Source organism: Macrotis lagotis, chromosome 1 (assembly GCF_037893015.1).
Source record: "Macrotis lagotis isolate mMagLag1 chromosome 1, bilby.v1.9.chrom.fasta, whole genome shotgun sequence".
In the NCBI taxonomy this organism is placed as follows: Eukaryota; Metazoa; Chordata; class Mammalia; order Peramelemorphia; family Peramelidae; genus Macrotis; species Macrotis lagotis.
Genome location: NC_133658.1, coordinates 228,063,566 through 228,124,513, shown reverse-complemented (window position 1 = coordinate 228,124,513; position 60,948 = coordinate 228,063,566). Strand labels below are relative to the sequence as shown.

Here is a 60,948-nt window from a genome sequence, read left to right as displayed (position 1 = left end):
CCTGAGTAGCCTCTCCCATAATCTTCCATCTCTATCACCTATTCCCTCCTTCCCTCCCCCATTCCTCCTTATCCCATCCCTAATTATTTTTCTCTAGGGTAAGATAGACTTCTATTCCCTATTAAGTGTGTATTATTTCCTTTCTGAGCCATTTCTGATGAGAATGAAGGCTCACTCATTCCCCCTTGCCTTCCCCTATTCCACTCCACTGAAAAAACTTTTTCTTCACTCATGTGAAATATCTTAACTCCTTCTTCCTCTCCTTTCTCTTCCTTCCACTACTTCCCTTTATCACCCACTGACTCCATCTTTTTACTATATTTTACCATTATATTCAACTCCTTCCTGTGCCCTGTCTCTATGCTCCTTCTAACAGCTCTTATAAATGAGAAAGTTTATATGAGTTACTGTTATCTTCTTCCCATACAGGAATGCAAATAGTTCAATATCATTAAGTTCCTCATAGTTCCTCCTGGTCCACCCCCTCTATGGTTTCACTAGAGTCCTGTACTTGAAGATCAAACTTTCTGTTCAGCTCTGGTTGTTTCAATAAGAAAGTTTGAAAGTCCCCTGTTTAATTGAAAGTCAATCTTTTTTCCTTGAAAGAGGATGTTCAGTTTTTCTGGGTAGTTGATTTTCAGTTGTAAACCAAGCTCTTTTGCCTTCAGAATATCATATTCCAATGCCTACAAGCCCTTAATGTAGATGCTGCCAGATCCTATGTAATTCTGACTATGGAGTGGAAGTGTTGAATTGTTTGTTTCTGGCAGCTTTTAGTATTTTCTCTTTGATTTGGGAATTTTGGAGTTTGCTTATAACATTCCTGGAAGTTTTTCTTTTGGGATCTCTTTCAGGAGGTGACTGATGAATTCCTTCAATTTCTATTTTAGCCTCTGCTTCTAGGATCTCAAGGCAATTTTGCTGTATTATTTCTTGAAAAATGAAGTCTAGGTTCTTTTCCTGATCATGACTTTCAGGTAGCCCAATATTTTTTAAATTATTTCTTCTGGATCTGTTTTCAAGGTCAGCTGTTTTTCCAATGAGATATTTCACATTTTCTTCTAATTTTGGCTTTTTTTTTGGAAGAATTTTATTTCTTCCTGACTTCTTGCAAAGTCATCAACTTCCTTTAGTTCTATTCTGCATTTGAAGGAGTTATTTTCTTTTTTTAAAATTAGAGATTTTATTTCGAGTTTTACAATTTTTCCCCAATCTCACATCCCTGCCTCCATCCCCCCCCACAGAAAGCAATTTGTCAATCTTTACATTGTTTTCATGTTGTACATTGATCCAAACTGAGTGTGATGAGAGAGAAATCATATTCTTAAACAAGAAACATAAAATATAAGAGATAACAAGATCAGACAATGAGATAGCAGGGTTTTTTTTTTCTAAATTAAAGGGAATAATCCTTGACCTTTTTTCAAACTCCATGGTTCTTTATCTGGATACAGATGACTTTCTCCTTTGCAGACAGCCCAAAATTGTCCCTGATTATTGCACTGATGAAATAGGCGTATCCATCAAGGTTGATCATAACCCCCATGTTGCTGTTAGGATGTACAGTGTTTTTCTGGTTCTGCTCATCTCACTCAGCATCAGTTCATGAAAATCCCTCCAGGCTTCCCTGAATTCCCATCCCTTCTGGTTTCTAATAGAACAATAGTGTTCCATGACATACATATATCACAGTTTGCTAAGCCATTCCCCAATTGAAGGACATTTACTTGATTTCCAATTCTTTGCCACCACAAACAGGGCTGCTATGAATATTTTTATACAAGTGATGTTTTTACACTTTTTTATCATCATCTCTTCACAGTATAGACCCAGTAGTGGTATTGCTGGATCAAAGGTTATGCACATTTTTGTGTCCCCTGGGCATAGTTGAAGGAGTTATTTTCTTCAGAGAATTTTTTTATCTCCTTTTCCAGCTGGCTAATTCTGTTTTTTAAGGCATTCTTCTCATTTGCCTTTTGTTTTGCTTTTTCCATTTGGCCTAAACTGATTTTTAATATATTATTTTCTTCAGTATTTTTTTTGTTTCTTTCACCAAGCTGCTGTTTTGGTTTTCATGATTTATCTGCATCATTCTCATTTCTCTACCCACTTTAATTGCTTTTCAAAATCTTTTTTGAGCTCATCCATAGTCTGAGCCCATTTTCTATTTCTCTTGGACATTTTGGATATGGGAGTTTTGATTTTGTCATCATGTAAGTATGTATTTTGATCTTCCATTGGGCCAAAGTAATTTTCTATGGTTTAGATTCTTCTTTTTCTGTTTTTTTACTCATTTCCTCATTCCAAGACTAATTTACAGCACTTCCAAGGCTTTGGGGGGGGGGTTGAACCTTTATTCCTCCAAGGTCTTATGTTCTCTTTCCTGTGCTTTGATACGTAGATGACCACAGGCAGTCCCCTCTGCACTGGAACTGTGAGGAGGGTCCCTGCTTTCTTATTATGGAAGGTCAAACTGCAACTTGGATCTGAGTGTGAGCAATCAGCAGAATCCTGCCCCAGGGAGAACAGAGAGATTTCTGCAGTCTCCCGGGCCCCCTTACCATCTGTGGGCTGTGCTCTGGAGGTGCAGGCTGGTTTCCCCAGTTTATCCCTGCAGGTTCTGCAGCTGGTGTTCCTCGTTTCACACTCATTCTGGTGTAGCAGAGTTCTCTCACTGCCCCTTCAAGCTGTTGCTGGTGATCTCTGGGCTGGGCTGGGTTAGACTGCAGTCATGGATTTCTTCCTAACCCCTGGTCCTGGTGAAACACACCTTTCCTCCTGAACTTCTAAGTTATCTTGGACTGGGATACTGTCTTTCTGTGGGTTCTGCCCCTCTAAATTTTGGCTAGAGTCAAAATTTGATAGCTTTTGGAGTTTTTTTGGGGAAGGAGTTTCCAGGAAATGCTGCCTTCACACCACCATCTTGGCTCTGCCTTACAAGCTGTCAAATCAACTTTTTCATACATATTTACTTGATCATGAGGTACTTTAGTCTATTTCAGGAAAGAGAAATCCAGGAAATATGACACTGTCTATTTTAACTCAGTTTACCTGTTAACTAAATAATAAGCTTGGTTTGTTTCTACATTACTGAAGGACTCCAAGTGCTGTTGGAATCCTCTAAATCAAAGACCTAATCTCCCAGCCCTAGTTATGGGTCTGTGGTCTGATACCAAGACCTGTTTTCTACCTATGTCACAATCCCACATGATTGGGAAATAGTCATAAGCAGATTTTATTTATAATATATTCTCCATCTCATTTGCAGATAAAGAAACAGTTCTGAGAAGGAAGCTGGTGCTAGTCCTGACTTTCATGGGATTTCTTTCAATATTTTGCATAGGCTCAAATATGCCTTTTGAATTCACATCTTAAGTACTTGTTCTCTTTTTTTCATTTATAGAAAGATTATATTTAGTATTCAGAAGACTAGTTATAGAATTTTGCTGAGATTTTTGGGTCAATTTGCCTAGTAGAATCCAAAGCAATATAAGGAAAAAGGTAAGGTTTTAGCAAAATTAGTGGTTTGGTTTTCATGGCTAATATGAACATATGATTAAGTATTTATTTTACACTAACATTCTTCCATTTCAAAGAATACAGATGGTGGTATAATGCAGTCAAGGGGAAAGACAGTTTATGAATGATGTATATAATCTTGCTGGCAAGTGTGAAACTTGGTCAATTGAAACTTAAGTACCAAATAGTAACAAAGACTTTTGTTGGCATTTGGGGGCCTTTTTTTTTCTTTTTCTTTTTTTTCAAATTTAAAAATCCCAAGAACCACAAAGACATTATCCCTATAATTAGAAAAAGAATGGTTTAACCATGAACTTTTTAATCACTGAAGTATTATTGATATACAATCCTACATCCTTTGCCCAACCTTTTTTTTCTTTCTGTTTGGACAAATAAAGCTCTGTAATTCTATCCTAGATAGAATTCCTAGTCTTCCAAAGAAGAGTAAGTTGTCATTTTATGTCAACATTTTTTAGGGTATTTTTTTTGTAAGGCAATGGGGTTAAGTGGCTTGCCCAAGGTCACACAGATAGGTAATTATTAAATGTCTGAGGCCAGGTTTGAACTCAGGTACTCCTGACTCCAGGGCCAGTGATCTATCCACTGTGCTACCTAGCCACCCCTTATGTCAGCATTTTAAAAAATTGTTTTTAAATTTTAATTTAAATGAGTTCATAGCCTTTTCTCTTGAAAATCACGTAATCTGTTTTGATTATAATAGGGTTTGTTTTTATTTAATATGACTTGTAAAATTCACCTTAATGTCTTTTTTGTCTGGGCTTTTTTTTTTTTTAATTTTAAAGATTTTTTATTTTGAGTTTTACAGTTTTCCCCCTAATCTTACTTCCCTCCCACCACCCCCTACAGAAGGCAATTTGCCAGTCTACATTATTTCCATGGTATCCATTGATCCAAATTGAATGTGATGAGAATGAAATCATATCCTTAAGGAAGAAACATAAAGTATAAAAGATAACAAGCTCAGACAATAAGATGTCTATTGTTTTTCTAAATTAAAGTTAATAGGGACCAGCTAGGTGGCATAGTGGATAAAGCACAGACCCTGGAGTCAGGAGTACCTGGGTTCAAATCCAGTTTCAGATGCTTAATAATTACGTGTGGCCTTGGGCAAGCCACTTAACCCCGTTTGCCTTGCAAAAAAAATCTAAAAAAAAAATTAAAGTTAATAGTCCTTGGTCTTTGTTCAAACTCCACAGTTCTTTCTCTGGATACAGATTGGGCTCTTCTTAAGGGAAATTTTTTTTTTTATCATTTTTGCTTTTTTTTTTCTTTTTGCAAGGCAACAGGGTTTAGTAACTTGCCCAAAGTGCTAGGTAATTAATATTAAGTGTCTGAGGCCACATTTGAACTCAAGTTCTCCTGACTTCAGGACTGGTGCTCTATCCACTGCGCCATCCAGCTGCCCTTCTTTTTTATCATTTTAAAGATTTAGTTCCTCTTCTGTTAAGTCTTGAAGATTTTCTCAGTGGAGAGTAGAACTCCTGTGAATTCAAATTTTTATCACTTGGATACACTAGCCTTCTGATTGCAAAATAAATTAGGATAGTGACAAAGAATGGACTTTGAATCTTCAGGGAGAGTTAGGTTTGAATATCATCTCATATACTTATGTACTGGATGAATCAATTATGAGCCTCAGTTTCTTCATCAGCAAAAATAGGGGTATCACTTACTTCCCAAGGTAGGTTCAAATGTGATAACAGATACAGTTCAATCCTTCAGCACTGTATAAATATATTATTGTAGTAACTGTTACTTCACATGGGGATTTGGAGTTGGAAGAGATCAAAGTTAGAGATAATTATTTACAAGGAAAATGCTTCCAAATTTCAATTTCTCTTCTGAAAACACAGATTCATAGGTTGTCTTCTATGACTAAATACAATAAATATCATCTTATTTAGTGTCTAATATATGCCAGGTCCTGTGCTAGGTGCAAGGGATGGAGAGACAAAAAAAACCTGTCCTTACCCTTAGTACACTTAAATTCTTTACAAAGAATTACCTCTATCAATGAAATCACAGATTTGGTTTAAAAAATCCTGGTATTAATATAGGATTATATTACAAATTAATTATCTTATCTCAGCAGCGCACAAGTCATCAGACAAACAATAAAATACTGAAATTTTAAGATGAACAAAGTTATGGAGTGAAATGGAATCAGGGATTCTTAGCCATTTTGTGTCAAGGATTGCTTTGACGGGCTTGTGATGCCTATGGATTACTTATAATGCTTTTAAATGCATAACATAATATATACAGGATTATAAAGGAAAACAAAGGTTAGTGAAAATAAGGATATATAATTTTTTCCCCATTCAATTTTTCCAAGAATTCTGAGACTCGAGAGTAAGAACCTCTACTGTTCCTTCTATAATGTTCCTTCAAGCTGAAAACTTCCTGGATGGAGATCAGATTTTATCACATTTAAATAAAGGCATAATGCTTTAAAAAAAATCCCAAGCTTCTCCTTTTTACAAAAACATTTCCTTTAAATTTTCAAATTATTTTCTTGGGCTCTACAAATCACTCACTATGACATTTTCAGGATTTCTCCATTAGGATTGGTCTGATCCATTTCCAAGATGTTTGAAGGAGTTTGTGGAAACCACACTATTTCTTTTCACTCCACCATCTTGTCTCCTTCTTCATTAATTCTAAAAATATCAACTCCTATCTTGATCACATAAACTGAGAAACTTCACCCCATTTCATAAAATATTAATTTAATGAGAGAAACTTTTCTTCCCATGAGCAACTGCTCAGTATTAAAGATTCTGACTACATAATTTATTAGCAATGTAATCAATAACTCAAAGAACTCATTACAATATTTAAACACAACTATAACTGTAGATGACTTCTATAAACATAGTTCTACCATTCAGCTCACTCAAGACACTAAATACAAAGTCTCCTCTCAAAAACTCTATGATCTTCACAAGATAAAGATTAAAATAGTTTCATTAGGAAAAGAAAAAAGTTATCATTATTTAGAGCTGGTGTTAGCTTTTGAAACTAGGGTCCTTCTATGAACTCTATTGCCCAGCCAAGCCAGCTGGCTTAGTATTTTTTATACATGATGCTTCATCTCCTTTTTTTATATTTCTGCTCTAACTGTCCTTACCCGGAATTCTTTCCCTCTTCAATGGAGCTTCTGACTTTCTTTAATTGTTTTTTCCCCCCAAGACAATGGGGTTAAGAGACTTTGCCCAAGGTCACACTGCTAGGTAATTATTAAGTGTCTGAGGTCAAATTTGAACTCAGGTCCTCCTGACTGCAGGACCAGTGGTCTATCCACTGTGCCACCTAGCTGCCCAGGTTTATTTCTCACTTGGAGTACCACTTCCTGAAGGAACCTCTTCTGGCATCCCTGGTTTCTTGTGATTTCTCTTCTACTTTCTAAATTTGTGTATATCAATATATAATGTATCCCAATTAGGCTGTTTCTTAATGGCAGGGATTCTTTCTACTTCTTCTTTCTATCTCCAGTTCTTGATACTGTGCCAGACATAGAGTAAGCACTTAATAAATGCTTGTTTATTGATTCTTGTTTAAACAAAAGCATCATATCCTCTTAACTGGTCTTCTGGCTTCTTGAGCCAAATCTATCCATCCAAATCCAATCCATCTTATTATTGTTGACCACTGAATATTCTAATGTCCTACTCTGTCATTACTCGCAATGGTCTACCAAATAAGTATAATTTATCCCTAAGTTTAATGACCTTTTTTTTTCATTTAGTCCATGTTGCCACCAAACAAGCTATTCTCAGTTCATCTCGCTTTGACCTCTCCTACCCATCAACAGATTCTCCCCCCACCCCCAGACTCAACACTAGTGCCACTTCCTCCTGGACCCCTCACCTTCCACCATTTCTTGAGCTAAAAGTGATCTCTCTCCTTCAAATTTGTCTTTCTTTGCCCGGGCCATATCTCAGAGGGAGTAAGCAACTTTCCCAAGATCACCCAAAAAAAGGAGCATATACTTTAATTCTAGTCAGTGTTGTTTTCTCTACATGGAAATGAATCTTGGGAGTTGGTTCTCTCAATGGTTCATGCATTTTTGCATAGCTATGCGTGGATTTTGTTTGTTGAACTGTACAGTATATTATCCAAAATAAAATTTTACAAATTTTGTAATATTCTCCATGTTAGCCAAAAACCCTCTAAATTAATGTCATATGTTTGAATCAAGACACAATCTAATGGAGGAAGACAAAATACAAAAAGAAGTTGATCACTTGGTAGGTAGGAAGGGAAAAGTCTAACTCAGGGTCATCTATGGTGAAGTCAGATAAATCCCAACCAGTGCAGCTCAGTGAAATATGAGATGTCTGGAGGTTTGGAGTTCACAATCCCATCCTCCAATCACAGGGGCAGAGAGGGTAGGGAAGTGTAAAGTCACAGAGCTGATGAGATCTTACAAGATGATGTTTTCTCAATAATAAACCCTGTGATGAGGTCAGGGTGAAGAAGTTCCAAGCTAATACAGTCAAGTTAAAAATGATACAGCCATAAAGACACTGAATCAGTGAAATCAGTAGTTTGGGCAGGATCTTAAAAATTTATTATATAATTCTATGTGTTCCAGAAAAAGAGCCAGCCAGACATGTGACAAGCTTTTGTCTCTGTATCATGGGAAGGGTGGAGAAAAAATTTACCCAATGCAGTGTCCTTAATTTGATGTCACCAAACTGAGTCTTGCAAAAATTCAGTTCTTGATTTAGAACCTAAATATTTTAGAATGTTCCATTTATAGTTCATTCTGAATAAAGGTAACAATAAACACTGAGAAATTTGTAAAGAGCATTTATAAAAGGCAGAGAAAATGACCACTTATCTGGCCAGACGTTCTTAACTTTGTGTCATGGACCCCTTTGGCAATCTGGTAAAGCTTGGGACCCCCTTTTCTGAATAAGGCTTTCAAGTACATAAAATAAAATACACAGGATTAAAAAAAATACACTGAAATATGTAAATTTCTTTTCCCACCCAAGTTCAAAAAATTCAGTGAAATCTATCCATTAACCCCCATTAAAAACCTTTCATCAAAGCACTTAGTATTGGCTAGGTGCTTTTTCAGTAGTTTGTAACAAACTTTGGAGTAGGAGAAAAGACTAAGATGTCCTGATAACCTCTAAAATTTGTATTAGTTGACAATATAACTGGGTACTAAATGTGTATAAGAACACATTATTCAACAAATCATTTCTTTTCGTTACATTCACTGTAGATTTCTATCACCAATTTCAAGGACTTTAAGTCTTCAATACAAGTGAGCATAAAACATATTCAAGTCTTTTTCTTTGCCATAACCTTTACTTTTCTATTCTTTTTCCTTGACACTTTGACAATTTTTAACACAGTTGACCAGGATGCCCTTGATTTTATATTATTCTTTTGTTCTCTATTCATTGCTGCTTTGGTCTTTCTTACTGGTTTCAAAGACAAGAAGTCTAGGGAATTTTTACTTTGTTTTCATCAAGGTAAAAAAAAAAAAGATTAAGAATCTCCAAGGTGATGAGGGGTTAGATATGGAAGGTAGTGAAAATGAAGACTTCATTGATTTTTAGATGATATTCTTTGAGAAGCATGTTTGTTGAAGCAGATAAAGATATGCATGAAGAAAGTAAAAGCACTGTAGAAGTGGTATCAATGGATCACAAGGATCAGACTTGGGATATGAAGACCTGCAAGCTTTAATTTTATTAAAATCTATAAGATTTTTACCCAATTGGCATCTCCATATACTTTTTAATCAGCCTGTTCTAAATTCTATCATCACTGCACTTGCCTTTCACCCCAATTCAGTTCACCCATTCTATTGGGGTTTTATGAACTTGTAAGCCAAATAAAATCTTCTATCCCTAGCACGTATATTCATTAGCCTTTCTGTCCATTTAAATAGTCAAAATCAGGCCTGGGACAAATTCAGATGGGGGGAAGGGGTGTCAAAGAACAGCGTAGGTACAACCAAGAGGGCAGTCTCCCAGAGTCCAGCTCTGAAGATCATTACAGAGCCTGGATTTGGGGGAATACCAGCTAATCGCACCCTATGCCATCAGAGGGCATATGAAATGAAGGAACAGTAGTCACGATGGGAAGGAAGTGAACTCTCCTTCCTTCTCCCCAAATCACAATTTGCCTAGTTTAACTCTGCTTATAACTGTTAATTGTATTTTTATTCTGAATGAACAATCTCATTTTTCATATGCTTCTTTTCCCCAGTTCGTCCCATTAATAAATTCATTACATTTCTAAAGTACCAAGCAATGGCCATTTACTCTCCTTTTCTTCATTTGTCTAAATATCTAGGTCTTTCATTCTCATTTGTGTTGAGACCATTAAATGCATGACATCGAATTATTCTAAATCAACTTTCTCTCCCATTCTTGAACTCCATCCTTCTTCCCTCACTATGTCTGAGTTCTGTTCTTTCCATACTGAAATTGCAATCATTGCTTCCTAGGAAAATTCAGAAGACCTCTTCTTCAACCTGTTTGAAGTCTAAAACTTCCTTAGTCTCCTAATAATATCTCCTTGAAAGGAACTTCTGGGGCAACTAGGTGGCACAATGGAGAGAACACTGGCCCTGGAGTCAGGAGGACCTGAGTTCAAATCCAGTCTCAGACACTTAATAATTGCCTATTTGTGTAATCTTGGGCAAGTCACTCTTAACCCCACTGCCTTAAATAAATACAATTTTTAAAAAAGGAACTCCAACTGAAGACTTCTTAAAAATTTCTACAGTACTCTTGCAATGAACCAACAAGTTTACAAAGTTGTAATAATTTGTAATTATATTACAAATAATTTTTCAATCCTAAAACCACAAAAATCTCTAAGCTTTCCCCACAATACTTTAAACAGTAGACTTTCAATAAATGTCAGTGCCTTATAGAACATTAGTTTTAATCCATATAAGTGACCGATTAAAAAATTATTCAGTTAGCAATAATAGATTAACACTTTAATCTTGTGATTACTTCTGTCTAAATTAAAATATTTCAACTTTTCTGGTTTTATTAACCATATAATTTATCATGTCATTCTAAAATAATTATGTATATACAAAATAAATGAGGTTATAATTTCTGATATTTTTAAGTTACCCAATATTATACTTAAAGTAGTAAGCATGTATTAGAGCAGGACAGCTTAATTTTCCTTTCTTTTTGCCATATCTGGTTGGTTTCAGAGTAGTAAAAAGTTCTCAAATGCCTTACTAGAATCTGGTCTTGAATTATGAATAAATAAACACACTCATATATTTGTGTATATGAATATGTATGTATACATATATGTAAGGGTGTATATATATGTTTTCTTAGTCCAAGATTTTATTTGATGCAATTTTCTTCAAAAACTATAAAAACAATTCAACAGGAGGCTAAATGAGGTGACCAAGTTTCATGACTCAGAGTGAAGAAAACTTCAAACTGAAGAGGCTGAAAAACATAAAAAAGAGAAAAAGTAAAAAATAATTGGAATTTTAAAAAATAACCAATAATTTATTTATTTAAAATTCAACTTACTTCTAATTTTTGCGTTTTAACCATTCTTCTTGATCATGTTCCCTTATTCCATATAGTCCAGACCATTCATTGGATTTGTAATAAACTAAAAATAAGAATGTCTATTTCAATGGCAAATTCACATAAAAAAGGAATTATAATGAACATTATTCTTTATACTTTATTATAAAGGGAAAAATGTGAACAGACTATTTACATAAATTAATTAGAGGGCTACAAACTAAAAGATGAAATTGATAGGATGTGTTTAATTTATTTTTTCCAGAACCCAGACATTTCATAATTTTAAAACTTTTCTTGAAAGAAATTACAATTTAATTCCAAAGCATTGACAATATGCCACTTAAAAGTAGACTGTGATAATAACATTTGAATAGTGCTTTAAGGTTTACAAAGCATTTTACCCTAATAACTCTATAAGGTAGGTATTCAAGTTTTGTCCTCCTTTTACAGATAAAGTTGTTGTTTGTTCTTTGTTCTCAAAGACATCAGGAAAGTGATGCCAAGACTTGAAAGTAAATTGGATTTAGGTGAGGGAGGGCTGTGCAAAGTCACCAGTCTCACTTTCTCTTCTGGAGTCATTTGGGTCCAGTAGCAAGATAAAGATCAGGATTGGAGGTAGTCCCAGAAACAAATTTTGAATGGTGAAGAAATTTGTTCAAAATCACATTGCTACTAAAAATAAGAGGCAGGATTTGAATTCAGATTTCCTAATTCAATTTAGTAATTCTTCCCACTATGTCACATTTCATTCCTTAGGGGAAAAAGTACTATACAAATCATAATATAAAGCTAAAATGGTGGCAGAGCATCATGGATAAAGAACTCAGTTTACTAAACTACAATGCCCTTTTGGGCACTGTTGGAAAATTAAGCTCCCTTCACCCTATCAGGAGTAATTAAGTCAAAGTCTTCTATGTGTTGGGTTCTACGTTGTTAACTATGAAGAAATGATTGTTACTCAATTTATAGCAATTAAAGCAGGTCACCTAAACTATGGGCTGATTTCATATATACCAGTTAGATATCTCAAGTAAATTATTATTTAGTCTACAATAAAACTGCTAATATCAATAATGTGAGGTTTACAAAGCACTGTACACACACACACACACACACACACTCACATGATAATAATACCTCGTAAAATAGGTATTATAGCATTATTATCTCCAGTTTGCAGATACAAAAAAATGGAGATTCAGAAAGATTAGGTGAAATGTCCATAGACACACAGCTACTAAGTGCCAGGGATTTCAGATCTCTTCAGATGGCAAAGCCTAGAGGCCCTTTTCCCTCTCACTCTCCTAATCCTTTCAGGTTACCTGCATCAATTCCTTATTTGATTTGTGAGGGAAAACATACCTTCTAAGATTAACGGAAATTTCTTACTCATTGTATGCCTGAAATCTGATGAAAAGAAGAAAGCTTAATTAGGATTTCATCATGTTTAACAAAGTTATCAGACAATGCTCTTGTAGGAGTGCACTGTGGGAGACTTCTGGGCAGGAGGCTCCTTAGTCTTTTTTGGTAACTCAGTAACTCTTGGTTAGGTGCCAGGATGCACCTGCTGGGTCTTCATAAAATCCTCATGTAATCCTAAAACTTAATAATGGTTTGCATTTATGATGAAAACAATGTATAAATGACATTTAAGAATAAACTGAATTCCCTTCTCTTGGCTTATAGGAATTTATTTTACACTAGCCATGGAGTAATTTCTTGTCTGGCATCCATTCTGTGTCATAGACCTGAATTTATATACTATAGGAAAAGTTTAAAACTACAATTCACATTTAAGTGCTGTTCACAATACTTTAGTATAATTAAGAGTTTTAAGATGTACAAAGACACTAAAATGAATTCTCTTTATATTAAGTCCTTGGCACCTTCCTGCTTTCTAGCTTTATCAGTCAGTGAAGTTCTGTGGGAAAGGTGGGTAAGGCTCTGTTCTTAAAAATACCCTCATAAACTACTCCAACCAATCTGTACTTCTAGGCAACTGTCTTGTTCACCTTCAAGTTCTGTCTGGAAACAAAGAAATTTTTCCCTTCATGTTATAAATCTGTATTTATCTGGGGACATAAAAGATAACCAGCGTTTGGGGGGGAGAGGGAGAGAGGGAACCTCAGCAACACTAGTCTCTTTTCACTCAAAATGTCTAAATATTATCTACTATAGAAAGAATGCTGATATGGTTTAGGATTTCAAAGGCTACTCAAGATTGTAAGAAAAAATTATTACCTTGATTTGTGTTCATTTTATTAAACAGCAAATAGACTCCAGTGATTCCAAGAAGTTCAACTGCTAAAACTCCTTTAAATATCTTTCTTGCCAGTAACTCATTTGGGGGAGCCATTCTAAATTTCAAAAATATAACTCATATGAATACATTCCATTACCATATTAAATACATAATACATACATACATACATCCTTCTATCTATACTACACTTGTGTATATACACACTTGTACACATATATGTGTTAACTTATTTGTCTAAATTCTTAAATTTAAGAAATATTAAGTTTTATTATGAATGACTAAAGTGATTTCCTTCCAAATAGGAGCCTAAGATTTCAAAACTCCATTATAAATTCATTTTTCAGTAAATTTTTGTTATCTTTTGTTTTTTCTTCATCTTAATTTTTTAAAGTACAATTGAGACAAAAGGTGGCCCAATTTATCATCACAAAGATATTAATTAAGGAGGCTGAGGAGGGGGGAAAATGCTATAGGAATTTGATAGAGAATAAAGAAATGACTAAAAGAACTGCTGAGGGACCACTGAATATAGATAATAAAATATTTGAGAAGGATGGTAGCTGCCCTACTTGTCAATTCTAAGAAGCCATTTCTTCTCCTTCTCTTCCAACTCTACTCCCACCTCCAATTTTGGCAGATGACTTACCTCCTACTTAATTAAGGAGATCTAGGCCATCTATTATAAGCTCTTTTATCTATTCTTCTATACTCAAAACCTCTCTACTTTTCCATTCATTTGCTCTTCCTTTACTCCAGTCTTTCAAGATAATGTGTGGACTTTCTCCCTATCAAGACAAATTCCTTCATTTAGTGGGTTCTCCTAATCATTCCTTCAAGAAGTACTTATCATTAAGCATCTATTATATAAAAGACTGTGTTATTAGTGCTGAGGATACAAAGAAATGAAACTATCTTACCTCAAGCTAAAGAGAAAATGATATAAAAATACATAAATACAGAGTAATTTTTAAGGGATAAAGAGGTAAAAGGGGTAAAATTTTATAAGGGGGGAAATATTATTAAATATCATGAAAGGTCTCCTCTAAGAGGTGATACTTGAACTGAGCCACATCATTCCTCCTCATCTTCATCTTTAATCTTCTTTAAAGATAATTTCAAACGTGAGTTTAATCTATCTTTAAAAAAAAGCCTTAAAAATCAAAGAGGAAAATAAAAATATTCATAGGAGCTTCTAAGTAGTAAAAATAGCAACAAAGGGGGTGCTCATCTATTGGGGGGAATGGTTAAAAAGTTTTTGGTATATGAAAGATATGGTCTCAAAGAAAACAGGGATGGCATGTATGAAATGATGTAGAGAGAAATGAAAAGAATCAAGAAAACATCTTATATAACAAGTAATGTTATAAAGAAAGGAAAAAACTTTTGGAAGACTTGAGAATTCTGATCACTGTAATGACAAATCATAATTTCAGAGGACCAAAGATGAAGTTTGATGCCCATCTTCTGTCTGAGAAGTGAGAATTCAAAATGCAGAATGAAATACAGGGTTTTCGATTTTGTTTTGCTTGACTATGCATATTTATGAGTTTTTCCTTCTTTTTTGGTTCAATTGGGGTCTGGAAAGGATTTATCTATCACATATTCTTTCTTAACCCTTTAAAATGAGTTCCCATCATAGCTCAAGGGGAAAAAGCTTCAAATTGTCTTCAAATGTCTGCCAAAATGAATTGTCTAGCCACATTATTCCTCTGCTCAAAAATCTTCAGCCTCTACTTTCATTGCCTTTAGGATAAAATGCAAACTCTGGAGACTGGAAGTTAAGAATCTTCACCTTCTCGTTTCAACTTACCTTTCTATTGCTATTTCACATTACTTCCTGTTTCCCCAAACTAACATCCTGCCCCCCCACTTGCATTATTGTGTGGTCCAAATCCCATGCCTGAAATGTACTTCTCTCCCATCTGGCTTTCTTAGACCTTAATGTCCTTTCAGGATCACCTCAGGTGCCATCCCCTCCCAAAGTCTTCTGTAGTTACTATAGCTAAAATGTCTTCTTCAAATATTCTTAGAGCACTTTAGAGCTCTTCTTTGCTTCCATTATTACTTAACTTGTATAATACTTATTTGTCCTATAAATATATATATATATATATATATATGTATGTATGTGTGTGTGTGTGTGTGTGTGTGTGTGTGTGACATTCCACCTCCATCCTCAGTTAGAATATAAACTCCATCCCTAGTAGAATACAGTGCATTCTCCAAAGAAGACAACATTTTTAAATGAACAAGAGAATGAATGAGTGGAATGCAGTGTTGTTATGGAATGAAAGGTTTTCATTAAATTAAAAATAATTGGAAGTGCTCTAATATTAGTTAAGAATAAAAAGTTAGTATGCCAAAGGGATTTTCCTACTCAAACTACTTTAGTGCTTTCCTATTGCTTCTAGGATCAAACGTAAGTTCCAATGTTTAGCTTTTAAAGTCCTTCACAATCTGGCCCCAACCGTATCTTACTAGCCTTACTAGGCATTACTAACTCCTCTTGCATGCTGTGAAACAACCAGATTCACCAGCTCCCTGTTCCTTGTAGGATATTCCATCAACTTTGCAGTTAGTCCCATACTCCTAGAATTCATTCACTCTTTACCTTGACCTCCTTTAAATTTCATCTTAAGAAACTTTTTCTGCATGGAAGCCTTTCTGGTCTCCACAACTCTTAAGCCCTCCAGCCCAAATTCCTTATATTTACTACTGTGTATGTATGTATTTATATTTATTCATTTTATATACATACTGTCTGTATAGTTCTATTTATGCAGTACATGTATTTTATATACGCACACATATGTACATACACTAACACATGTATTATAAACAGATATATAGTATACATACATGTTACATATGTAATATACATATATATCTGTCTGTGTGTGTGTGTGTATACAGACACACACACATAATTGCTGATTCTTCAATTAGATTTGTGAGCAGGAACTTTTTCATTCTTTTGAATTACATTCCCTGTAAATAACTGTTGGTTGGTTAATTGATGTGTCTGTCATCTTAAGGTTGAGCTTTCTCCAACTAAGAAGATGGGCTAAACAGAAATGGATTAATAAAGGAACAGGAGAAAGACAGACTCAAAAAGAAAAAAAAAGAATTAAATATAAGATCTATAAATCAAAAATCTCTCAATCATCTTTTTTTCTAGGAGCTAAAGAAAACTATGCCACTGGAAACTTTCTTAGAATTAGATTTGATTATTTTACATTCTAAACTGCCCTTTACAAAGTTTATGTTCTCTTAAAGAAACTTGTAATACAAAGCTTATTGTCATCATTTATTTACTCAATTTTGAAAATCTAAATCTCTTTCACAAGCAGCCTCCAAGGTATAGGGAACAAGACACCCTATTTTTGAAAGATTATCTTCTTTTTGGTTATCTTTCTCAGGTGTTCCAAAAGTTATTTTGGATTTCCTTTTCTCATTTTGCAAATCTGGTCACACAAAAGGGCTAAAGATTTAATCCTTATAATACCCATGCAAGAAGAAAGAAACTGAAGTGTAGGGAGGAAAATAACATGTTCAGGAAAGGTAGGCAGGATCAGAGGTGGTTTTTATCCACTATTGATTAATTTAATAATCTTATAATCACTAAGACCTACAATTCCAGAAAGACCTCTTGGAATATTTTAATGACAGAACCTTTAAAAGATGTAGTGAATAGGAAAGTTAAGCCCAAATTTCAGGACTCTAAAGAAAATGTTTTTATAAACTGGAAATAGACATAGAATGAAAAGGGGGAAAGAATCCTAAATATTTTTTAAAGTTACATAAAATAATACAGAATGAGCTCTGTCTTCATTTACACATATAAATCAATAGCTCTCTCTAAATATACATATATTTAAATTAATTTTAACAACATAATTATTCCCTTCACTGAGGCTGATTATAATTCCTCTAGTTAGCCAATCAACCAGCTTTTATTAAACACCCACCTACAATGTCGCAGGCAGATATACTTCAACAGGAGATGGTTTCAGAAGCTAGTTATGGTAATAAAGAAATAATCACCTGGTGGTTAAGCTCTGAAAGAAGAACTTCACCAGACCTACTTAGACTGCTTCTGTAAGTAACTGTCTGGACTCAAACACCTTTCCAAGTCGGTCAGCCTACCAGAGCTTGTGCTTAGCCAGTAGCATCTTAAGGAATTCAGGGTCACTTTCACACCAAAATGAGGCCCGGGAGTAGGATGGCAATGAAGTGTTGAGGATCACAGATTTAGTGCTAGAGAAAGAAGAATAAGGTGCAGAGAAGACCTAAGTTACAATGAATAGTTGATTTTCTTTTTCTTCCCCATAAAATTTTTATTGTAACAAATTTTAAATTCTGAGCTCATCTAAGTTTTACTATGGTTTTCCATTTGCTCAAATTATAAAAAAAATCACGTATCCCAAGGGCACGTAATACATTCTTGCAACTGGGGGTGGAGGGAGGGTAGGGAATAAGCATTTATATAATGTCTACTTAGTGCTAGGCACCGTGCTAAGCGCCTTTTATAAACCTTATTGGGTGAATTATTTCCCCCATTTTACGGGTCAAGAAGCTGAGGCTTCAGTGACTCCACCAGGGTCAAACAGCTGGCCGGTGGCTGGACCCGAAACTGTTAATTAGGCACGTACAAGGGAGGATACTTCCTAAGCAGCTAGCTGCCCACGTGGGGCGGTTTAGGTAAGACTCGCTACCACCAGCTCCAGGAGGTCCAAGATTGTAGAAACACCGGCTTCCCCAGGCCATTAGGAAGCGGAGTTCCCGGGATTGGCTAGAAAAAACCTGGAGGTCAAAAAAAAAAACCGGATGACCCGGAAGTGAAGCGACTGTTTGCCCTCCTTCCCCGGGAGACGCTTCCATCTGCCACAGCCTGACTCTACAGCACGACCAGTAAGCTCAAAGGAAGAAAGTAACGGACTAAAGAGGCCGGAGACCTCTTCCTCCGCCCCGCTTTCATAAGGTGGCGGCAAAAGGGCCCAACCCGAACGCACTCGAAGCAGCCCGACCAGTCCTACACTTACCTGCGCCCTCGGCGGCACCACTGCGCATGTGCAGCGGAAGCCGCAGGCCGCGAGCCTATCCCAACGCGCCGTGTTGGGTCCCGCCCCTACGATGCCGGACCAGTCACGCCCCATCCCTTTTAGCCACGCCCAGTCCGCCTGCGCTTCTCCCCAGTCCGGGCCTTCCCGGAAGGGCACGCCCTCCCGCCCCTCCTCCAGCGCCGTCCAGAGGGCTTCATTGCAGCGTGTCGTGCGCCTCTTCTCAAAGCGCTTTACAGACTCATTCTATCGCATTTGATAGTCCCGACTGTATAAGGTGGGATTTAAGTGGGACTTAAAGGAAAGGGAGGGGGGGAATAGAGGAGGGAGAGCTTTCCAGGCATGGGGGCCCTCAGAGGATGAATCCAGGTCTTCTCGGCTTCAGTCCAACCATCTTTCAGCATGGTGCAGATCTTAAGGGGGTCCCTCTCATTCATAATCCACTTTGCCTTTAAGCATACCCAAAACTCTTTAACCAGTGAGGGGCACTTCTGCATTCAAAGACCACAGAGGAGAAGGACTCGTAAATTCTCTGCCAAAGGACAGTTTTTTTTTTAATTTTAATTCTCCAGTGGAAGCTGTGGGGGTGAGATGTTACGATAACTTCTTGTATCCTTTTTCTCTAAACTCTCTCCCTTCACAATCTCGTTCAATTTCATGCCTTCAATTTTTGCTTTTTTATGAGGATTTCCTAAAAATTACCTGAGATTTTAGTTCCATATATCCAGCTACTTGCTAGATATCTCCACCTAGTTCCCTCATATTTAACAGAAAATTAACCCCCTCCTTCTTCCACTTTCTCTATGGCTCAGACAACCATCCTCCCTTTCACTCATGTTCATGATGTGGTCTTCCCTTCGCTCATTTATATTCAATCATTTATTTGTAAATCCTGTCAATTCGCCTTTTACAATATATCTTTCATCAATCCTCTCTCCACACTCATACTGTTACCACTCAAATTTAAGACATTTCTTTCCTCTTCTGGACTACTATTATCATAATATCTCAACTAGGGTATCTTCGGTCCAATCATCATTTACAATACAGCCAAAATATATTTCCCATGTTGTTTCCTTGCTCAAAAACCTCTAATATATCCTCATCTATTACAGTGGCCTCCAAATTTTTTTGGTGATATTGATTATTAGAAAAAAAATCTGTGGGTGGCTAGGTGGCATAGTGGATAAAGCACCAGCCCTGGAGTCAGGAGTACCTGGGTTCAAATCTGATCTCAGACACTTGATAATTACCTAGCTGTGTGGCCTTGGGCAAGCCACTTAACCCTATTTGCCTTGCAAAAAAAGCTTAAAAAAAACTGTGAGCATGTATCTTCAATATATGTACATGTTTATAAGTGATATAAATGTACAACCGTAGTAATAATTTTATATATTACAAAACTCAAAATAATAGAAATTAGAAGGAATGAGATAAAAACAAAATAATAATACTACAGTCAGTGGGGGGATTCCTGGAGTTTACTGAGTAGGGACTTGACATGGTCAAATTTATGACATCTTTGTGAAGGATGGAATTGAGAAGGAAAAGTCTTAAGGCATAAAAACCAATTAAGAGAATGCAACATCCATACAAATAAGCTGCTGCAGTGCTGATAGCAGACTGCTATCAGATTGCTAAGAATCACAACTTTAATATAACTTTTATGAACATTAAGTGATGCTTTTCAAAATGATACCTTTGTCAACTTGTATAGAAATATCAGTGAATCTGATGTTCTGTGAATTAACTATAAAGAAAACATATAAACATGTTGCTTAATAAAATGATAATGCTCCCCAGATTTCTCAGTCTGCACCATTACTTCCTATTCCATACTAAGGATGAAAAACATTATCTCCCAGATTGAGTAGACCCATGCTTTTTCTGTAAACTATGATGAGATGAGATCTGGGAGGCTTGCTTAATTCTTTTCCTCATTTCTAAGTTTAGGAAGTTAGTATCATTTTTCTCATTCCTTTTGAATTGTGACCCCCTATATAGATTAACTGGGAAAAAAGATGTCCAAAATGTCTATTGAAGTTGAAATCATAATGTTACCTAACATTTTATTCCTGGTCTTACTATCAAAAAATAGACAACACTGAGCCCCATAGCAATCATTTGAGGGCAGCAATCATTATGGAGGAGCTCACCTTTCTCTCTTCACTAAAGCCAACTGCTGACTGTCACCAAGATGCAAGTATTCTTCAGACCACCAGTCCTGTTTCCAGCCCAGCCTCTCTGGCATTATCTGAGGAGAAGGTGCCGACCATCACTACCATCTGTCAGTCAATTGCCAGTTAAGGGGTAGGCAAGCCAACCTAGCTGAAGTAATGAGATACCCAGAGGGAAAGATAGGAGGTCACTTATGCCAGGTAAGTCAAGCCACCATCACCATCTTGAGCACCATTTCCCTTCAGGACCCTGAACCTAATAGCCTTGGGAATAGCAGTGCCCTCCCCTCCCCTTAAACCATCCCTCTTCCAGCCTAGCTTCCTGAAACCATTTAGATAAGTAGGTGCTATGGACTTTCAGTCTGACAAATGCTTTTGCAAATGACCCAGAAAAGAAAATTCTCATCATCAAAGTTCTGGTGTTGTAAAATAGATCATTTTATCCAAGGAAATGACATTAAAGAAGAAACATAGTTATCTGCTTTGCCACTGTGCACTAAGGATCAGAGAACCTTTTCATCTGACTGGCATGTGAAACATTCCATAAATGTTGTCTACCCCTTTAAAATATGAGGTCCTTGAGAAGAGAAACTATCTGACTTTTCTATTTCTTTTCTCAATGTCTAACATAGTGGCATATAAATATAATGGAAGACAGTTGTACTCTAAGGAAACAGATTTGCCTTCAGAAAAATCTGGGAAGACTTATATGAATGATACAGTGATGTGAGCAGAACAAGGAAAACAACAAATACAATAACGTAAAAATGAAGAATTTTAAATATATTTAAAAATTCTTAGCACAATGGCCAACCATGAAGACCATTGGTGAAACTATCTAACTCCTTACAAAAAGTTAAGATAGAGTACAAATTGAAACATAATTTTTTGGACATGACTGATTGGGGAATTTACCATGTATGCTTACTACATTTGGAGAGGGGGAAAGGGAAAGGGAAGAGGGAGAGAAAATAAATGCTTGTTGACTGAAACAAATTTAAAAAAATAAAAATGAGTTGCCTATAATATGCAAATCTATTCTGTGAATTAAATACGACAAGCATTTACTGAGTTTCTTCTACATTCAAGGTAAGGGATTCAATACTTTCATTTTACTCTCTCTCTCTCTTTCTTGCATAAGTGACCTACCTCTCTTCTTCCAAGAAGGGTATTGATAACTCATTGGCAACTATGTCCACCCCAAACCCTCCATCAAATATCCTTTTATCTGTGGTAGGTGCCTTTAGAGTGGCTCTGAATAAGACAACTTTTTTCAAATGAGGGGACAAAATAAATGAGTTGAATATTATGATAACATGCACTGGTGCATTGCATTGCAGATTTCATTATATTTTATTTCCTCCTAAAATTACCCCCTTTCAAAAAACTTCTCTATTACTATCCTGCTATCCAGAATCTCAGTCTTAGTGTTAGCTTTTGACTCCTTGTTCTTCTCCCCATATCAATAAGATGACAAATATTTCTGAAATGCCCCTCTTCCCTCTCACATAACAACTACTCTAATGCAAAAGTAAATAGTGCTTTAGCAACAGTGATTTAATATTTTTCCTTTCTTTTTTTGCAAGACAATTTGGGTTAAGCGACTTGTCCAGGGTCACACTGCTAGCAAATGTCAAATGTCTGAGACAGAATTTGAATTCAAGCCCTGCTGATTCCAGGACCAGTGCTCTATCTACTGTATCACCTACCTGCCCCAATAGTAATTTTATTTCAACCTCAACAAACTTTCAATAGTTTTTTCCCAATTAATCTATATAATGAGTTATATTTTATTTTTAAAGATTTTTAATTCACAAAATTTCACAATTTTCCCCCTAATCTTACTTCCCTTCCCCCACCCCCACAGAAGGAAATTTGCCAGTCTTTACATTGTTTCCATGGTATACATTGATCCAAATTGAATGTGATGAAAGAGAAATCATATCCTTATAGAAGAAACATAAAGTATAAGAGAAAGCAAGATCAGACAATAAGATATCAATTTTTTTTTCTAAATTAAAGGTAATAGTCCTTGGTCTTTGTTCACACTCCACTGGATGCAGATGATATTTTCCATTGCAGACAATCCCAAATTGTCCCTGATGGAATGAGCAAATCCATCAAGGTTGATCATCACCCCCATGTTGCTGTTAGGGTGTACAATATTTTTCTGGTTCTCCTCATCTCATTCAGCATCAGTTCATGCAAATCTCTCCAGGCTTCCCTGAATTCCCATCCCTCCTGGTTTCTAATAGAACAATAGTATTCCATGACATACATATACCACAGTTTGTTAAGCCATTCTCCAATTGAAGGACATTTACTTGATTTCCAATTTTTTGCCACCACTAACAGAGCTGCTATGAATATTTTTGTACAAGTGATGCTTTTACACTTTTAATGAGGTATATTTCAAAAGAAATTTTAAACTAAGTGTGATACCACTATCTGCCTAACCCCAATTGTGAGAAAGGAACTTTTAAGTAAATATTCCCTGCCTCATTAAATAAACAGTTCAAACAGTGAAAAGACAAACACTGAGAGGTAATGTTATTTATATCTGCAGCATGGAGGGGAAAGCAGTGTGTTAGTGAGAGAGTTGGGCAGCATTCTACCTTTTCTCAAATAATTTTGTCATGTATGTTTTCAGTGAATTCATAGAGCATCAGATTCACCAATATTCCTATGGATACTGGCAAAAATCTCACGATTAGAGACCACATAAATTCTTGCTTAAAGAGGGTATATAAATGGCAAGTCATTCTGTCTTTGACAAGACTGTCAGCACCTTCTCTCTCTCTCTGCCATCATCATTGACAAATGATAGAGGGTCTTTTTAATTTTTCTTTGTTTTATGAGTTGTTTTGGCTAAAGCTTTTATCACCTAGTGACTCACTTATTAGTAATGAGTGCCTCTGTCTTCAATTGAGTTGATCCTTAGAGGACAAATTCAATATATTGTCAAGAACATACTCAAAGATTTTCTTTTTGAGAGAGGCTACCATTTGAGTGTGTACTTAAATGGCAAAGCCTTTGATATTTCAAGGTTACCTCCAGTGCAATGGTGAGATAGACATTATATGAAAGTTTCATTCTAAAGCCAAATACAAATGATTTTTGAATTATCCAAAATGTACACAGAACCGAATAAGAGGGAGAGAGCAGACAATTACATGTGTGAAACTGTAAGTCAAGTCAACAAGTATTTCTGTGCCTCTAACATGGTTAGACTAATTCAAAGCTCCACTAATATCTCTGAATAATTAACAATTGGGGAGGTGTCTCATTATAAATTGGAATTAAATATTTATAGATGCATATACATATTTATAAAACAATTTATAAGCAAAATTACTGCAAGAATTTTTTCATTGTTGTTCAATTGTTATGTTTTACTTCTAAGTTTAAATGCATTGAATTTGTTAATTTTATATAACCAAAATTGTCCATTTATCTTATGTGGTCCTCTCTCTTGCTTAGTTATATGCTCTTCTTATTCATTGATCTCAAAAATAATTTTTAGTTTGCTCCTTTAATTAGTTTATGATACCACCTTTTATGTGGCATCCATATATCCATACTCATATCTATTTGGAGTTTATATTAGCATTAGTATATTAATATATAGTATTAAGTGATCAACCCTAGGTGGGGAAGCTGAGATTTGCCCAAGATCACAAAGGTAATAAGCATCAGAGATGAACTGTAAACCTAAATCCTCTGATTCCAGGATCAGATCTTTTTTTACCATTCCACCCTGCACTAAGATATTCTTCAAGAATAGAACCTCTATTGAAAATTTGGAGGTGGTAGGAAGAAATAGGAAGAGTATAATTTCTTATTTTTAATTTAATTTATTAGTTTTTATTTATTAATGCCTACTATATGAAAGGTAATGTGCTAAGTGATTTCATCTTATTTTATCCTCATAATAGTCTTGTCATTATTATCTTCATTTTTTTAGCAGAGGAAACTGAGACAGAGAATAAGTGACTTGACCAAGATAAGAAGTGGGAGGAAAAAAGATAAGAATTATACAGAACAAGAAAACTTGACAGTTTAAGTTGAGGAAGCACCCACATCTATGATACCATTATTAATCTACTGAAGTAATAGCTTATCCATGCTATGACTTCCCTCCTTTAGGAAAATAATGTAGAGCTGACTGTATATTTTTTTTTAGGTTTTTGCAAGGCAAATGGGGTTAAGTGGCTTGCCCAAGGCCACACAGCTAGGTAATTATTAAGTGTTTGAGACCAGATTTGAACCCAGGTACTCCTGACTCCAGGGCCGGTGCTTTATCCACTGCGCCACCTAGCCACCCCAACTGTGTATATTTTTTAAAGTATCATTCTTTGTTGAAATATTATTTCAAGGGAACATGATATAATGGAAATGGCATTGAACTTGAGGTCCAGTTTTACTAGCTATATGATCCTGGATAAGTCACAACCTCTCTGTGTCTCAGTTTTATTATTTATAAAGTAAAAGGGTAAAATTTGTTGGCCTCCAAGATCACTTTCAACTCCAGTCCTATGATCCTAAGTAACAGGAAAATGAGTTCATATTACTGAACCAATATTTTCCCCAAATCCTCCTATAAATTACAGGTATTCATTTCACAACACGATCTGCTGTATTGTCTCCTTTCCTCTTTCATCTTACTGAGAAGCAAATAAATGAAAAATGTTCCAGTTAAGATCTTAATCCTTCCTAACTTGAATCTAACAAGACTGCAGAATAAATGATAATACCCTGAAGTGATTGAATATCAAGTTCAGTGATAAGTGAAGAAGTCTATCCATCTCTCTCTCTCTCTCTCTCTCTCTCTCTCTCTCTGTCTCACCTTGTCTCTTTCTCTGTGTCAATGTTTCCTTATGTTTCTTTATCTTGGCTTGTCTATTTTAGTGAATAAGTTTTCATAAGTCATTGATTATTTTACATGATTTGTTAGGTAAGATAAATTCTTTTGTGGTAATAATGTATGAAAATAGTGTAGAAATATCAGAATTCTTAGGAGAGGTAGACAAGTTATAGTGAAAAGAATTGACCCAGGCATCATAAAGACCTAGTTCAAGTTCTGATAATTACTGGCCATGTGAATCTGAACAAATCACCCCAAAAGTATTAAGTTGCTGAACAGTTGTTGCTCTGATTTGGTAAAGGGAGCTTTTCCTACATTAATGAAAATCACAGGTCCAGGAATCAACATCTCTGGCATTGTGTTCAGAGCTGAGGATAAAAAGACAAAAATGAAACCATCCTAACCCTAATAGAGCTTATGTTGTGCTGTGGAGGGGAGGAACATATGCCATATACACATATTAATCTTTTCTTCAATAATTGATCCTTTCTAACTCGCTCATTCCATCAATGCAACAATCAGGAGAAATTTTGGGCTGTCTGCAAAGGAGAGTGCCATCTGTATCCAGATAAGGAGCTATGGAGTTTGAACAAAGTTCAAGGACTATGCCCTTTAATTTAGAAAAAAATAGATATCTTATTGTCTGATCTTGTTACGTCTTAGACTTCTTGTCTCTTCTCTAAGGATATGATTTTTTTTTCAAGGGTGGAAATAAAACAAAAATTTATTAAAAGAAGTTACAACACATAGAAAAGGAGAAAGAGAGAAAAAACAGGCAAGCAGCATTGGCAGGACCACAGGTCAGAGAAGACTGTGGCCCTAAGCGGGAATACAACCCAGGTTTTTGTGTCTTGCCTCTCATCTAGAGGGCAAAACATGAACTCCCTTCCCCTTACTAGACTAGGAATCACAAATGGTTTCTGTTACAATCATAATTCTCTATATCTTTCCAGTCAATTATTTACATCTCCATCCAATTTCTACATTCACAATTCATCTTTCCCCTGCATCAGTTCTAGTCCTTGCTCTGCCATCAATTAGCCATCTGACCCAGCAGACTCTTCCACACTCCTGAAGGTCCTGATATATCCAGTGGGGAGAATCCCATCTGCCCTGCCTTCCTTGAAGGTGGTTTGATGAGGAAAGGGTTTTTTGTAAAAGATTCTTCTTAAGAAGTCCTGGTTGAAGGAACTGGGCATGTTTGGCAAGAGAAAAGGAAACTGTCTGTTTTCCAGTATATGAAGGATAATCATGGAAAGATCAGAGGAGAGTTGCAAAGAGGCCAATTTTAAGTTTGAAATCAGAAAAGCCACCTTAACCATTGAAGCGGTCCAGAAGTGAGATGGCTGGCCTCCCAAGGTGGCCAGCTGCCCAACCACCTCTGGAGAACTCTTTTTTTGTGGATGGGTTGGACGCTACATCTTCTAAGAGTCTTTCAAATCATGTGAGTGTGTTTGGACTTACCTCTGAGCACTGTGAAGAAGTAACAGACGTAGAAAGTACCAGTAAAATTTTGCTACCTTTATTGATTAACAAAGGCATTGTCCTTTTGTGGTGTCTAATGTCCACTGGCCCTGAAGTGGCAAGGCCTGTCTGAACTAAGGGAAGGAGTATTTAAAGAAGAAATCCACATTTTGGTCATAGTCCAGGGGAAGCATGTGCCCAACAGACTTAGCCCCCAGGCTTGCTCCCCCTATGGCAGAGGAATACTTCAGCTTCAGCAGGGTGAAGTGGGAGAAGGCTCTCTGCGTCTTCCTTCCCTCAGCCAGGGTGGAGATAAAGGCTTCTTTTAGCAGCTCCCAGCTCCTCCATACAGAGCCCACACACAGGTTGGGGAGGCTCATGGGACCCTGGAAAAGTGCCGGCTGAATCCTGGGCAACACAGCCAGTATATGTCTGGCCAGCACTTCTCCAGCTTTCTTGAAAATATGCTGGCAGAGATGGTCACCCTGATCGGCACCTTCAGCAAATTTTCAGCAAAATCCCGCAAACATGGATTTATCCAAGTTTCTATAGAGGTGGGTGAGGAGTCCCATGCAGTCAGACACCTGGAAGTAGGTAAACATGGTGTGTTTGAGGTAGTCTATGTCATGTGGAGACACCTCCAAGTTATCCATGGTGTCAAAGACTGTCTTCACTGCCAAACGTGCAATCCAGTAGGCAGAGCCTTCATCACCCATGAGGTGTCCCCAGCCACCACATCTGTGCTCGGAGCCATCGGGGTTGACCAGTCTGCAGTTGGACCCTGTCCGGGAAATGAGCACTACACCACCATGGGGTGTGGCCGTGGCAATGGACCCCGTTGCATCGGTAGAGATGAAGTAATTTTCACTCAGGTGAGGATACGTGCTTTTCAACTGTATGATCAAGGTGGACATTGCAGTGTTCTGTTCTGCCCCACTCAGGGTTAGGCCCAGGCTGTGCAGTGGTTTATCGAGGTTTATCCCTCCTTTCTTCTTGGCCTCGTTCACAATGTCATTGATCCTTTCTGCACATGCCTCTAGTCCAATCAGCCATTGGTTCAGAAGCTTCTCCTATAACCTGGCCCTTTTCAGACAGCAGCAGGGCCACAGAATGAGTGCCCCCCCCCCAATGCCCCCATACAGCTGCTCCATGGGCGGCTCCCGCCGCTGCCATCGGGGCGGCCTGTGGTTTCAGGATATGATTTCTCTCTCATCACACCCAATTCGGATCAAGGCACAACATGGAAAAAAGTAAAGACTGACAGATTACTTTCTGGGGGGGGGGGGTTGGGGGAGGGAAGTAAGATTGGGGGGGAATTGTAAAACTCAAATAATATCTTTAATAAAAATTAATTTTAAAAAAGATACTAAAAACAAATAATTGATCCTTTCTAGCTTCTCTGCTCCAGCTTCCTGTAGTCAAGTAACTGCAGAAAACACCCTGTTTCTTTCACTATCATCTTATCCAGCAAATATCATAGGAACTTCTTGTGATATTCAGCTGATCCTCCAGACCTAAGACTTATTGACCTTTATATAGGTTGTTCTAAAAATCTTAATGCAATTTTAAATTGTTAAAACTCTCATTGGAGCCTCACAAATAACCCTGTGATGTAGGTATTATTATTCCTATTTACAGATGACGGAATTCATCTCTAGATCTGGTCACAAAGTTAGTGTCAGAGGTGAGACCTAAACATGGTCTTCCTTACTCAAAGTCTATCCATCTATCCACTATGTCACTCTGAAGATGCTCCATTGCTGTTGCCCTCCATTTCTGGGAGGCATTGTTAGTTCACCTCATCATGGAGTTTTCTGTTCCAGGTCATGTTACAGTACTGACATCCAATAGGATTTGACTGCTTCAACTCCCCTGATGCATCATTGCCTTTCCTCCCTAGGAAATGGTGCCAACTCTGAAACATTACTATGTCATAAGGAATGACAGGGGTCCCAAGGAACCAGACAACTGAAAAACAATTGAATAACATCAAGAGAAAAACAAGTATGAGAAATTGAGAGAAACATGGGAAGCTTCAAATGGTATCATGCAGAGTGAAGACAAGTGGACCAGAATATCCAGACAATATCCAGAGTGACTACTATGATATAAATGAAAAGAGAACTAAATGGAAGCCAAACTGAATAACATCAATGGTCTCAAAATTTAGATATTGAAACGTCTCCTTCCACATGGCAGAGTCATTAGGACCATGGGGGTCAAAATATTGAACATATTGTCAGACATGATTAAATATAGTTCATGACTAAATATAGTCCAAGATTTAGAGCTGGAAGGAATGTTAGAGGCCATCAAGTCTAACCTCCTTATTCTATAGATGTGAAGTAACTTGCTCAAGGTCACATAGGTATTTAAGCAGAAGTTGCAAAGTTCAAATTCAATACTCTTTTTCCATTGTGCAACCAGCCATAAATGTTGTTGATGTCGTTTAGAGGGTGAGGTGGAGTTGTTTGTTAATTTTTGTTTTTTTTTTTTAAATAAGGGAGGATTCTTCATGAATGGAGTGTACTTTCTCCTAAACTTCTGCCTCTTAAAATCCTTAGTTTCTTTCAATGTTGTCAATTATGTCCAACTCTATGCTTTCCCTTTTGGGGTTTTCTTGGTAAAGACTGGAGTTTACCATTTCCTTCTCTAGTTCATTTTATGTATGAGCAACTAAGGTAAATAAGATTAAGCAACTTGCCCAGGGTCACACAGCTAGTAAGTGGAGGAAGTCAAATTTGAACTCATGAAGCTGGCTTTTCCTGATTCTCAGTCCAGGGTTCCATCTACTATACCACCTAGCTACCCAGTTTCCTTCAAAGCTCACCTCAAATGCTACATTCTGCATAAGGCCTTACCTGATCCCTCTAGGTGCCAGCATTTCCCCTGAAAAATCTAGCTATATATTTGCAACCTATTATCTGTATAAGTAACATATGTGTTGTCTCACCTCATAGAAATGCCAGTTTCCCAACAGCAGACTGTTTCACTTTTAGTTTTATATAACCAGTGCCCAGCATATTGTAGAAATCTAATAAATACTTATTGATTGATATAAACCAATTTATTAATTTACAAATGATAAATTTATAAAAAAATTTATTATTGCCCACAGTAGCTCTGGTGTGGGTCTGGACATGAACTTCTGATAGTCAGATTGGGTAGAAAAACATACACAAACATGCAAGGTTGGGAAGTGAAAAATCTACCAACTTTATTTTTGGAAACTCAGACTTTTTATAGCAAAAACTTATCTCAGGAATGACCAGTTAAAGGAGACCCAGTTTCACAATTTCCTGGGTAAATTTACAATATTTGTTCTTAGAAATCTGCATACTTCTCTATCAGAAAAATCTTTTACAACCACCTCTGGAGCCATGGATTATCCCAGGCCAGCGTTCATTGGTGAGCCAACAATCCATACAATGAGCAATAATCCATACATATCTTTGATGGAAAAAGTCACCAAGGATATGTGAATATCATTCCCAGGGGATGACCTTATACAGATTCCCCCTTCTTAGGCATGCTGAAGCTTTAGGTGGTGTGTTAGTATATCTATGTTTTGTCCCAGTGATAAAAGTCATTTAAGACAAATGGGCATAATAAACAATATCAATAATAATACAAAGATACCAGGAAGTGTGCTCACTAATAGGTTCATAAAATGAAAAGGATGAAACCTATTAACAAAGTTAAACAAATTATCAATACCTGAGTCCATTTCCATTCTAGGTGCCAATGCAATATCATTAACAATTTTATGCAATTGATTCATATCCATAATTATTGAATCATTATACCATATTCCATTCAAATAACCTTTTATATTATTTCATGGAATAAGTGAAGTATTATATTTTAAAGGAGTAACACAAATAGCAGAAAATCTATAATCACATTGCAGTTGACCCTTGTGTTCGTTACAAAGATTTGTAACACATTAATCAAATGATAAAGATCTTCATTAATTCTCTCCTGAGCATTTTATGATAATTCTTGAATATATTTAGCTTCCAATTTTTTCTTTATTCCCTACTTGTACAGAAATAGTCACCAAAGTAGCTGCTATAATGGCTGCTACGATACTTAATATTCCAAACACAATTCAACTAACAAATCTCTTCTGTCTAATTCTCTTTAATGTTTTTTCTAAGAACTCATCAGCAGGAGATATATATCAGCCTTCTAACCTTGGTGGGTATTATAGCAAATTTTGGTTATGTTGTCATGAAAACAACATCATCATCCATCACTTCCTTATTTATACATGCTCAAATAGTGCAATTGTAACAGTTAACATTATACTCCCCCTTTTTATCTGATAATATTGACATCTTTGAAAGATCCTATCATGAAGGCAATATCTAGTCCTATACATGCAGTCACAGACAATTTTTTTCTGCATAAGATATTTTGTCCAACATCTTATTCCATTGTATATACCTTATCTAATCTATAGCTGCCATAGCCTTCCATATCTCTGAATTAGCTAACCCTATTTCTGGGTATATAATTGGTTTAATATAGCCTGGAATACCCCATGGAACAACTCTACCAGGAGAATTCCACATGTAGCAAAATAGAATGATCATAAATTCTTCTATTTGGGGTATGACGGGCAACTCAGAGTGGAAAAAATTCATGTTTGAAATCTCAAGCATATAATTTTAAACAAGGAGATTCTGTAGGAAATATCTTTCTTACTTCAATACTTTCTACAAATGGAATTCCTGATAGTTCTAAGATACTAAATGCTCCCATGTTATAAATATTTGGATGAGTTGAATGATTAGTTTTACTTAATTTAACACATGGTTCAACAGTACATGTTTTTACAAAAATATATAGGTGTCACAATATTTAAACCGGAAGAATTATGCCTAACTTTTCTTCTCAGCATCTCTTCTTTGATATCTCTAGTAGGAACTTTGCTTCATCCCAAATAATCTGCAGATTCCCCAATTAAGACAATTTCATACTCTCTCCCCATTGTAGAGTAGTGACCCATGGAGGGTTTTTGAATATGAGTCCAATATTCAATTCATTTTATGGTCCCCAAATTGTTAATGAGTAATGTAAGCATCATAAATTGTCCCATAAATTCATGATGTGTTCTCCTCTCATCTTTTCCTTTTCTATTTCTTAAGTGTAAATTATTCATTTTTCTGTATTACTTGATTCATCTGGTCTGCGCAGTCTGATGTTTTTTTCTGGTACCCACACAGTTTCTACATCTGTGGACAAAACAGAAGCATACCCTCGACCCCAGATTAAATAATGGATTCAGTCATTTTCATTGTTGATGTCTTAGGATGCTTCCACGTAACCATGCCCTTCTCTTCATGCTGCATATCCTTAAAAAAATCTTTCTGCAGCTGTTAATTGTTTATCATTCAATGTTAAGAAATTCATAGTATATAAGGCAAGATTTATTCTCTTCTTTTGTTTCCCTTTTGTCCCTTTATATTCCCCCCTCTTTTGCACTTCCAGAAATCTCTTAAGATCTTTATGTTTCCTTTCTATATATTCAATAAAAAAGAAATTGTATCTATTTTTTATAACTTCTTGTAACTCTTTAAAGAGTTGATATAATTCTTTATCAGTGCTATGTTTAATAAAAGCTGTTTCTATGTATTTGACCACATAACTATACTTACTATCTGTAAAAATGTTAAGTTTGTGACTGTTCAATTAATATCATTAATCAGGCATATAATTCATTCCTTTGTTTTGATTAAAAAGGAGTTTGTAAATTTTTTTAATTACATTTATACTTGGACCTACAGGTCTAGAATAAAGTCCATCACATTTGTGTAAAAATTTCAGGAAACCCAGAGTGTAGTAACTTCAGATATTTTCCCTCATCTACCTCTATAGAGCAATCAATCATTAACTCCAGGCTTTGACATCATTACAGTAAAATAGCTTATGTTGATAAAACTATATCATATAACTTTTCAAGATTCTGCTCATCAATAAATTACCTAACTATGAGAACTATGGGTTACATAATTTTCAATCTCCCAATCATTTTTCAAAGCCTCTCACATTTATTCAGTATTATTGGAAATAATTGCAGTTAATCTATAACTTCCCAATTTCTTATACAACCTTCTTCTAAATTTACCATTTTTGCTTCTTTAAAATTAGATGTTAAATTCTTAACCTACATGAAGCATAATCTTTCCATGCTGACATCTCATTCTCTTAAAGTTAACCTTATAACTAAATATCTGTTTCACATAAATTTCTTTCACATCTCTATTTTATAATCTTAGTTTCCTCTTGTTCAAATACACTCCTATATTCAAAAAGAAAATAAAATTCTCTATGAATTTAGTTTTATATATATAATAATTTCCAAAAATCCAATGTGGTTTGATATATATATATATGTATATATATATATATATACATATATATATATATATATATGTAATTTCTTTTTTTTTTTTAGGTTTTTTCAAGGCAAAGGGGGCTAAGTGGCTTGCCCAAAGCCACACAGCTAAATACTTATATTAAGTGTCTGAGGTCAAATTTGAACTCAGGTACTCCAGACTCCAGGGCCGGTGCACTATCCACTGCTCCACCTAGCTGCCCCATACATATATATATATATGTGTGTGTGTGTGTATATACATATATATATATATATATATATATATATATATATATATATAATTAAAAAAATTCAATGTAAAACTTTTACCAATGCCAGGATTACAAGATACATATATAATTTCTTCTTAAATAACAGATATTAAATAAGTTACTTTCATCTTACATATAAATATTCCCTTTAAGAAACACTAGGTGTAGGGGCATCTAGGTGGTGCAGTGGATAGAGCACCGGCCCTGGAGTCAGGAGTACCTGAGTTCAAATCCGGCCTCAGACACTTGATAATTACCTGGCTGTGTGGCCTTGGGGAAGCCACTTAACCCCATTGTATTGCAAAAATCTAAAAAAAAAAAACAAGAAAAAAAAAGAAACATTAGGTGCAGCTTTTCACAATCTCTCTGAGCCAAAAGAAATTGAGAAATATAACCTTGTTGGCAAGGTATTCTCCAGTTTTCTTATAACAAATATTTTTTTTTGCAAGGAAATGGGGTTAAGTGGCTTGCCCAAGGCCACACAGCTAGGTAATTATCAAGTGTCTGAGAATGGATTTGAACTCAGGTACTCCTGACTCCAGGGCCGGTGCTCTATGCACTATACCACCTAGCCACCCATTCTTATAATGAATCTTTACAAAGGTGATGGATGATACTTCAATTCATCCATTGTTTGTTATTGTAGCACAATCTTAAAGTTTCAAAAAATTGTCTGAATCTGTTCTTATACAAAGTTTACTAATTATACAGAACACATTTCAATTTAATGTATATTCCCTTTATTCCCTAAAACGTTGCAATACATAAAAATTTCTTGAGATCAGATGTTTCTAAAATTCCTTTTTATGATTACAAGATTTTCTTTAAAGTTCTCTTAATAATCTTATAAATTCCAAACTCATTCAAAATTAACTTAAATTATTTTCCTTTTCAAAATATAAAAGTTTGCAAATCCTTCTTATCTGTTTCAGAGCTATTCTAACTTCTCAGTGTTCTAACTTAAAAGAGCTTTCTATCCTCACTGACGAAATGATGTTCTGGGAACTGGAGATTCCTCACATTTTGAGATCTCAAGGTAGTATGCACTAATTCCTTACCTTTGCTGTTTATCATTCCTTGTTCACCCAGAAAAATTTTTTAATTTGATATATATATATCTATATATATCTATATATATATCTATATATATATATATCATGCTAATTAAGACCAGTCCAAAAATAATTTTAGGGACAATTTCAATTTCTCCTAGGTCCCTTATATTTAATTTGCCAAATCAGTAAATAAAATTCTATTAGTCTATCAGACCAGAAAAGAGACAGTAGAAAATAAGAGAAAATAAGAGAATCTCTTCTCCTCCAAAAACATGATTCTCAGGAAAATCTCCTTTTTTGGTGCCAATCATGAGTTTTAGGGGGAAAAAAAAGATCTAATTTTGAAGAGGAAGAGAGAGAGAATGGAAAGAAGATTGACCAATCAGAATACAGAGAACAGCAGGCCTGAGAGACAGCTGAGAGCTTCTCTCTGCCTGTATTTTAAAGCAAACACATATAGACACATAAATGGAATCAGAGCATTTAGAATCAGAGGGGCCCCCAAAATCCAGGGAAACCCTACTCTGCTCTCATACCAGAGGGTCCCTTTAAGCATTACACAAAGACAAAAAACAACAGGATAACACCACCAAAGGTGATAAATCTTCCAAGAAACCAAGGAAAAATGCAGAGAACCTTCCATTTTTCACAATACATTTTTCCATTCAAAGGTTTTGATATCTAACACTTCCTGATTTTAACTATAAATAACTATAACTTTTGAGAAGGCAGTCACTCAAAAATCCCTCAGCCTAATTGGAATATCTTCTGTTCCCTTTCAGCTTAGAATAAACCAAATAACTTCAACAGCCCTAAATCTTTTCTGGAAGAGGAGTCTTCTATTTTTAAATCCTCAATCATCCCATTATTTTCTGTAATAATCAAATTACTTATTTTAAAAAGAACCTGATAATCTTATCTTTATGGAATTAAATAGCATTTTTTGTGATTTTTTTTAACACATACCTTTCTCATCTGTGAATACTCACTCACTTTTCTATTTCTAAAACTTCAAATAAATTCCCTTTTTAACTTTTTTTTAACATTTTATTTTATTGTCTTCACGAAACAATTCTCTCTCTCTTATCTAGTGTTTTTTCTTAATTCCTCTCTCAGTTAACTTTAAGATGTAGACAAGCGAGCCATGAGCAAACAAGCTGTCTGATCTCTCACACCCATTGTCTCCTTTTTCAGGCAATTTTAGCCATTCCTGTTTGTGTGCCTGTAAACTATACCCAATTTGATTATCTACTCCTGCCCATGGACCAGTGCTAGAGAGCATTTCAAAGGTTATTCTTAACCCTGCTGCTTTATTTCTTTTAGCCTGATTAGTATAATTCTCAAAAGAGTAGTCTCCTTGTGTAAAAGCAGTTTTTGCTATTGTAATCCAATTTTCTGGGGCTAATATTTGTCTGGCTAATATTTCTGTCATAGTTAAAACATATGGGTTATTGTTTGTTGCTGATTTTAATTCTTTAAATGTTTTAAAATCTAAATTATTGTATTCTCTCAAAACAATCCCTGGAATCTTTGGCTCAGGTCTCTTAAGCATGGGAAAAGAAAACAATAACTCATGAGCCATGAAATCTCCTCTCTTTTAACCACTACTTTTTTTTTAGGTTTTTTGCAAGGCGAATGTGGTTAAGTGGCTTGCCCAAGGCCACACAGCTAGGTAATTATTAAGTGTCTGAGACCAGATTTGAACCCAGGTACTCCTGACTCCAAGGCTGGTGCTTTATCCACTACACCACCTAGCTGCCCCTAACCACTACTTTTTAAGTAGCATTTATATGCCCTTTATCTCTGTTAGCATTTTCTTCTTTAGATCATAAAGGAGCAGAAGGTGGGTTATTAGAGTTAGGAGGAGGTGGAGCTGGCTAGGGAGCCACCATCACCAGAAGCCCAGGAGCAGCAGCAGCTACTGCAGCAGTCTGAGGAGGGTGGGGCCCAGTCTCCTGGAGACTCTGGTCAAGTTCCTAAAGTGGGAGCCAGGAGGAGAATTCTCCTGGGAAGGTATAGCCCTGCTGTCTTGGCCTCCACACCCCTCCTTCCACCCTGAGACAGGCACAGGTCCAGAGGTGGCCTTGGAGATAAAAGCTACTGCTCTTTTTTACTCTTATCTTCCTGCTGAATAGTTTGAGCATCTATATCAACTTTTAATATACTCTGAGCCAAAGGAACCTCTCCAGGTGGAGTGAGGCAGATTTTTAAAATATTCCCCAATGAAAAGACTCCTTTAGGAAATGCTTCCTGACCTTCCTGTTTAAAATGTCCACTCATCTGTTTCCCCATAGTTTCCCATTTTTCAATACTTAATACTCCTTCTTCTGAAAACCAAGGACAACACTATTTTACATATTCAATAAATTCTTCCAATTGTTTTACTGTTATTAACAAACCTCTTTCTTTAACTATCTGCTTTAGCACTTTCAAATAATGTCCTCTCCTTAGACTGTCCCTGTCCCATTTTAATGCTCTCTGTTTTAGACCTGATAAAAAAATATATATTATTTACCTTAATTGCCTGCTGTCACTTTATGAGAGCTCTTTTGACCTGCAGGTGTTCAGACTTCATCTTTCCTTTCAAGATTGATTCTCCTCTAGGTCCGACTGTCTGTCTGTCTGTCCATTGTCTGTCTGTCCATTGTCAGTCCGTCTGTCCATCAGTCCTTGTTCAGGCACCAGCTGTCACCTGCCATAGCTCTGGAGTGGGTCTAGACATGAACTTCAGTGAGTTAGGTTAGGTCAAAAAACATACCCAAACATGCAAGGTTGGAAAGTGAAAATCTACCAACTTTATTTTTGGAAACTCAGACTTTTTATAGCAAAAACTTATCTCAGGAATAACCAGTTAAAGGAAACCCAGTTTCACAATTTCCTGGGTAAATTTACAATACTTGTTCTTAGAAATCTGCATACTTCTCTATCAGAAAAACCTTTTACAACCACCTTTGGAGCCACAGACTGTCCCAGGTCAGGGTTCACTGGTGAGCCAATTGATCCATTCAATGAACAATAATCCATACATATCTTTGATGGAAAAAGTCACCAAGGATATGTGAATATCACTCCCAGGGGCTGACCCTTTACAATTTATTAAGCACTTAATTTGTAAAGAAAGATTAAAAATTCCTTCAAGAACATGGAAAAAGAATCAATAAAATGTATTTTTAAATTTTAATAAATAAAAATGTATCATTGTGGTATAGGGTTCTCAATACTTTAGCAAAAGAACTTAAGTTTTAGCAGATTGAACAAAAAGCTGAAAGTCTTTACATATGTACTAGATGTCCTTTAAGGTACCTTCCAGATCTCAATTTGTGATCCTATGTTTAGAAATACAAACATAGTGATAACCTGAGGATTGCTCTCCTTGAGTTCAGAGAAGCTGGTGATTTCTCTGAGTAGCTATAGATTTATGAATTATTTTGTTCATAGAAACTATGAAAACTATCTACTGAGGTCTAGAGAAATTACATTAGGCATGAGTGGAGGATGTTTCCGTACTGCTAATATAAAAAAATGCTGAGTTTATAAGTATATATTCACCTGCTGATTCAAATAAAAGCTATAGGAGGATGAACCTGTTCTCTGCTTCCATCTTAGAATCATATTTTACTCCTTAGCTCTATATATTGGTGGTAGTTTTCTAAAATATAATCAACTCTTTCTAAAACACAGCTAAAAGAGAGCAAGAATTGTACCCAAATTTGACTAAAATGCATTTCTTGGCCCAGGGGCATTAACATATAAGAAATTTAATATCAAGTAGAGATAGCTAGTTCTTATGGGATCATTTTGATGCCATGGGTTGAACCAATCTTTCATTTGATAAATAAGACAATATTACATTATTTTATATAATATATGATATTATTGTAATATATGACATTAATATATAAATATAAAAATGAAGATTAATTTCAATAAATATTTTATCATTTCCACTAGCAGTAGCTTATTTTCTTTAACTTAGAGGAAGACATTATGTTAAAAAATTGATATGTCTTATTTTCATATAAATGAATTAAAAATAACTTATTAAGCATTTTTTATGTACAAAGTGCTAAGTACTAGAGCTTAGAAGAGAAAAGCAAGGCAGTCCCTGTTCTCAAGGAGCTCAGTGTTTGTCCTTTATTTTTCGAAGAGGTCCATGACATCAAGGGAGATGATGCTATGACAAGTACATGCTAGGTCACCAGCTTCATTTTTCCCTCGAGAGCCATCTGGGTCCACTGGCCAGGATGACTGGAGATGGCCCGGGATGGGAGGCAATCAGGATTAAGTGACTTGCCCAGGGTCACACAAGTAGTGCCAAGTTTCTGAGGCTAGATCTGAACTCCTGCTCTCCTGAGTCCAAGAACAGTGCTCTATGTACTACATCACCTTGCTGCCCCAGGGAGCTCATATTCGAATAGAAGATAACACAATATAGGAGGTTTTAGCTGCAAGTCAATGGCAAAGTCCAATGAATTAAGTGGTTATAAGGTTTAGTGACAAATAAGATTGTATATCTTCTTTAGTGTCATTTCCTTTGATAAAGGCATACACCTATTTTTTTAATACTGAACCATGTATGAGTGCCAAAGATTTTCATTCTGAAATATAGTCCTATCTCCTCACATTTACAAAAAGAGTGAAAAGAAAGAAGAAAAAATAGTTGAGCAAAATCAACTAATCAATTATTCTGATAGTATATTCCATATCCATATTCTCTCTTTCTACAAAGTAGACAAGGAGAAACAACCTTTCAATTCTTTTCTTGGGCCAAGTGTGGGTTAATGACAGATTTATCCCAGAATAATGAATTCCAGCCTTGAGAATGGATTAGTTTTCATTGCTTTCCTTGGTCTTTTTTCAAGCACCTGTATATTTTTTTTTAATAGGAGGATGGGCAGGAAGAGATGAAAGAAATTACGTATTTCTCATGAGGACAGAAGAAGCCCTAGGATTTTCCTTTACTCCACCCACTCAGGGGTTAGTTAAAAGCTACCACTTCTGTGTAGCGGCAGGGCAATTTCATGTCAGAAAGCTAACATGGCCCAGAATTCCAAAGTTATTGAATACATTGATGAAGCTTTGGAAAAATCAAGAGAAACTGCCCTTTCTCATCTTCTTTTTTCTTATCAGGGGATCACTTACCCAATCACAATATGCACTGCAGAAACTTTCCAAGCACTGGACCATTTTGAAGCCAGAAGAGAAGACATAGTGTTGGCATCCTATCCCAAGTGTGGTAAATATAATTCATTTAATATACCACTCCCCCCAATTCCCCAAAAGGTCTGTGAATTGTGATACATTAAATAATGCATCATTAAGTAAAAAATTTTCACTTGTAATTCTGTGTCAATGTACAAATGGAATATTTGTCAGAAGGAAAGATACTGCTGTTTCATTTCTATTAAGATTATGTTTCAGTGAGGAGATTTGGGCATTTTTCCATTATATGTTTCCAAACTAATTTTCTTTTGCTTACTTTTCTATAGGATCAAATTGGCTTCTCCAGATTTGTAGTGAATTGATCTGTGCCACCTCCCCTCAAAAGTATGAACACCCAGAATTTCCTGTTCTTGAATGTGGAGACCCAGAAAAATATCAGGTTAGTGTCTTAGCTCTGAAATTATAGAAAGATTATCATAAGAAAGGAATCTTTCCATCCAATTGGTAAGTCCTAGTTCACTAAGAGCATCTAAATTAAAAAGATAAATATTAATGATTCGATGAACTATGGTTAAAGGAGCTAAAATTCAGAAGAGAAAGTACTGAGTAGTTCAGAATACAGTTCTAAGGTCCATCACTGTCATTTTTTTACACCAGTGGCCCCATGCCATTTTATGAGAAGCTACATTTAGTATAATCAAAATGGTATGATATCTAAGGAAAGATGTAGTACTTTTCTTCCTATTGTGATCCACTCCAGCATCAGATTGGTTTGCAGGGGAACCACACAAACCCCAAGATCAATTTTTAAAATATGGGTATTTTCATGTTATTTAGTAAATTTTCAGTATAGCCTTTTGATAGAGGACCATACTGTCCATATTCTGGTTCCAATCATATTTGACATGGCACTGTTTTAATCTAGAAACTTGCTAGCCGGGGAATCAAGTTTGATTATAAGAGGTTTCCTTGGTGAAGAAACATTAAAGATTAGGGTACACTAAAGATCTGGGGTAGATTTGTTCTTCCTAGAATCACATAAATGTTTCCCTAAGATTTTCATGGATTTCATAGTATACCAAACTGGAGAGATCATCCAGTCCAAATCCCTCATTTAAAAGATGACGAAACTGAGTCTCAAAGAAGTCAAGTGACTCAAAGTGATACTGCTAGTAAATAATAAAGGAGTAATTTGGATTGTAAAGTTGACCAGACTAGCTTATTAACATTCAAATTCAAGGTATGAGATATAGGAAGTGACTTTATAAGAATCATCATAAAGCAAGGCTCATTTGGAGAATGTGTAGGATTAGGTAAACTTAAAACCTTCTGGAATAGGTCTTCTATCCACCTTTTGGGATTTGTCTATCCTTGGATAGACAAAAAAAAAACATTTGTTAAGCACTTACTATATGAGAGGCATTGGGCTGACTACTGGCCCAATACAAATACAAACTTATACAAACTTGATACAAATACAAATACAAGCTAATAAGACAATCTCTACCTTCAAAAAGCTTGTATTCTAATGGGGGAAGAAAACCCATTAAGAGGAGCTTAGAAAAAAGAACATGGAACAAAAAGTGACCTGAAGTCCTTTGCGCTAGCAAGACAAAGCAAAAACTAGCCCATCAAAGCTAAGAGCAAAGGGTAGAATTCAAATTATCTGTGAGGAGGAGGTGATAAAGATGAATAAAATGGCATTTGATTTCAACAGCACTCCTTTTACCTGTGGTAGAATATTCTGAGCCATTCTGGTCTGATCAGCCATAGTCGGACACACTGTAATTTGTCTCAAACATAGTGATGCCATATTGGTCTTCTTTAATAATGTAGGACAAGAACCAATCAATCAACCAAAGTACTATTTCTATGAACAACAAAATATAGTAGAAGGCTAGCAAAGTAATTTTTACATTGAAGCAATAACTAGACTATTTTAAGAATTATAACTTCAGGGGCAGCTAGGTGGCCCAGTGGATAGAGCACCGGCCCTGGAGTCAGGAGTACCTGAGTTCAAATCCAGCCTCAGACACTTAATAATTACCTAGCTGTGTGGCCCTGGGCAAGTCACTTAACCCCATTTGCCTTGCAAAAAAACCTTAAAAGAAAAAGAATCATAACTTCACATCTGTAGCAAACAAGTCACCAGGATTGTGACTTTTGGTAGCTAACTGGCAGTGTCAAGAATTGGGCTCCATGGATGGGAGGCAAGAACAATCTTTAGGTTCAAGGGAATTGAAATATCATACCTGGAGAATTTAATTTTAAAAAATTCCCTTTTGAGTTAAATATATTTCCACAGTCAACTTCCTCTGTATGTATTCTACCCACTTGGATCAGTTTAAATAAAAGTGACATTCAAATGTTGCCAACTCCCCCTATCCCTTGCTCCTTATTTGTACTATTTTCTATTTACACCCTGATTATAAAAAAAAAACTTCCATCATCTTGCTTCCCCCCCACTGTGTATTTCTTTTCCCTTCTTCTTTTCTTCCCTTTAGAAATCAAAACATAACAAAAGCATTTCCAGAATCTGTCATAATGAATTCCCCTGTGACCCCTGGTGATAAGAAGGCTCCCAAGAGAAACTTGTATAATCTCTTCCTATTAGAATTAAATCTTTTATTCTTGTTCAATCTCTCCTTACTCACTTTTACAGTTTTATATTTTTCATGGCTCATGTGTTTTTATTTCAAAGCTTTTAGTAATTTCTGCTGTTTTCATTAGGGATGCTTGGAAGCTCCTTTTAAATTGTTCCATTCTTTGTATTTAATACATATAGGTATTTAATAATGTGTTGATTTCCTGACATATCAATGACTACGGAAAACTGATAATAAAACATGTTTCCCTCCCCTTAACAGAAATATAATGGCTTAGAAGTGTAGAATGAGAAATATGTTTACAGAGTCACTATTTATTTTGAATTTATTTTGCTTGATTATGCTTATTTGTTACAAGGAAGAATGATTGGGGTTTTTTTTGATAAGGCAGTGGGGTTAAGTGACTTGCCCAAGGTCACACAGCTAGGTAATTATTAAGTGTCTATGATCAGATTTGAATTCAGGACCTCCTGACTCCAGGGCTGGTGCTCTATTCACAGCACCACCTAGCTGCACTGATTTTTTGTTTTTAAGGGGGGAAGAGAAATACTAGAGATAAAGATGACCCCCCAAAAAGATAGTTTTCTTTTGGCAATCTCATAGTTGGTGTTCCTATTGACCCAATATCTTAAGACTGTGATGATGTGTGTAAACCCTAAAGAATTGTATCCATGTCTTTCAGCTCTTCTTGTTATTGTTTTGTGTTTTTTTTTTCCTTTCCTGAGAGGAATGGAGCAAAACTTTTCCTATAGTTGTTAATGTGTTAAAGAGGAAAGGAGGGAGTGAAGAGAGAAGGAGGAAGGAAGGAAGGAATGGAGGTAAGGAGGGAGGAAGGAAGGAAGGAAGAAAGGAAGGAAGAAAGGAAGAAAAAAAGGGAGTGGATGAAGGGAAGGAGGGAGGAAAGAAGGAACTTCTACTTTTTTTTGTTAAAAGGTCAGAAACATATTTTATCATCAATTTTTTGAAGTCACTGAATTAATAAGTAAATTCAAACATTTATGAAGTGCCTCCTATGTACCAGGCACAGTGTCAGGTGCTGGGGACACAAATAGAAAGGCTGGAATAATTACCCCTCAACTTAAAAGGAGCTTCTAAGCATTCCCAATTATTGTATCTAGTATGTACTAAGTGCTTTACAAAAATTATCTCATTTGATCTTTAAAATAACCTTGGAAAATCAGTGCTACTATTATCCCTAATTTACATTTGAGGAAATCGAGGTAGGCATAGATTAAGTGTCATGCTTGGGGTTAAATAGCTAGTTAGTGTCTGAGGCTGGATTTGAACTCAGGTCTTCCTGCCACCAGGCTCTATGTTTTATCCGTTGCATCACCTAAATGGCTTGAGACAGTAACAATTTTCCTGGACTTCCATTTCCTCCTTTACTAAATGATGAAGTTGGACTAGATGGCCTCTCTAAGGTCCTTTCCAACTCTATACCTAAGATTCTATCATACTAACAATTAATATATAATATACCATTTGTAATTTGTACAATTGTACATTGTAATTGATATGACAGTGTATAATATACAAAATATATATAGTATTTTGTATACATGCTATATACATCTCTATCATTTGAGTCCCAAACTAATCCTGAGAAGATATGTATATATATGTGTATGTATGCATGCATGTATTATTACCCCCCATTATATAGAAGAGGAAACTGAGACTCAGAACTGCTGTAACTTGCTACATAGCTATTGTATAGGAGCCAGCAGTGAATTCTTACATTCTTTCCTCTACATTATTCTGCTTCCTCATTCATTAAAGTTCCTAGAAAATGACTTCTTCAGCTTTTCCCCCTTCAAGAATGTATTCAGTTGTAACCTTTCTCTTCTATTCCTTAAATTGTGATTTCCAAGATTGTTATCATAAAAGCTCCAGTCCACTTCCAAATTTTAGAATTACCAACTTTCCTGTGCAAAATTGTAACCTCTCCTGGTATAGCTCCACAAATATTATATACAATGCACTGACAAGAAGCAGAAATCCAGGTCAAAACTATAGGTCAACGGGCGGAGCCAAGATGGCGATCCAGTCTTAGGAGCTCTCTGATAAAAACTCATAAACTAAGGACTCTAACTAAACTTTCGAGAGACAGAACCCACAAAGGGACCCAGTGAGGCAGTTCTCCTACTCAAGGTAACCTGGAAAAGAGCAGAAAGGCTCTGTTCCCCGGGGTTGGAGGGGCAGCAGGCCAGAGGGGTGTCCCGCCAGAGCAAAAGAACTTCAGCCTCCTGGAGGCAGCCCCAGGGCGCTGGGAGCCTCAGCTCACAGCAGCGGGGGAGTCTCCTGAGCTGCACCCCGGGGAGCACGGAGCACAAAGTGGGGGAACAGCGGGGGACCTCTGCCAGAGCGAGCACGTGGAGCCCAGCCCTCAGGGCACACAGCTAGCAGCCTGGTCTTTCAGCAGCCTAGACCCGGAAACAGAAGCAGGCAGAGCCGGTAAACAGGAGGCCATTGAGCTGAGGGAGGGGAGTGAAGAGAGACTGCAGAGCTCTGTCCTCTGCCCCTGGAACAGGACTCTGGAGCTCTGACCACATTCAGATCCTGATCCCAGTCTAGACCCCCCCATAGAACAGCAAGGCCCCCCCCCACCTCAGCCCCGTGGCAGAGGGGGGCACTTATGGTCATTCACAGACCAGGAGGGAGGACAGAACCTCACACACTGAGACCCTTGTGGGAGTGTCCCAAAAGCTCAGGAAGCACTTCCAAAAACCAGGCTTAGGCTGGGAAAATGAACAAACAAAGAAACAAGAGGAAGACCATTGAGAAATATTTTGCAAATGAGCCCAAGAAGGATCAAAATACTCAGTCTGAAGATGAGGAAGCACGAGCTCCTACATCTAAAGACTCCAAGAAAAACAGAAATTGGGCTCAGGCTATGATAGAGCTCAAAAAAGACTTTGAAGATCAAATGAGTGAGTTAGAAGAAAAACTGGGAAAAGAAAGGAGAGAGATGCAGGAAAAACATGAAAATGAAGTCAGCAGCTTAGCCAAGGAAATCCAAAAAAATGCTGAAGAAAATAGCATGCTAAAAAACAGCTTAGGTCAAATGGATAAAACAGTTCAAAAAGTCATTGAGGAGAAGAATGCTTTAAAAAGCAAAATTGGCCAGATGGAAAAAGAGATAAGAAAACTCTCTGAGGAGAATAAATCCTTCAGACAAATAATAGAATTCAGGGAGATTGATGAATTTACCAGAAATCAGGAATCAATACTTCAAAACCAAAAAAATGAAAAGTTAGAAGAAAATGTGAAATATCTCATTGAAAAAACAACTGATATGGAAAACAGACTTAGGAAAGATAATTTGAAAATTATTGGAATACCTGAAAGTCATGATCAGGAAAAGAGCCTTGACATCATTTTCAAAGAATTACTACAGGAAAATTGCCCTGATATTCTAGAAGCAGAGGGCAAAATAGAAATGGAGAGAATCCCCCCCCCCCCCCCCGAGAAAGAGATCGCAAAAAACCAACCCCCAGGAATATTATAGCCAAGTTCCAGAACTCCCAAGTCAAACAGAAAATATTACAAGCAGCCAGAAGGACACAATTCAAATATCGTGGAGCTGCAGTTAGGATCACACAGGACTTAGCAGCAGCTACATTGGAAGCTTGTAGGGCTTGGAATACAATATACCAGAAGGCAAAAGAGCTTAGAATGCAGCCAAGAATGAACTACCCAGCAAGGCTGAATGTCCTCTTCCAGGGAAAAAGATGGACTTTCAATGAACCAGGGGAATTTCAAAGGTTCCTTTTGGAATGGCCAGAGCTGAACAGAAGGTTTGATCTTCAGATACAAGACTCAGGTGAAGCATGGTGATTGCAGGAGAGGGGGGAAATATGAGGGACTTAATGAGGATGAACTGCATGTATAGAAAAATGATACTGATAATATTCATATGAACCATCTCAGTTAATAGAGCAGGTAGAAGGAGCTTTTATAATTGAAGCACAGGAGAAAGCTGAATTCGAAGATAAAATATAGTGTAAAAATGGAGTCAATAAGAAAAAAAGAGAAATGTAATGGGAGAAAGAAAAAGGAGAGGGGGAATAGTCCAAGCTATTTCACATAATAAGATTTTTTTTTTTATTACAATGAGCTATTGCAATGATATGGAGGGGGGGAGGCAAAGGGGAATGAGGGAACCTTTGCTCTCATCAGAGATGGCTAGGAGAGTAAACAGCAGGTATACTCAATGGGGTATAGACAACTGGAGTAAGAAGGAGGGGGGAGCAGGGGGAAGGGGTGGGGATGTGAATAAAGGAGGAGAGGATGGACCATGGGGGGACAGTGGTCAGATATAACACATTTTCTTTTTTACTTCTTGCAAGGGGCTGGGATTGGATGGCCTGCCCAGGACCATAGGGCCAGATGGATTCTGGGCCTAAGGGGTGGTATGGGGGCTCAGGGCCTCTTGACCCCAGGACCAGGGATCTGTCTCCTGCGCCACTCAGCGACCCTACAGCAGAGTCAGGGTGAAAGGAGAGAGAAAATATAGTATATGATAGTGGAGAAATAAGAAAGGAGGGAGTTGCGATCAGCAATGGCAACATTGGAAAAATATGGAAGTAACTTTTGTGATGGACTTATCATAAAGAATGTGATCCACTCACGACAGAGTTGATGGTGTTGGAACAAAGACTGAAACACATTTTTTGTTATTATTATTTGGGGGAGAGTGCAGGGCAAATGGGGCTGGGTGGCCTGCCTGGGGCCACATAGCAGGGTGATCATTGGGTGTCTGGGGCCAGATTTGGACACAAGTGCTCCTGGCTCAACGGCCAATGCTCTGTCTGCCACCCAGCCACCCCTACTATTATTACTATTTTATTTTATTTTGGGTCTTTTTTTTCTTCTTTTTGGTTTTTGCAGGGTAGTGGGGATCGGGTGGCTTGCATGTCACATGGCTGGGTGATTATTGGGTTTACGAGGCTGGATATGGACTCGGGTGCACGTGGCTCCAGGGCCGGTGCTTCATCCATTGCGCCACCTGGCCATACCTACAATTATTACTATTTTTTTTAATTTTAATTTTTTTTCTCCCCCTTTACTTTTTTGCCCAAGCAAGTCTATCTGTATTCATGGGGGGAGGGGTATTTTGTTTACTTGTAAACAAGTATATTTTATTAATGTAAAGAAAAACATTTGTATAAAATGAGAAATAAATTTTAAAAAAACTATAGGTCAAGACTATAACTGTTTTGCTGTGTCTGTTGAAGCTCAAATACATATTCATATCTTCATTATTTTTGCCCAATTTTTCTTTTACAATCTACACTATTCATAGTAACCAAACAATAAGTTCCTCCCCTCCTCCCCCAATCCTTTTATAAAATAGATATTCAAGGCTATTAGGAACAAAAGGTCTTTATGCTTTGGCTAAATGATATCTCTTGAACTTGGTTGTCCAACTTACATTTTAATTGCCCTTTATTTGAAAAGGGGAGTGTATATTGTGTATAGTGCACAGACCACACATAGCTGTGATGCTGTGGTTCCAGCCCTGCCTCCCCATCCCCCCATTCCAGTGTATTCTCCCTAATGTTAACCATCAGTGATTCATATTCATTTCTTTCTTTTTTTTTAAGGTTTTTTGCAAGACAAACGGGGTTAAGTGGCTTTCACAAGGCCACAGAGCTAGCTAATTATTAAGTGTCTGAGATCAGATTTGAACCCAGGTACTCCTGACTCCAGGGCCAGTGCTTTATCTACTATGCCACCTAGCTACCCCATATTCATTTCTTTTAAACAATTAATTTAGCTTTTGTAATTTAGCTTTTATGTCATAAACCAGCTAGATGGAGCAGCAAATAGCCTGCCAGGCATGAAATCAGGACGATTCATTTCCTTGAGTTCAAATCTGATCTCACATACTTACTACCTCTGTGACCTTTGCTTGGCAAGTCACTTAACCCTGTTTGCCTCAATGTCTTCATTTGTAAAATGAACTGGAGAAGAAAATGACAAGCTGTTCCAGTATCTTTTCCAAGAAAATTCTAAATGGAGACACCAAGAGTTGGACAAGACTGAACATTATTTACTTCATATGTAGCAAGAGTAGAAGTTACAAAGCATTTCTCCAAACATTTAATGGCAGTTTTCTCTATAGCATTTCTGCCCCTAAAATGAGTAGGAACAGACTTAATGAATTTTCTACACAGTATTTGTCCCACCAAGTTCACTTCCAACCAAATTTATCATCGACAATGAGTTAATTATTGTATTTTCCTCAGAGTTCTGTGCCTGATCAAACAGATCTTTGCTTCTCACTATCTGGCTTCTAACAAATTCAGGCATAGATTCAAGTGCCCAGATTTTTGGCATCCACTGTTCCAAGCTTTTGAAATTTCTCCTCCTCATCTAGCCAGTAAAGAACAAGACGAATAGTCTTCTAACTGGGTTTTGCTAGTTAGTGCATTTCAAATGAACCCCAGTTTCACCTCAGGATTCAAATGATAGAGATGTATATAGTATGTAGACAATCAATGATCATGTTAATAGATGGGTACTATTTATAAAATGTGCTTGTTGCAAGTCATAGAGCAAGACTTTCCATTACATGTCTTCATGCCTTTCTGTAAGCAGGCTCCCCAGTTTCTTCCAAATGGGCCAACTGTAAGCAGAACATACTGTGCATGTTCTGAAGAAGCTCCTTTGGTCAGACCCCCTTTATCCTTATATGAAAAGAGATTTATCATGACTAAAAAGATCTAATGTTCTATTAATAATGGTTTAACTGTCTTCACATATAGAAAATTAAGGTTCTTAAGAATCAGGTTGTTTCCTTCTTTGTTTTTATAACCTAAGCAACTAAAACAGCCTAGCACATAGTAGATGATATCTTTGATAAGTTGGTTACTACCAAGAAATTTTCATTCGAACCAAAAAAAAAAAAAAACCCATTCAGAAAGGAAATTCCTTTTGCCTTTCCCCATCCTTATAAAGCAGGAGTGTAGAGTGGGTTTGAAGGCGCAGGATAACAGAAGAAGCAACAGCTAGAAAAAGATAACTAACCTGAAAGACTACAAGAAAAAAACAGCATGAGAGGGCACAGGGATTTAGTAGAGAATGAAAAGCTAAATGTATAACTAAGACTGGGACCTAAGCAGCCCTAATTCACTGATGAAAGATGAAGATACTGAGGGAAGTAAAGATCCATTCTGAAGGAAAAGGTAAGGGAGGAGAGGGGAAAAGGATAAGAAAGGAATTTCCTAAAAAAGATAAAATAGGAAAAAAATTCCTACTCCAGGCTAAGGAATGAATAGTCCCAACTCTGAACATACAGAAATCTTCTTTCACTAGTTTGTTTCTATTTTTACAGAGGATGAAACAATTCCCATCTCCAAGAATTTTGACAACTCATCTCCATTATGACAAACTGCCCAAGTCCATCTTTACAAAGAAAGCCAAGGTGAGTGTCCATAGGATGCCCTTCCCCCTTGCCATTGAAATATTTGCCCTTAGTTCATTATCTCATCACAAAGTTTTATTGAAATAAACTACTCATTGGGGATAGTCTCAGTTTATATTTAACTGATATTTTTTGTCTTTGTCACAAGAAGTAAAATACCCAGAGACCATGTTTTATTATTGTGTTGTAAGAATTTCTGATTCCTTTCCTCCACTGTTATTTGGGTCCAGCAGACTCATCCTTCATTGTGAAGAGAGTCACATAGCAAAACTGAGACTTTTTTAAGGTGTTTTAAAACCAACTGAGACTCCCAATTTTTTTTAACAGAGATAAGAAATTGCAAAGGAATTTACAGCCACCTGATGATTATAAAAACCTAGATAATCCCTTCTCTATGTTTATTGATAAATCCTCAATCAATTCTGACATTTTTTCTCTTCTTTAATTATCTTTTGGCTATAAACCTTCTTCCTCTCAACCCATTAGAAACTTTCCAAGTATATCTTTGAAATGTAGATCTCATAAGTATAATGAAATAAGTGAAATGTAAATCAAGTGTATTTTCATAAAGTAAATCTTTATTTTTCCCCTCTAGATTAGTTATGTGGATTCCTGTTTCCTTTCTCGTGACTTTAAATCCAAAACACTGCATTTTTCCCCCTTCATTTTTCTAATCTATTAGCAACTATACAACCTTAGGAAATCTCTGTTCTTTTATTCAGAGGTGATTGAAAAAACCCAAATCTATGCTGAAGCATATATAATAATCATTGGTTTTGCCTCCTAAATCTCCACATGGGTCTGAAGTTGCAATTGGTTATTGCATTGATCAGAGATCTTAAATCTTTCAAATTTGCCTCTCCATTCTTAGAGAAAAGACTAAGATAATAATAATAAGGTCTTACATTTGAATTGGGCTTCTCAGCTTGTAAAGTGCTTTTATGTCCATTACTTGTAATCAAAGAAATTGAACGACTTGCTCAAAACCACATATAATTAGTAAATAGTAGAACAATAACTTAAACTCAGATATTCTAATTTCAATTTCTAGGACTCTTTAAATCCATAGCACACTGCCTTATAGAAGAGAACCAAAGACATGATAAGGGAGCAATTGTTCATTAAGCAGCTACTATATAACTATCATCTCATTTGATCTTTACAGCAACTAGAAGTAGCTTCAATTATCATCCTCATTTTTATAGTTGAGGAAACTGAGACTCAGTAGAATGAAGTGATCTGTCTAAAGTTCTTAAGCATCAAAAATAGGCCTTGAGCCCTAGTCCTCTGCTACAGAACTAGTGTATACTATTACCTCCACAGCAAAAGATATTTTCTCTACTTGTCAATCAAATGTCAGGATATAAAATAAAATTGTTTACATTAACTCTTTTGTTAATTGCATAAATATACACTTTAAATAGACTGAACTTTTTTTTCCTCTGCAGATATTGGTGATGTTTAGAAATCCAAAAGATACAGCAACATCTTTCTTTCATTTCCACAATGATGTTCCTGAAATTCCAAGCTATGGCTCTTGGGATGATTTCTTCAGCTATTTCATGAAAGGACAAGGTATAGTTGCTTGAAGGTACATTGTCATTTCAGATGAACATGTTGTAAATATGCTTCAAAGCTAAGACAGAAAAGATTTTAATGTACGCTTGGTCAAATAAATAGAACAAATCAAAAAATCACATCATGTTACTATTATAAAACACTCAGAAACCATTTTAGAGATAAGGAAATTGAATCCCACAGAAGTTAAGTAAATTATTCAAGTTGTTGTTCATGCCTCTTTCTTGAAGAGGACCAAAGACATAAGGAGGGTGCTATCTTGATTTGCAAGTGAATTGGATTTAAGTGAGGCAGAACTATGCAAAGTCACCAGTCTCACTCTCTTCTCCAGTCATCAGAGTCCAATGGCAAAACATAAGTCAAGACAATTGGTGATGGCTCAGCAGTTCTTTTATATTGTTTGTTGTACTGTTGTCTCTGGGTTTTAAAATATCAAATTATTAATATTCATGCTTGATTTTGGTAACATGTTTAATCAATCAACAAATATTTAGTAGTGCCTGCTATGTGCCAGTGTGCTAGGAAGCAGTATGTTAAAATGAATGTATACCTGCCATTAAGGAACTGACATTCTACTGAAAAAAAAGAACATATTAAAAGAACAACTATAAACAAAGTAAATATAAGATAAATAAAAGGATCTGTCTATGGGAAAAACCCTTCAAAAACAGATTACAAAGGCAGCTACACTAGAAAATGAGCAAATCAAGGTAGAGGTGAGTTGTTCAAGTCTCTTCATCATTATCATCATCTGATTTTTATTTTTCAATCATCTTTTTTTTAAGGGTTTTTTTTTTGCAAGGCAAATGGGGTTAAGTGGCTTGCCCAAGGCCACACAGCTAGGTAATTATTAAGTGTCTGAGACTTGATTTGAACCCAGGTACTCCTGACTCCAAGGCCGGTGCTTTATCCACTATGCCACCTAGCCGCCCTGCAATCATCTTTACAACAACTCTGTACCCCTTGTAGTACCCCTATCTCTTTTTCAAATGTCCTGTTGTCGATAGGAATCATGAAAATGAATTTTAAAAGAATTGTTATGATTGTACATATATATATATATGTATATATACATATATATATATATATGTACAAATTACAATATCCGATTACTCACTGTCATGGGGAAGAAGGGGGAAGGGAGGTAGATAAAAAATGTTGAACTCAAAGGCTTAAAAAAAGAAGAATGTTGGAAACTATCTTTGCAGGTAATTGAAAAAATAAAATAACATTTAAAAAAAGAATTTTAAAAACTCTGACAAATAGTTTGTTCTGTTTATTATTTACAAATAGTTTGCCTAAATCATATCTGGGCAGAGAGTAGTATATATAATTTGTATAACATATATATATGCATAGATATCTATGTATGTGTGTGTATATATATATACACATATATGTATGTATAATATGTCCTTATAGTTATATTTAGAATAGACACTAATGATGTAGTAGAAGGAGAACTGAAATTGTAGTGCCAAATTCGAAGTCACAGGACCTGAGTTCAAATATTAGTTTTGCCTACTTTTTTTTGCCTACTACTTTTATGACTTTGGGCAAATCACTTAGCTTTTGGGCCACAGAAAAATGAAGGAACTGAACTAGATGACTTTCAGACTCTCTTCCAATAAATATTTGAACAATTTACATTCTTTTTTCTTTGAATATTTTTTCCTAATTAGATGTAAAAACAATTTTATGTCATTCATTTAAAAAACATTGAATTCTAGACTCTCCCTCTTTCTTTCCCTCTCTTCTCCATTCACTGAGATAGTAAACAACCTGATATAGGTTACAAGTACACAAACATGCAAAATATATTTCCATGTTAATTATATTGTAAAAGGAAACACAGACAAAAAAATCCCACAAAAGAATAAAGAGAAAAATAGTATGCTCCAGTTTTCGTTTCGATTCTATTAATTCTTTTTCTGGACATGGATAGCATTTTTCATCATGAATTTTTTAGAATTGTCTTGGATCACTGTATTACCGAGAATAGTTAAGTGATTCCCAGTTGATCACCATACAGTATCACAGTGTACAATGTTCTCTTGGTTCTGTTCACTTGACTATGCATTAATTCAGTATATTTTAGAGTACCATATAACAACAACTAATACTAAATAAAACACTCCCTAATGACCAAAATTTCATGATTGCCACATGACCACATTAAAAGCCTTTTTAGGGTCAGGGGGTGGTGGAATAAAAATTCTGATTTCATTAATTTATAATGAGGAAGGGGGTGGCTAAGTGGTGTAGTGGATAGAGCACCGGCCCTGGAGTCAGGACTACCTGAGTTCAAATCTGGTCTCAGACACTTAATAATTGCCTAGCTGTGTGACCTTGGGCAAGTCACTTAACCCCATTGCCTTGCGAAAACAAACAAAAAAATTTATAATGAGGAAATTCTATTAATGGATATGGGCATCTTCTCTTCAAGTTGTAGTCTTAAAGAATTTCTTAAGTCACTGAGAAGTGCCTTGAAAAGGATTTTTGCAATAATCATGTTCCAGGGATGGAATTTAAACCTAAGTCTTCCTTTCTTCAGGACATATTTTCTCTCATTTCAGAATTTTACCTCTTTGCACTAAATCTTTTGAATTTGACAGGACCTGACAGATTATTTTATGGCCTAGTCGTCAAGCATTTTTACTATGATAAGATACTGAGATAGGACTTTTGAATGATGCTGTATAAATATAAATTAAAGCTTTATTCCTTATTTCACATTTGTCCCTTTTATTTTCTCTGTGTTTTAACTTATTTGACACCTAAACTCTAGCTTTTCCTCTTTGCCATCTCTCAGAATATTGAACTAACTACTTTCAAAGATCAACTCACTGCTGCTTCCTCTGAAATTCTTCCTGGCTCCCTGCTATTAGTTGTACTATTCCTTCTCAAAGTGGCTTGTTTAGATCAATATACTGTATTTCTCTTCTTTCAGCCCCTAACTGAAACTAACAAGCTTCCTGAAGGCAGGAACTATTCCATTTTTGTCTATGAATCCCCAATGCCTAGCACAACTATTTAATAAGTGTCTGTTGAATTTAATTTGTAATATAATCCTTTATTTCTTTGACTTCATTTATTGAAATGTCTTATAATATGTTTTTGGTCTGTTTTTTAGTTTCTTGGGGAAGCTATTTTGACTATGCAGTCAATTGGAACAAACACCTTGATGATGAAAACATTATGTTTATATTGTATGAAGATCTGAGAGAGGTGAGAAGTCTAGGTTGACATTTCAGAATAAAATGTATTTCTAATCATATAGCAAAACATTTGGAGATATTATGACTGATTTATAGTTTAAAGCTTTTACTTGAAAGAGCAAACAATTTTAACAAGGGCATAAAAACATAAATGTGTAGTGAAATGAGGTGTCCAATGTACCTGGAACACATTGGAGGCAAGTAACATTAAATAAAACTGGTAAAAATAAAATAAAAAAAGATAAAAATGGTAAAGTAGTGCCTTAAATGATAAGAAAATGGTACTCAAATTTTACAAGGTATGCAAAAGGGAGCTATGGAAAAAATTTTTTTCAGCAGAGAGGTGTTATATGATCTATATAGGACAGAGCTATATATAAGTTTTTTTTCCTGTCAGTGAAATAAAAGGGAAGGAAGGAAATAAACATTTATGTAATCTGCCATGTGTCAGGCACTAGGTGCTTTACAAAATATCTCATTTGATCCTTACACCACCCCTAGGAGGCAGGTGTCATTATTATATCTATTTTATCTTTGAGGAAGCTGAGGTGTTGTTTTTTTTAAGAGACTTGGGTAGGGGTAGTTAGGTGGCACAGTGGATAGAGCACCAGCCCTGGAGTCAGGAGTACCTGAGTTCAAACCCAACCTCAGACACTTAATAATTACCTAGATGTAACCTTGGGCAAGTCGCTTAACCCCATTGCCTTGCAAAATCTAAAAGAGAGAGAGAGAGAGAGAGAGAGAGAGAGAGAGAGAGAGAGAGAGAGAGACTTGGGCCATATAACTAGTTAATGTCCATGGTCAAATTTGAATTCAAGTCCACTTTACTCTAAGTCCAGGGTACCACCCACCCACCTTGTTAAGCCTCTCCCCTCTCTAAGCTGTCCTACACACAAATGCAAATTGAGTAGTTTTTTAAACTGATTTTCTTAACAAACATAGGCACAAATATTTAGAGCTAGGAGGGATCTAAGAGGTCATCTAGTTGGAGAAATCAACTTGCTCAAATATATACAGGTAGCAAGTGACAGATGAATTTAAAAAAATAGACGTTAGAATTGCAGATTATAATGTCACTGAGAGAAACTTAGAGAATTGTTTCATTAGAGAGGTAGATAGTTTTTTTTTCAAAAAATCTAGTAGTGAAGAGGAGTAGAGTGACTTGGTAGACTAGAAGGGTCAAGGGTCACTAGAAGGGTGGTTGTTTTTTGTTTTGTTTTTTTTAGATTAGAGTAGACCTGAACATATTTGTAAGAAAATGGAAAGGAGACAGTGGCAAGAGAAATTTAAAAGATGCAAGAGAGAGAAGGGGATAACTGCTGGAGCAAATTCCTAAAGAAGATAATAACAACATAAATTTAGAGTAACAAGAGATCATAAAGCCCATTGAGCTCAACTCCATTTAATTTTTAAAAATTTTAAAATTGTTTTATAAATACCTTTTATTTTGATATCTCAGAAATTTTCTACCCACTCCTCCCTTGTGATAAAGAGAAAAAACTAATTGGGAAAAGTTTTCTGGAAATATATGGAATATTCTGTTTTTAAAATTCCCCACCTCCCTGTGGTGAAGGCAGAAGCATATTACATTATTTCTTTTTCAGGATCAATCAATCAATCAATAAGAGTTTATTAAGCACTTTTATGTACCAAACACTGAGCTAGGCACTGGAAAGAATATTTATTGAGTTTTTCTCCCATTACTCAGAAGGTTAGCTTACTTTTGGTGATGTCTTCATTTACATTGTTAGAGTCATTATGTATATTATCTTTGTTTTACTTATCTTGCTTTGCATAAGTTCATATTAACTATGATGACAATTTTAAAAGGTTTGAGAGATATAATTTCTGGATAAGTTAATCATTTTAGTAATTAAGCCAGGAAGTGATTAATAAAAGGATGGTTATTGGTTTGTCTCTTTTAGACCAAGACAGTCATGGCGGTGGGGTTTGCAGTTTATATACTCTTTTCAATGGGGGACTGAGGGTGACTTCATGTTACCCTTGGTCAAAGAAATTATCCTTATACTCAGACTACTTCCAGTCTTGGTCTATCTCCACCTAAGTTTTAGTGTTATGCCATGGCCTTCCCCACTTTAGATTAATCAAGTTGAGTGAGATCTGACAGAAATGAGGAGAGTTAATTCAATCTTATTATCATTAACATCCTTCAAAACACTGAATTTTTCAGGACTTTGGAGAAGGGAGAAAATTCTGATTCTCCCCAAAAACACTGATTACTAAAAATCATTTCTCACAAAATATTCCTAAATTTCTCTGAATTCATAATATTTACTATCTTTTTACTCTACAATAATATTCCATTAACAATTATCTACTGTAGTTTTTTCATTTCTTTTCCATTCACTGGTTACCAACTTTGTTTCCATTTCTTTACTACCATAAAGAGTGCTACTTTGAATCCTTTGTTATATAGTGGATTTTTATTTATGACTTTTATTTCTTTTGGACAATCTCCTCATTTTAAAAATGAGGAAACTGAGATTCGGTGAAGTTAAGTGATTTGTACCTGCTATACATGTTGCTTCAGGGATTTGAACTCAGGAACTCTTACTTTAAACTTAATGCATTGGATGTCTTCTTTTCAATGAAATAGGAAGCTAGGTTATCTTCTTTAAGTGCTTGGAGGGTTCAGGAGAAGGTTGTAAGAGGAAAGAAGAAAAGATCTGAAATAATCCTAAACTGGGGGTCAGATACATATCTCAATTCTGAGAAGCTTATAAAAATGGTATGGAAATAACTATTATCCAACTGAAATTAATTAATCCACTTTGCTTAAGTGCATGTGCATGATTAGCATGACTATTTGTTTTTATATTGAATTGGGGATATGTGATACTGAAAGTCAGAGAGTAATGGGACAAAAAAACTCTTGGTATACCCTCCTATAGGGAATAAGATAAAATTTCATAAGTAGGAAATGTTAAAGATTAATCTAGAGAATTTTGCTTTCAGAATCTAACTGCAGGAGTGAAACAAATGGCAGAATTCTTTGGATTCTCTCTGACGGGGCAGCAGATCCAGGCTATTTCAGATCAGACCAACTTTCAAGCAATGAGAGCAAAGTCTCAGGAAACACATGGTCCAATTGGGCCATTCCTTTTTCGGAAAGGTAAAGTTGCATTAGTTTCAGGAATTTCGAATTACTAAATTTCTTTAAAGAATTACCTAAGTTCTAAATACCTAAATTACCTAAATTCAAAAGGGAATTTGAAGTGCTCCCTCACCATCTTTATTATTATGTAAAGAAAGTTAAAAGTAGCATAATTATGCAGAGAAGAGACTGCTTAATATGAAGTCAAGTTTAGTTAATTTCTGGCTTTGCCATTGATAAATTTCATTAGTTAAAAATAGATCTGAATGAAGCTTTTCATTTATCTGTTTATGGTTCTAGTTACTAATGGTATACAAAGAGCATCATAAGCTGATAGGTTTAAAAATGGAAGGAAATTTGTTTATATGGTAGTTTTTTCAACACTCATGCACTTGTAAGTTTAAGAATTACATTTTTCTACTACCCTTCCATGCCTCCTTCCTCTCCATGGGGGCCAATAAAATGGTAAAAGTTGTATATGTATATTTCTGTTTAACAAATTTACATATTAGTCATTTTGTGTTAGAGGACTTAGAACGAAAGGGAAAGAAAGCAACCATGAGATAGGAAAGAAAAGCATAAGAAAAGTTTTTTGAAAAATGAACATACTATTCATTCAGGTTCTGTGATTTTTTTCCCTCTGGATGTGGATGGCATTTTACAGAGCAGGTCTCTCAGGGTTGTCCTTGAGCTCTGTTGTATCTATCCATCATAGTTGTTGGAAGGAACTTTGAAAGGTTCCTAGTTTAAACCCCTCATATTTTCAGGTGAAGAAACACTTTCAGAAGGATGAAGTGACTTACTCCATTGTCTTACAGTTAGGAAAATGATATAGCTAGCATTCAAACCCATATCTACTAATTCTAAATCTACCCTCAATTTTACTTCAATATTCTCTTTGGTTAAGAGACCAGGCCAAGCGGCCATTCCCATGAACAGAAAATTCCAAAGGTTAAGGAAACTTGTATTTTCAAATTCAGTCTTTCAAAGATTCAAAAGTTTAAGAAAGGAATAGTTCTTTTAGATTTTAAAGATATTGGGTTAGGGAGAGGGGAACACCTTACTTATTATTATCTAACTTGTTTAAAGTGTTAGATGTTCCAGGGATATTTACATTTTATGTAGAGCTTTAAATAGACTGTTGGGTACCAAAACCCATTGGAGGAGAAGAAAGAATTCTTTTGATCAGATCTTATAGCACATCACCATTTCCCTCTTAAATCCTGCCTTCCTTATAAGACAATCTGCAATGACACTGTGACCTTTGTGACTTTGGAATAAATTTCAGGAAAAAATTCTAAATTGATTTTTTTTTTGGTGATTTGTTTTTTCTTGCAAGTAATGTCACTTATTTTAACCAGAAAATAATATTACTGTTTGTGTATGTCATTCCTCCTTCTATTTTTGGGTGTCTTTTCTCATGTATCCAAAGTGAAAGTATTTTCTCCCCAAAATGGTAAAATTCAGGAACTTCTATATGTAAGAAGGAACACACTAACTAATCTCTGCTCCTATTGTTTGTGTTTTCTAGGTGAAGTTGGAGACTGGAAAAATCTGTTCAGTGAAACACAGAGTCAAAAAATGGATGAAAAATTCAATGAGTGTTTAGCAGGCACTCCACTGGGAATGAAACTGAAGTATGATATACATTGTAAGGCTTAATTTTAGCTACACTGGTTGGATCATATGAATATTTTTTCTTTTCTTTTTTAAAGTTACAAATAATGAATCTAAACAAATCTGTAGATATTTCAGATGTTCTTTATACTCTTTTGTACTATTATATTTGTTAAAAACCTGCTGATTATCTCAGACTTGTCCTCATGAAATAACTTGGTGAGATCAGTATGTTAGGATCTGGTCATTTTTTTTGAAAATTAGAAATTTGGTTTTAGCACTTTCATCAATAATGAAGCTCTGAAGGATTGACTTACTTTAACTAAATGTATAAGATTCTGCTGTGGTATCAAAGTATCAATTTATTACAAAATCTATACCGGCTACAAAGAAGAGAATAGCTTCTTCCTGATAACAATAAGACTGGCCTATGTTTTACTTCTCAGTTTGCAAAATGCTAATAATTTAACCCATAAAGCATTTAATAAAAAAAAAAAACAATTCTTGCCCTCAAGGACCTTACATTCTAAATTAGTATACAAATGATGATGATGCTTTTGTTATTCTCTAAGAAGACCATGACATCAGGGAGGTGATACTATGACAAGCACATAAATTGGATTTGAGAGGGAGGTGCTGTGCTAAGTCACCAGCTTCACTTTCTCCTCCAGAGTGATCTAGGTGCAATGGCCATATAGAAATCAAGATGACTGAAGATACTCCTAGATGTGAGGCAATCAGAGTTAAGTTACTTGCCAAAGGTCACACAGCTAGTAAGTAGCAAGTGTCTGAGACTGGATTCTAGCTCCTATCCTACTGATTCCAAGGCCTGTGCTCTTTGCTACCTTGCTGTCCTAGTATACAAATAATACTATGAGGAAGTAGAAAGTATAAATGATTTAGGTGATTAGGAAAAATCCTTTGGATGGTATATAGATTGTATTTAAAGGAAGACAAAATTCTAAGAAGCAGAGTTGAGGAGAGAGTATATTCTGCACAAGAGGGATAACCTTTACAAAGATACAAAGATGGGAGACAGAATTATAGAGCAGTGAGTAAGCCAATACATTTGGAATAGTCATCTCCTCCTCAAACAACTGTCTTGCTGTAATTTTTCTCCTTCTTCCATCCCACTCCTCCTTCCAGTTATAGAACCATGAACCATGATCAAATCAACTCTGCTCCTGAGTGGGACATGCCAATCTAATACTCTATGGCCTCGTTTCCTATCCTTCTAACTTTCAGACTAGAGTGCTTTTTCCTTGCCACTAATAATTGCATTATCATTCCCTCTCTATTCCCATCAAGGATACAAAGACTGTCTTTAATTTTGTGTTTGTGTCTCCAAAATTTAGCATATGGTAAGCACTTAAGAAATGCTTTTTATTCATTCATTCTAATTAACTTATTCATTCATTCAACATTATTGAGGGAATATTGAGAAATAAGCCTAGAAAGTGAGACTGGAGTCAGATTGTGAAGGGCTTTAAATTCTAAGTAGAGGGATTTATATTTATTTTAGAGGCAATAAAGAATCATTGAGAGTAGCCTATGGGGGTAAAGGGCAAAGACTAGAATCCAAGAGTTAATTAAGAGAA

General features: G+C 35.9%; 2 protein-coding genes and 1 pseudogene across 7 annotated transcripts in view; 1 reads left to right on the top strand and 2 right to left on the bottom strand.

Moving 5' to 3' along the window:
• Positions 1-4,457: 4,457 nt before the first annotated feature.
• Positions 4,458-18,462, bottom strand: CEBPZOS (CEBPZ opposite strand). Of its 6 annotated transcripts, none has more exons than XM_074209723.1 (6): positions 18,000-18,289; positions 17,494-17,604; positions 13,326-13,441; positions 12,447-12,491; positions 11,082-11,166; positions 4,458-10,994 (listed from the first exon to the last, which is right to left on the bottom strand). In XM_074209723.1, exons 3-5 carry the CDS (start codon positions 13,438-13,440, stop codon positions 11,084-11,086), a joined length of 243 nt encoding a protein of 80 aa, XP_074065824.1. In that variant the 5' UTR covers position 13,441; positions 17,494-17,604; positions 18,000-18,289; the 3' UTR covers positions 4,458-10,994; positions 11,082-11,083. The 6 variants fall into 6 exon arrangements, with proteins under 6 accessions (XP_074065824.1, XP_074065825.1, XP_074065820.1 ...); XM_074209719.1 differs by lacking the exon at positions 18,000-18,289 and adding an exon at positions 18,390-18,462 and having other exon boundaries at positions 4,460-10,994; positions 17,392-17,604; XM_074209721.1 differs by lacking the exon at positions 18,000-18,289 and adding an exon at positions 18,303-18,390 and having other exon boundaries at positions 4,460-10,994; positions 17,392-17,604.
• An 8,584-nt stretch (positions 18,463-27,046) lies between these two features.
• LOC141504477 (N-acetyl-D-glucosamine kinase pseudogene) lies at positions 27,047-28,063 on the bottom strand (annotated as a pseudogene).
• An 11,598-nt stretch (positions 28,064-39,661) lies between these two features.
• The window catches only part of SULT6B1 (sulfotransferase family 6B member 1), a 21,665-nt gene continuing 378 nt past the window's right edge, over positions 39,662-60,948 (top strand). Inside the window, exons 1-7 of the mRNA XM_074209717.1 lie at positions 39,662-39,860; positions 40,114-40,226; positions 49,733-49,822; positions 51,271-51,397; positions 54,534-54,628; positions 57,595-57,751; positions 59,265-60,948. The exon at positions 59,265-60,948 is cut by the window's right edge and continues 378 nt beyond it. Coding sequence (XP_074065818.1) covers positions 39,662-39,860; positions 40,114-40,226; positions 49,733-49,822; positions 51,271-51,397; positions 54,534-54,628; positions 57,595-57,751; positions 59,265-59,395 — 912 coding nt within the window. The 3' untranslated portion in view covers positions 59,396-60,948. The remainder of the gene's footprint in view (positions 39,861-40,113; positions 40,227-49,732; positions 49,823-51,270; positions 51,398-54,533; positions 54,629-57,594; positions 57,752-59,264) is intronic.

Coding starts and splice junctions, on each gene's coding strand:
- CEBPZOS (XM_074209719.1), bottom strand. CDS start 13,440: ATGGCTCCCCCAAATGAGTTACTGGCAAGAAAGATATTTAAAGGAGTT. Junction 12,492..13,325: donor TAAAATGAACACAAATCAAG/GTAATAATTTTT, acceptor TCTTTTCATCAG/ATTTCAGGCATACAATGAGT. Junction 11,167..12,446: donor ATTTCCGTTAATCTTAGAAG/GTATGTTTTCCC, acceptor TCTTATTTTTAG/TTTATTACAAATCCAATGAA.